This window comes from Haliotis rufescens, unplaced genomic scaffold (assembly GCF_023055435.1).
Source record: "Haliotis rufescens isolate VD_foot unplaced genomic scaffold, xgHalRufe1.0.p SCAF_23, whole genome shotgun sequence".
NCBI classification, from domain to species: Eukaryota; Metazoa; Mollusca; class Gastropoda; order Lepetellida; family Haliotidae; genus Haliotis; species Haliotis rufescens.
The window spans coordinates 1,444,522-1,508,292 of record NW_025963924.1 but is presented as its reverse complement, the minus strand read 5'-3'; the positions used below and the strand labels follow the sequence as shown (position 1 = coordinate 1,508,292).

Genomic DNA, 63,771 nt, shown 5'->3' with positions numbered 1-63,771 from the left:
GATGGTGTAAAATCACAGTATCAAAACAAACTACAACCGTTCTCACCTGGATCGAAATTTGAATTAAAGAAATTACAGCTGACACGAGATTGTGGTTGTTTGTGGAACAATGCATGTCAAAGTTGAGAGTTGAAGAAATATGTGAGGTAGATCCACTTACAACACTTACAATGTTTTACTAACAGGAACTCGTTATTGGTCAGTAAATAAAAATATATACCCCCTATATGTAAGTAGAGAATCAACTAACATATATATAGGGGTATATATTTTTATTTACCGACCTATAACGAGTTCCTGTGGTTTTACTTGGTTTACAGATCACAGTCCAGTTTTTAAAACATCCTGCTGAAAGCATTTTAGTTTATTTCTTTGTTGCAGCCAACCAACCAAATATGTAATAAAGTCTGTAAAACAAAAATCAAAACCAAGTATAGATCTGGCCTTAGCTAATGTGAGCACGTGCTGTAAACAGCTTATGCATTGTGCTGGAAACCCAAGACTTGCTCATAAACAGCTGTCAGATGATTTTCTCATTTTGAAAATTTTGAAATAATACTACCGGTGGTTGATTGGAATTTGACTGATTGTGAGTTTTGACTAGTTGTCATACGAATATGATTTGATGTTGCTATGGGCTATTTCAGTTTCATTCCAAGTTTAACAAACCCGAGTAAACATTTCCAAAAGCTGTGGCTGTTTTTTTAGAAGGAAATATCTTGGTATGCCTGTCAATAGTTGAGTGGTTTATCTATGAATCTACAAAAAGACAGTGACATCTTGACCAAAGATTAACTATCCAGGGCCAACTGCACAAAGCCATCTTAGAACAAAGATTACCTTAAGCCTATGTTAAAGTATGGGAGTTATGATCATCTTAGCGCTAAGATTACCTTAAGCCTATGTTAAAGTATGGGAGTTAGGATCATCTTAGCGCTAAAATTGCTTTATGCAAGTCGGCCCTGTATACATGTATATATTGAAGATCAAAAGCTTACTAGCAAGAACATGGCGAGATTATCCCTGAGCATCTCCAGATGGAATGTTTAAATGATTTTTTAACCGCAATGAGTTTAAACCTGGTGCTGATCACAAACTCGTTTCATCTCACTGATGAGAAATGATCTGAGTGTTGCGCACATGACCATCACATTGTATCCACACACATATTCTCACAAACAAACACAAAATTTAGAAAGAGGTTTTTTTTTCAGAAAACAACAACATTGCTAGTACTTCAAAGTCTTGTATACACAACATGGTACTGTGAGACATTGACCCTTAGGAACTCTCAGGTTGCGCTCAGTATATGAAATTAATGTTGCATCAATTGTACAAAAGTACATTCATACAGAAATATCTTTCATAAACATATTCCTGCTATGCTTCGTTTGATCATTTGAAGACAAATGGAAAAAAAAATCAAAATTATTGCTTGAAAGAGAATTCCCTCAACAAGCACGACTGTGTGAAATATTCTAATGTTTAATTTATTCCTTAGACTGGCTGCTTTTCAGTAGGGGCGGCAGGCCTGTAAACTGAAAAATAACACATGTGCCCCAATGGAGTCTGGGAACTAATTTAAAAAAAATGCAGGTCAACATGGGAAGGGGAGATAAGCTGACAACCTGAAACTTAAAACACATTCGAATACTTTTAATTCTTTTCTTGTCTTCTATATTTCACTTGACTATATTGTTCAAATATCAGTTTTGATTTTGACACAAAGGTTTTTGTAAAAGAAACAACAGGATTTATATAGAGAATCTCACCCTCATGTCTTTTGATATCAAATATATCAAGTTGATAAAAGTGAAAACACTCCGAGGCTTGCCGACATCATTCTCTTCCAACTTTTTCAGTTTGTAGACTGTAATAAGCAGTGTCTAAGTGTAAAAAGTACTGCCGACAGCTTCAGTAGCAGAGCCATTAGTGATGTCATTTGACTGTGACATCATGGCAACCAATGACGTCACAATGGTCTGCAAAGCATTGTGATGCAATTTCATTGCAGCGATGTCTACAATGTAGACATCGCTGGATCTAACCCAAGCAATATCTCCTGTGGGAGCCAGTTTGGGATGATAAATCATGTAATGTAACCAAAATCTGCACCATGTCCAACTTGGAATATATATTGTTTATGACAATATGCAGACTATGAGTTATGCTGTTGTCGAAGTATGAACCATGGATTTATTACATATACAGCGTGAAGTGAAATATTGCACAAGAATCACATTTTTAAAGCAAACCAATACACAAAGCAAACACCAGACATCCTCAATAAAAAAAATCTATACTCCCCAGGGAGCTGAGGATGCAATTCATCGTTAATTTAAAAATAATCACAAACATTATTGTTGCATCATAATCAGTAGATATTACATATGCACATATAATCAATACTGTAGAGGTAATAATAATCATGCATCTAGTCAAACATTTCCATTAAGAAATCACAACATGAATGTGATTAAAAACTGGAATGTATGCTAATTTGTGTGCTGTATCGACGTGGTCAAATCATAAATGATCAAATACACCAGACTTAAAGACATGATCAATGACAGTTCATTTAATGGTACAGGTGCTACCCTTTGTCTGAACACATCTGTGGAATCAATATGCAAGTACCATCAAAATCAAATTGTCTCTGTAGCAGACTGGTTTGGCCCCATGTTATCTGGCTAATCACCTCTACTCAGGATTACAGAACTATGTTTGTTTGTTGTTTAACGCTGCACTCGGCAATATTCCAGCTATAGAACGGTGGTCTGCAAATAACCGAGTCTAGACCAGTCAATCCATTGATTGACATCATGAGCATCGATGACCGCAATGTAGATACGATGACATGCATCAACCAAGTCAGCGAGCCTGACCACCTGATCCCGTTAGTCGCCTCTTATGACAAGCATAGTCACCTCCTAGGGCAAGCATGGGCTGCTGAAGACCTATTCTACCACGATCAAACTATGTTGGTTCCTACATGTTGCACTGGTACCCTCCGAAAGTGAAATGGTCAGTCTTTGACTACTTCACCATTTCCAAAATACATCTTGAGTACAAAATACATCTTGAGTAAAGAGACATGATTGCACCCAGAATTCACTTTGTATCGAAGCCGTTAAGATCCGGGGTAGAATAGGTCTTCAGCAACCCATACTTAAAAAGGCGACTATGCTTGTTGTAAGAGGCAACTAACGGGATCGGGTGGTCAGGCTCGCTCGCTGACTTGTTTGATGCATGTCATCGATCTCAATTGCGTGGATCGATGTTCATGATGTCAATCACTGGATTGTCTGGTCCAGACTCGATTATTTATACCTCCCATTGCTCCCTAACACCAATACAACCAAGGAAATGTCCATGTGAAACTTGTCCAGTCAACACTGGAAATCTCCACGGTGGAAACGTAGAAAGTGGCACTTCACTATCATAATACCATTGCAATACCACACTAAACACTCCTAATCATGACTGAGTTCTTTCCACAGTAAAATGTATGTGGTAATATTGCAAATCTGAAACATGACTGCTGACAAACAACTCACATTGCACATTGAAAGACTTCTGGTTACACACAGTAGCATGAATGTTACTATAGTTATTGGTTTAGTCACTTACAGCCTCAAAATAGAAATAGGGGGCTCTTATTAGAATAATATTTTGGTGAAAAAAAACAGAGTTGAAAGATCGTAAATTTTGTGGTTTATGCTGACAGCCTGAAAAGATACAAAAGAAAAGTCTGTGTGTATTATACACGACAGATATATTTTCCAGAATTTAATTACCCATCATTAAGGGTGCATATAACACACGAGTGCATATTATACACGAATAAATAAGTCTGGTGTACATTGATCAATTGGAAGGGGTGCTAATTGGGATTGTTCACTAGCCAATATATTAGCAAATATCGCCGTGGGCGCTTATTAGAGCGGGGCGTTTATTACGTCAAGTACAGTATTAATACTAGTGCTTAACGTGGATCACTGAAGATGCCTTTCATAAAGCAATTTCTATAAACTCAAGGGACTCGTCATATTGATGAAATTGCTTGTCATTGCCTAGTGTTCCTTTTTAGCAATCCTTCAAACTGGTCAATCAAGCTAATGCCATTACTTACGTTTGTTGGATCATGGATCCGTAGAAACTATTTTATCATAGACAAATTCAAATCTTGAAAAAACAAAACATTTTGCTGACACATCACAAAAAGTACTGGACTAATTAACATGTTTAAAGAATAGCAGAAACAACACTGCTATAATGCTAACTTGACATTCATATTTTGTGAAATCAATTGGGTGTAGCTGATTCAATATACCCTCGTGCCTCCCCCTTGACACACTAACTTTGCCTCAATTTATTCCTTCAGTGTTTCAGGAAAAGCCAACTTTTCGCCAAATGTATATGGAGTTGTATTCTGATTGCATATTGTTCTGAGCACTCTCTTGAACTCTGTCTTAGCTTAATTCATTGGATAAAAATTATAACTAAACCATACAACAGCCGTATGTGTTCACCATCCTCCTGACGCAGGGGAATCAAATGACTATAAAAGTCCAGTTTCCACCCTTGCCGGACTAGGCTGGAACTCCGGAGTTATATTTAGGCTGGACTAATGAGTCAATGCAAAGTCCAATCAAAATCGCGTAACGAAATCAACATCCGGTTCGTAAACAACATGGCTACTGCCGTGCAGATTTCGGTTGATTGCAGGATTTGCAGAACATGTGTGCAGTCAACTGGGCGTCGACAAGATATTCTCCAAATCTTTACATGTTTTTAATCAAGATGCGCAACCGATTTGATGCACTTAGAAAGGTTAGACCTGTATATATTACCATATAGATCTTGATTATCAATCATATAGTCTTGACTTGGTGCTGCCATTTTATTTAAAGTAAATGCAAATGATATGAGAGGTGGAATCTGACTGGTCAATATGAGGGATATAGAAGGGACATAACCTGTAGTAGCCACTAAATTCCAATCATGTTTGTCAAGGGTGGAAACTGGACTTTATAGTCAGTAAACTCCCTTGCCTCAGGAAGATGGTATTCACAGGAAACAAATTCCCCATTATGCAATCATCAGCCATGAGGAAGTGGAGAAGAACACAGTGCATATCTTAAGGACACTTCTTTCAATTAGTTGATGAGACCAGTTATCTTGAAGACCCAGCCCCAGTCACAGGGCATCCTGTTGGCAGGGATAGCTGGGATGTCGATGTCCATGCCGTCCATGCCGTTCCTATGCCATGTGAACTCCCCTTCGTAGCCAATCATACTCACTGCTGTGCCGACCTCAGGGTCAGGGGAGCCAAGGGTCAAGGTTGCACCCTCAGGCCAGTCCAGGACAATGGCGTACACAATCTGACCAGTTGGTCCATCCCGGGAAGTGTACCTACGTAAACATACACCGTGTGGTCAGTCATCAGAGGGATAAAAGGAACAATGTAGGGATCACTGACACAACTGAGAAATGAGCAGATGTGTTCCAATAAATTTCAATTTGTCTTTGTTCTTTTAAATATTCACATGTTTTGGACTTGCGACAAAAGTTGCCAAAAATGCTGAGTTTAGAGGTAAATGTCCACACTAATAGATTTCACCATAACACAATTCCTTCTATGCGAGGCTCAGAACTTGTCAGTCAACCTATGTATACCGTCACTAAAATATTGTGATATGTATTGATATGTGAGGTAAGCACATCATGACACCCCTAGATATAAATGAGATTGACAAGGGAGGTGTCTGAAGGGTGTGTCCAAAGGAGAGTGTAAGAAAGAGGTGTGTCTGAAGGAGAGTGTAAGAAAGGGGCTGTATGAAGGAAAGTGTGAGAAAGGAGTGTGGCTGAAGAAGTGTGTCTAAAGACGTGTGTCTGAAGGAGAGTGTAAGGAAGGGGTGTGTCTGAAGGAGGGTGTCTCAAAACATGTGTCTGAAGGAGGGTGTCTCAAGACGTGTGTCTGAAGGAGAGTGTAAGAAAGGGGTGTGTCTGGAGGGAGGTGTCTGAAGGAGAGTGTAAGAAAGGGATGTGTTTGAAGTAGGGTGTCTAAAGACGTGTGTCTGAAGGAGAGCGTAAGAAAGGGGTGTGTCTGAAGGAGAGTGTAAGAAAGGGGGGTGTCTGAAGGAGGGTGTCTGGAGGGATGTGTCTGAAGGAGGGTGTCTGGAGGGAGGTGTCTGAAGGAGAGTGTAAGAAAGGGAGGTGTCTGAAGGAAGGTGTCTGGAGGGGTGTGTCTGAAGGAGGGTGGCTGGAGGGAGGTGTCTGAAGGAGAGTGTAAGAAAGGGAGGTGTCTGAAGGAGGGTGTCTGGAGGGAGGTGTCTGAAGGAGAGTGTAAGAAAGGGAGGTGTCTGAAGGAGGGTGTCTGGAGGGGTGTGTCTGAAGGAAGGTGTCTGAAGGGGTGTGTCTGGAGGGAGGTGTCTGAAGGAGAGTGTAAGAAAGGGGTGTGTCTGAAGGAGAGTGTAAGAAAGGGGTGTGTCTGAAGGAGGGTGTCTGGAGGGGGGTTTCCGAAGGTAGTGAGTACCCTCCCCTCTGTGGATCTGCCAGGGCACACAACCTTGATTCGTCAACTCAAAGACTCTAATGTATTACCAGACATTGGGGGTGATGGAGTCGTTCTGATAGACCCAGGGGTGGGTGGTGTAGATGGCCTCTCCATTGACCCCCAGCCAGGTCCCCAGGTCCAGCAGTCTCTCCTTGAACACAGCCGAGATCATGCCATCCGGCTCCGGCCCGATGTTGAGGAGGTAGTTGCCCCCACAGCTACAACAGAGTGGCAGTGTCTACAGATGGGCTCCAGGATTCACCTTTGCATTCACGACATGGAGCACACTTGGTAAAGTATATTTTTACAAACAATTTGTTCCAGATACTAAAAATAGACACAACCGCAAAAGAAACACAAGTCAATTTTTTTGTTTGTGAAATGCACAAATAACAGCTTGTGAAAAGAAATGTATACATATGTATGCATTTTCCCCCTTGTCCATCCTTTAAATAAAAATACACCAAGCATTTCACACTCGTCTTCGAAAAAGGACAGGAAACATGATTCGATAAACTGAACTCCAGAGAGGCGTTGCCAGTGGGATGCTGAAGTACGGACCAACGTCAACTGCAGTGGTGAGGCACTTTGGATGTCATGTGTCTACCATCACCTTACTGGTCACAAGGCATCAACATACATGCAGAGTCCGAGGGTCACTACTCTAGCGCAGGGCCGTTACATCCGGGTGACACATCTGCGTGACCGACATGGACGAGCAACACAGACAGCTGCAAACATTCAAGGTCCACGTCATCCCGTGTCAGCCGGCACAGTTTGTCGTCAAATGTCGTAGTCCTTACGTCGGCCCCATACGTCACCGCCAACAACGTCTGCAGTGGGTCCAACAGCACCTGCGTTGGCGACGTCAATAGTGGCAACAAGTTGTCTTATCAGACGAATCAAGGTTTAACTTTTCTCACAGCGATGGCCGACCGGTGGGGGAGGAAGCATCATGGTGTGGGGAGGCTTCAGTTGTCATTACGAGACTCTTCTACACGGGTTCCGTCAGCGCGGGAGTGCTGTCGTGTACAGAGATGATGTTCTTCGTAATCACGTCAGACCTCTCTTCCTGAGTCAACCTCAACTCCAGGTCTTACATCAGGACAACGCTTGTCCCCATACAGCATGGGTCTCTATGAACCTCAAAGTGAATAACATTCCTGTGATGGCCTGGCCACCTTTACCACCGGACATGGCGCCAATTGAACATGACTGAGACATTGCGGGAATGCGGGAATGGAACAGGATTCCTCAAGCCTTCTTCCAAAGACTTGTCGACTGAACGAGACGGTGATGTGCGGCCTGTATCGCAGCTAACGAGACCACACACGCTACTGATGGACACGACTGACACTTGCCATTTTTCTGTTTGGTGGCACCCTGTTTTCGGGGGGATTTTTCAATAAACACGGACAGTTGTCATCAAACAATCAACGCCCATTTGTTATCAAATGTTTTTCCTGTTATCATTTCTTAGTATTATCTACATATCTTTTATGGTCTTAACGTTATCCGCATTTGATATACAACTTGCGTTTCTTTTGTGGTTGAGTATATATTACAATTTATTACAATGATATTTATATTTTGTTCCCTGGATATCCTGAAAAAATAATATGGCTCATTCTTTGTCAGAGGAGTTAGACATATACAACATAAAGAGATAAAACTTGTTAGCAATAAGTAAATAGTATACAAATAAATACCAACACGGTGGCTATCAAAAGTAATAGGCATATATGGAGTGATAAAACAACATGTTTAATAATCAACAAGAGGACAAAGTCATCAATATCTCCACGCAATGGTAAATACTTGTGAAAAATATATGAAACTTTTGCCATGGAAACTCCAAATATATATTTTTATAATCCTAAACTTTCAAAAGGCACTAGTTTACAACTAGACCTATCTATGTATCAAATTTGGTGAAGAAATATTGTACAGTTTTCAAGGTCTTCAAGGTCTGCTCTGGAAACAGCATTTTGCGGGGGGAAAACAAACAAACAATGCACGCGATAAGTGATGATGATGAACTAAAAAGAAAAGCAACCTACTTAAACATAATTTGCTGACAGACTTAAAAGATTTTTGTCAACGATTTTGATTTTGGCACAATAATTCTACAGCCAGACCATAAAACAATATAACATTATAAGATAATATGTGAGAAGGGTTATGTTCAATTGTAAAAGCTCACCTGATCACCTCCACCATGTTGGAGATTATCTGATCTGTGGTCATCAATTCCTTGATTTTCATGTTACGCCGGAACCCCCAGGAAATGGGGTCAATGGACGTCTGACACTCCCACTTGAAGGGCTGGAGTGTGTCTGAACACAAAAAATATCATGAGGTACACCAGCACACATATGACATGCATCAGCCAAGTCAGCGAGCCTGACCACCCGATCCCATAAGTCGCCTTTTACGGCAAGCATGGGATGCTGAAGATATATTCTACCCCGGATCTTCATGGGTTTCCATGTTACTTGTATCACAGCAAGCATGGGACACTACAAAACTGTTCACTGAACTAATCATCTGTCACAACTGTAACTCCTCAAATTCTGACATTTACAGTTTAATATTTTATGCATTTCCAACAACTCAACTCCCATGTTGTTTTACATAGAGAGTGAAAACTATCAGTCAGACATTCAGAATGGGTTCCAACATGTGCTGATTAGAACATCAAACATGGCACTTCAAATTTGGTTATTCATACATCTATCGTGACAGTAGCTGGGATGAAATAAGACTTTTCAACTCTCCCTGCATTGTATTGAAACATCCAAGTGATTGACATCATGAGCATCGACACAATTGGGATACGATGACAAGCATCAACCAAGTCAGCGAGTCTAACCACCCAATCCTGTTAGTCGCCTTTTACGACAAGCAAAGTCGCCTTTTACGGCAAGCATGGGTTGCTGAAGACCAATTCTCTACCTATCTTCATGGGTCGGTGAACACGGTGAAGACAAGTAAATTTCCAGTGAAAGTAGTCCTCTTTGACTAGTAGCATTTAAGGGCTTTATTCTCAATGCTGCACTTTTGCTACAAATAGATATACACATGAGTGAATGGATATACGTACGTGGATTAAACTTATCCTGACAGTTGAAGAAGCCGCCATGGCGACATGTACAGTTGATTCCCCAGGCATCATTGATGACCACATTCTCCTTCACGGGACTGTCACACAGGAAGTAAATAGTAACATATCAATGATCCTGATAATCCACGTCAGAATCATATTTTTCTCAAGCGTTTGTATGTTTGTTATATAACCCTGCACTCAGCAATATTCCAGCTATATGACTGCGGTCTGTAAATAATCGAGTCTGGACCAGACAATGCAGTGATTGACATCATGAGCATCAATCTTCACAATTGGGTTACGTTGACAAGCAGGCTAACAACCCAATCCTGTTAGTCGCCCCTTACGACCAGCTTGGGTTGCGGAAGACTTGTTCTAACCCGGATCTTGTTGTTGAAGTGGAGGCCAAATATCAGAATGCATAATGGGTTATCTCCCTTATATTGGGCAACGAGCAAGTGATCAGAGATTTGTCAGGTGAGAAAGTTCTTCGTCATGACTGGTCTTGCCAAGGTTTAGTGAGTCTTTGACTGAGTTAACAGACAATCCAGTGATTGACATCATGAGTATCGATCTAGGTAATTGGGATACGATGACATGCATCAACCAAGTAAGCAAGTCTGACCACCCAATCCCGTTAGTCGCTTCTTAAGACAAGTATAGTCACCTGTTATGGCAAGCTGCAGTTGTGCTACAAATTGAAGCTTAATAAAACAGACAGAAAATGTAAACGCAGTAAACATTGTTGTCTCATTCAAGCAGGATCAGCTTCAAACTCTGAGGATGAGTGAAATGAATCCTCTGGACAAATCTTTTATATTCTTTTTAAATGCCTTTAGAATCAATAATTGAAAAATTGCAAGGAAAAAATGTTTTTCAGTAATCAAGTTGTGATTTATCAGGCATCGAAAAAGAGCAAGCATGTGCTTTCAACATGTTCAAGAATATCTGTCCTATCATTATGTTGGGGTGGTAGGGTAGCCTAGTGGTTAAAGCCTTCGCTTGTCACGCCGATGACCCGGGTTAGATTCCCGACATGGGTACAATTAATGTGTGAAGCCCATTTCTGGTGTCCCCGCCGTGTTATTGCTGGAATATTGCTAAAAGCGGCGTAAAACCATACACACTCACTCATCACGTGGGTGGTCCAGAATAACAAAAACCACACACCAGAAACATCTGCCTGCTCAACCATGACGGTGCACACAGGCACCATGCTGTAAATTTTCTCTGAATTTGATCGGCAAAACGTGGTCACAAGGTTATAAACTGATTTTGTTCAACTGATTGCAGTTCTTCTGGGTCAATATATCACACGTTATTTCGACCATTTGTTGTTGACAATCCATGTGAGAGAAATAATGTTTTAAATGTGCTAAAAAATATGTCTAATCTGATTAACATTTTTTCATATTATTATTTTATATTTTCTTATAGAGATTGTAATGATGTAACTCCTGGGCCCACTTGCACAAAGCGATCTTAGCACTAAGATGATTGTAACTCCCATACTTTAACACAGGCTTATAGTAGTCTTAGCACTAAGATCACTTTGTGCAAGTGGGCCCTGGCCATTTTTCAAAGCAATTATGCCTAAATCATAGACATAGGCATCTTTGCTGCTAAGGCCATAATTTAAACAGTGCAAAGCTTATATTTCCATAAAAAGTGATGTGGAGCTTGCGTTCTGCTGCGAGTGACTGACCTGTCATTGTACATCCAGGCAAAGAACTCCTTAGACTGCCAGTAGGTGTCCGTCGCCTCCCAGTCTCCGTCAGAGTGAATCATGTCGGGCAGGTACGTGTTGACCAGATGGTACAACTCTGGCAACGTCTTCCTCTGAATAATCAGACAATATCAAACACATTATAAATAGCACTGCCAAAACCTATTGATTGATTATTTCTCAAGTTAACTTGCACACCAATTTCATTGACAAATATGACCTTGAAAATGACCTTGACCTATAACAAAAGTGATTTTAACATCCAGTGTTTGACATCATGAGCATCGTTCCACGCAATTGGGATACAATGACATGCATCAACCAAGTCAGCAAGCCTGACCACCCAATCACGTTAGTCGCCTCTTACAACAAGTATAGTCTCCTTTTATGGCAAGCATGGGTTGCTGAAGACCTATTCTACCACGGATCTTCAAGGGTCTATTTGGAACATTCAAACTCATCAGCACTGATAAAAACTTACAGTTACGAAGTTATTGGTGGTGAAGTTATTGGCCTGGTCTTGGAGCCACAGTGGATTATACCACTCGAACAGGGAATGATAGAGGCCAAGCTTCAGGTCAGTCTTGTTTCGCAGAGCAGTAGTTAGCTCCCCTGGAGACAACGTAAACACATGGTAATACATGGCAACCGACAATCTCATCATCACAGGTTCCAAAAATAATGTGTAACATGTGTGTGTGTGTGTGAGTTGGGTTTAACGCCGCTTTTAACAGTATTCCAGTTATATCACGGTGTGTCAGCTTAATGTTGGAGGAAAGCCTGAAGTAATGCAGGTCTCAGACGTTTACCACTTCGGTGAAACCCACGAGCACGGGTATGGTGCTGACAAACCTAGAAACATAATTGGGGCGAACCGGGATTCGAACCCACAATCATAGGTTTCTGGCGTGTCCAGGGGACGCAACTCTGCACAGCGAATCGCGGCGCCTTAGACGACTGGGCCACCGCGCCCCCTGTGTAACATGTGACGTTGTGGGGAATGAGTGAGTAAATGCTTAATGCCACAGCCAGCAATATTCCAAGCTATACGTCCATTGTTCACTGTGCTCTGTATACAATCTAGTTTGTACCATGCTAACTTCAATCTTTGCTATACTTTAAACAAAAACCCAGCTGATATGGAGCTATGTTACCATGGTTACCATCATATTCATTAACATGAATAAAGGTCAAAGGGATCAAAGGTCAACATGGTCAAGGGCACCTACCAACAATATCTCTCCCGGGACCGACATCTCCGGAGTTCCAGTTCCAAGACACATTGGACGGCCACATTGTGAAGCCATCATGGTGCTTGGTTGTAAACACAATGTACCTGGCAAACAACGAACCATATACATGATGTGATACAACAATGGAGGTTAAGTTTGCAAGGAACCGACCATTTGATATTCGGGGATGGGGCTGCGATTTGTTTGTTTATTTGTTGTTTAACGCCGCACTTGGCAATATTCCAGCTGTATGGCAGCGGTCTGTAAATAATCTAGTCTGGACCAGACAATCCAGTGATTGACATCATGAGCATCAATCCACGCAATTGGGATACGATGACATGCATCAACCAAGTCAGTGAGCTGCGATTTGTATTTAGACCAGATATATTTTCAGCTGCAGCTGCAAAACCAGATATTTTTTTAATTAAAACTATGAGCCAAAATATTTTTTTGGCAATAATGTAATTTTGTGGCAGACATTTTCTTTTTCTTCAAACAAAATGACGCATAATAATATTTTTACGAATTTTGGGGGACAATTTTTATTTGATAAAATCCCAGGCCCCCACAAGAATATCAATTGGTCAGCCCCTAAGATCTGTTTGAGGTGGATTTTGAAACAATGAAATGTATAAATGATGTTTTGCAACATGTTTAACACAGCAGTCAGACAAAACCAGTGGTTGATAACAGGAGGATCAGTCTGCATTGTCCAGCATCCTGACACACAAGCAGAATGAAGCTGCCATAAAAGTTTCGGGGACTGTCCTTGGGATTCGAATCATGGACCTTCTGATAAGAGGTCAATTGCCTTGTCCACATGACCAGATAGGTTAACGCTCTCAGCAAGCTGACTGTCACATGTAAGGGTGTGGCACAAAACAACATGCATCCTCTCACTATAGCTAGTTACATATATTCACGTTTCCTCAGGTTCAAATTGTTTTATTTGTTGTGTAATGCAAAACACAGAGACATCACAGCCATAGCCAGATGTCTACCTGTAAATTATCAAATCTGGAAATCACAAACCAGTGACTGATATAATGAGCAATGATCCATGTCACCAAGCCTGACCTCAGTCCTGATCCATTAAGTCGACTGATTAAGCAGGACAAGTTGAAAATCAGGCCATGCAAGTAGAATTATAAGTTTACCATTACCAATTACTTAGCTCTGATTACTTAAGTGTTGGCTCCCATTGTCTGTTGCTAATCACCTTATCAGCACCAATCATCTGTTGGCTTCCTTGGTCAGCTTGTACCCTTTGTAAGTTTCCACCTTTTGTTATCTTATTTCTTTGATTGTCCTTACATGTACATATATATGCTCTCTGCCCCGTGGCATTCATTCACCTGATAAAGGAGTAAGCATATACTCCGAAACGTTGTTTTCCTCATAATAAAGAAGTTGACATCCATATTTTCTCTTCCTTATGTGAATCACTTCTAAATGCCTTTCAACGACCTATTTTTAACTTGACTGTAATGGAGGGGCTCGAAATCATGTGATGGTAAAAAGATGGTACCTCATCTATTAGTCTCGCTCCGCGATGCATTATTGCTATAAAATTAACAAGACATGGTTATTTGACCATCCAAGTGTTAACAGAAATAAATTTTCTCAAAGGTAAGACTTCATTTTAGTGTATTGGGATAGTTATTAGACACGTCTTTGAATGGCATTTAGAAGTGATACACATTAAGAAGAGAATTTTTGGATGTCAACTTCTTTATTATGACAAAACACCATGTTTCGAAGTATATGCTTACTCCTTCATCAGGTGAATGAATGTCATGAGGCAGAGAGCATATATATGAACATGTAAGGACAACAAAAGTAATAAGGTAACAAAAGGTGGAAACTAACAAGGGAGGCCAACAGATGATTGCTGATGGGTGATTAGTTATTAGACACGTCATGAGAAATACATCTTAGGTGCTCGAAAACCCATACCACAGGGATATATTAGTAAGCACTCATGAGATTCCCTGCTAAATAAGGATACATAATAAAATCTGGAGGTCTAACATCCTATATATATAAGGTAAATAAGCAAACAATAATTTACTTCGCTCCGGAATCTTGGAAAAGTTCCATCCATTCGTCCGCGTTGAAAAATTCTGCCGTAAACTGTGGAGCGAAATCTCCATAGGTAAAATCGTCCCTGTAATTCTGTTGCATAAACTTCACAACGGCCGGATCGCCATTCATCAGCTGACTCCAAAACCACTCTGTACTAAAACTTGGCACTGAATAAACGCCCCAGTGGATGAAGATTCCGAACTTTGCTTCATCAAACCATTTAGGCAATGGTCTCGATTCCAGTGATTCCCAAGTTGGTTCATAACGAATGTTTTCGATGAAACCTACGCAAAGAACGAAGAGGAACAGCGAGGGTACAAAACCTGTGCGAGACGCCATTTTGTAATCATGTGATCGGCACGTTATCAAGGTCACGTGACCTTGTTTACTCTCCGTTTCCCCGTTTCCGAAAGGTCATGACCTAGGCGGAAAAAGACGTGTGCAGCGACCAGGGCCCTGTTCCACAAAGCGATCTTAGTGCTACGTTGATCGTAAGCCTATGCTTATGATAAAGTATGTGAGTTACGACCAACTTAGCACTAAGATCGCTTTGTGGAACGGGTTCCTGAACTGGGATACGTCCAGCAAGGTGCGCCCAACACACGTGATGATACAAAACTATCTAAACTGGAAGAGTTCAGCTTGCGGCGTATATCAAAAGGAGAACCAGTTTAAATCAAAACGCGAGGTGTGTTTTTCTAACTGAACAGACCAACTTTTTAAATTACTAAATGTTTACCAAATAACCTAATATGTTTTTGGGTGGATCTGTCGGTCGATCCGTCCAATTTGAACACCCAAATACGAAATATGAACGCTTCACCGCCTCATGTCCTGAGCATATCAATTGAGGTTTCCATACAATATATTTTAACATGTCTCTGGCTGCTACAAAATAGGACCCGTGAAGATCCGTGTTGGAATAGGTCTTCAGCGACCAATGCTTGTCGTAAGAGGCGACTAACGAGATCGGGTGGTCAGGCTCGCTGACTTGGTTGATGCAGTTCATTGTAAACTTCACGCGTGGTATCATATAGTGAGATGCTTTTACAGTGAGTGGTTTGGCAGACTACTAACCCGATTACCCAATCTTCACCCGTGGACATTGTACTGCACGTGTGAACTCTTGACCCAGTGTGCGAATATATCGGTACATGGTCTCTGGTGAGATTCTTTGTTTCTTTTCCCTTGATGAGGAAACGTATGCATATATTATAGTTTAGATACCGCTTGCCCGAAGACCTTTCTCACAGTTAAGGGTGCAGGGTTTTTTTTCGGGTTGTTTCGCCAGGAAGGTGACCATGAACAGATGGATCTATATATTTGTGTTGGGTCGCAAATAATTTAATCTGGTTGTCATGTAAATTTATCATCCAAAACTGGCTCCCACAGGAGATATCGCTTGGGTGAGATCAAGCGATATCTACACTGTAGATATCGCTGCAATGAAATTACATCACAATGCTTTGCAGACCATTGTGACATCACTGGTTACCATGACGTCACAATCAAATGACATCACTAATGGCTCTGCTACTGAAGCTGTTAGCAGTACTTTTTACACTGAAGACACTGCTAATTACTGTCTACAAATTGAAAAAGTTGCTAGAATGATGTTGAATGATAAATAAAATCTTACCCTCGTGTCTTTTGATATCAAATATATCAACACTCGTTGATAAAAGTGGAAAAACTTCTCGGCAAGCCTCGGAATTTTTCCACTTTTATCAACTCGTGTTGATATATTTGATATCAAAAGACACTCGGGTGAGATTCTCTATTTATCATCCCAAACTGGCTCCCACAGGAAATGTCGCTTGGGTGAGATCAAGCGATGTCTACACTGTAGATATCGCTACAGTCGAATTGCATCACAATGATTTGCAGACCATTTTGACGTCATTGGTTGCCCTGACGTCACAATCAAATGACATCACTAATGGCTCAGCATCTGAAGCATTCATCACCATTCGCCCCTTCCCGTAACCTGCAAGAAGACTCGCCCCCATATCGATGAATGTTATGTGCGAAAGTACGACATACCAATCAGCATGCGCGTATGGCTTCAATTATTTCGGTCAAAGAATCCCTCAGGAATAATTTTTTATTTAACATATGTCTTGCATTGAAAAATATACCCAATATACAGTTAAATGTGTTCAGCCATACTGTATATTACTATAAGTTCCGATGTGTTTTCAATAGCATCTGGAATATATATGACATATGGGGGAACTATCTATTGAAGACGAGTTTCATGTTCTTTTTATATGTGAAAAATCTAAAATGTTGAGATTAAAGTTTCTACCTAATTTAGATATTACACACAAAGACAATCAATTGATGATCAATTTGTTGAATTTGACCAATGAAGAAGTTATCAAATCTTTAGCAATGTATTTGAAACATGTATTTAGACTAGATTTATACTATGTTCAAGATCACGTTGATTTTTATGTGTCTATTAAAACTGAACTGTACTATGGGCCATATGGTCTTGCATACTGAATAAACTGTCTCTCTGTCTGCCTGTCTGGAACTATCTCCCCTGGATACCAGAGGGACATGTCCCTCCTCTTCAACCCTCACTTTGAAGCCGAATAAAATTCAACATACATCACGCACAAATAAACTTCACAGTTTTGAATTCTGTGGGAAATTCCCTGTGATATCATCCACTGGCATTTTAGGCAAAGCAAAATTACTGAAAATGACCTCTGAAAATTAGGTGCATCGTAAATGTCGCCATTGTTTATACATTACAAAATCACCATTCACGGCGTTATTTACAGCATGTTTCGAAATCTAAATTTCAGATATTTACTCGGAGGTATGAATTTCACAAATAGCATATTAGTGATCAGGGCTATCTGTCTTTTATCAAATCACCAATGATCATTCCAAAACGTCGCCGATAACCCCAGAATGTTTGGGGAACGCAAACATGAACGCTGAAGCGAACTTTCCGCCATATTGGATAAGGTTTACATAATCACGTTTCACGTATGTCGGTAATGAGACGCCTATTTAACATGTTTCAAACTCAGCTGTGATACATACATAATTGAATTTCTCATACATTTCAGAATCAAATGACAAATACTACTAGTAAATCCCATACCATCAAGAAATGTTTTGCAATATTGCTAATTTTATAAGTTTTCTACCATATATACAACTCAAAAGAACGCCGAATGTTTTCAAATGACAAAAGACAATCTGTCATGCCATGACAGATTAACTATGGTCATATGAAAACAATCGGAATTTCTTTTACTTCTTTTGAATAGTATATGGCATGATACTTTAGTAAGCTGCATTCTAATGGTATCAAATTCGGAGATAAATCAAGCGTGTTTTCAATTTACAGGTTTCCAACTTCGATTCGATACCTGTAAATCTTGTTTGTAAGGGCACGCTTCATTTCCTCAAGGGAGGACAGTGTGAATGATGCTTACCTTCGCTAAATTATTTAATTATTTATCTATCTTGAACTTATTTAATATACGAAACAATACTTTCAAAAGTAAAAATCGTGGATAGAAATTATACGTATTCCATATTTCACGGCTACATGAAAATAACGTCTTTTTTAAGATAAAGGGTCACAAAACGGTTTTTTTGCTTTTGATCGAGTTAATATTTTTTGACATTTTTCGTTTGCTTTAGAAATTGAAAAGCAGTTTTTACCTGCATGTCAAGGAATTATATATATTGTCACGGGTTTCTAAGGGCAGGTTTAAGATCAGTGTTCGAAATACCTGCCTGCCCGACCGTCCGAGACGGGTTGATTTCAACTCGGGCTGCCAGATTTTCAAATCCCCCTGCCCGACGGTCGGGTTATATTTCATATGTGACAATATTCTAAATATTTCCCGATGATAATCATTAATTCACATGTAAAGATGAATGATAAAATGTAACCAAAAAGAAATCCCGTTAGCTTATCCTGAGAAACATATGATTATAGTGGGCAGGCAGGTTTTGGTCAGGGCTGGCAAGTATTTCAGCTAGCCAGTCCTGTGGTCTGGCTGAAATTTTTGGGAGTTTCATACCCTGTTAAGATACATGTCGTTTTAAGTTAACGAAGTGTATTATAAAAAACGTGATGCCAAGATTCAATAAAAATACGAAAAATAAACGCTATTGGTAGACTTGAAGCTTGTAAATCACAAGCATCAGTGGCTAAGCATTTCGACGTTTCCCAGAGCGCAATTTCCCGACTTTGGACACAATATCGGCAACGCGACACCACTAGAGATCCTCCAAGATCGAGGAGACCCCGCGTCACATCAACAACCCAACATTGCTACATCGTCTTCGACAATCCGAAAATCCGGGTTCTTCAGCAACCCTTACTTTTCCGTAAGATGCGACTAACGAGATCAAGTGGTCAGGCTCGCTGACTTGAATGATTAATGTCACTGTATCTCATTTGCGTGGATCAATGCTCATGGTGTCAATCACTGGATTGTCTGGTCGAGACTCGATTATTTACAGACCGCGGTCATGTCGACTTTGTGGATTGAGTGGGAAGGCTCGGTGACCGACGAGGTTGGAATGTGTTCATAATACCAACCACTGGTTTGTCTGGACCAGACTGCACTGAACAATATTTACACACACGTGGATAAGGAAGCTTGACATTGATGCATCAGTGTGACGTCATACGCTCCAGTTCCTCTGATCACCCGGAGTCGAGTCTGCTTTGTTTCTGTGCCAGTGACGCATACAAGAACAAAATAGCAGGACTATCTAAAGTCCTTTTCAATGTATTCATTCATATGGAGTATGGGTTTTATGCAAACGTCTTATGCCATGAGTGAGTGAGTGAGTGAGGTTTTACGCCGCTTTTAACAATATTCCAGCAATATCACGGCGGGGGACACCAGAAATGGGCTTCACACATTGTACCCATGTCGGGAATCGAACTCGGGTCTTCGGCGTGACGAGCGAACGCTTTAATCACTAGGCTACCCGACCGCCCCTCTTATGCCATGAAACATCCCAGTATGTTTATCATGCACAGGAAAATTTTGTCCGAAAGGATTGTATGAATAAAATCCCGATAAGTCATTTTGTAAGAATCAGTATGTAAAATGCACGTTGAAAGCAGTCTTATGGCAATCACATTGTGGCTTTTTGTTGTGTCAATGTACAAAGAGGCACATGCCAGATTTGTCAGATATGTTTTTGTTAAAACATCAGTCTGAAAAATTTAGTTTGTAAATATGATGACTGAGACTTTGGGCTTGGACGGGTAACTCGGGTATTCGGGTCGGATGGGTCCTGAGTAGGACCCGGGTACCCGCAGGACTAGCCGGACCCGTGGTTACTCACGTGATATATTGTTTAATGACAAAAACTCACTTTAGCTCAGCGGTTACACTACAAATCGCTAATGTTCGCATTTCTTTCTGACGATGCACACATTCCTATGACTTGTATATGTTTGAGTAAAGATAAAGCTTCTGTTTACTTCAGTGAACGCATGATCTTATTGTTTGATACATGTATGTATCTTCTTCTCTCCGTGTATCTAAATAGTTTTGGCCAGGGGTGCGGTAAAACAATTACCAATCAGACATTTTGTTCCCAACTCTTGAGACTTGCAGTGGGTACCCGGGTAGGGTCGGGTAATAGGGGGTCAGGTAGCCGGGTAGTAAATTTGGACTCGTCTCAGCCCCAGATTGAGGCGATACCACGCGATATAGGACATGTTTGGAGAGGGTAATCGTCGCAGATACTTGAGAGCATCCGTTGTCCGCCTCGTATATATATATTGTATGCACGTAGTAACTGAAGGAGGAGGACGAGGCTTGGAGCACCATGATGGCAGAAGTAGAAGTAAATGTTTAATTCCGAGCAACATTAGAGCACATTATCGGACATGTAAAGGAACACAATCCATGAAGGAGATGACCAGGGAACATAACAGGGCGTGATGAGGGAACATCATAGGGCGTAATCAGGGAACATCATAGGGCGTAATCAGGGAACATCATAGGGCGTAATCAGGGAACATCATAGGGCGTAATCAGGGAACATCATAGGGCGTGATCAGGGAACATCATAGGGCGTGATCAGGGAACATCATAGGGCGTAATCAGGGAACATCATAGGGCGTAATCAGGGAACATCATAGGGCGTAATCAGGGAACATCATAGGGCGTGATCAGGGAACATCATAGGGCGTGATCAGGGAACATAACAGGGCGTGATCAGGGAACATCATAGGGCGTAATCAGGGAACATCATAGGGCGTAATCAGGGAACATCATAGGGCGTGATCAGGGAACATCATAGGGCGTAATCAGGGAACATGATAGGGCGTAATCAGGGAACATCATAGGGCGTGATCAGGGAACATCATAGGGCGTGATCAGGGAACATCATAGGGCGTAATCAGGGAACATCATAGGGCGTAATCAGGGAACATCATAGGGCGTAATCAGGGAACATCATAGGGCGTGATCATGGAACATCATAGGGCGTAATCAGGGAACATCATAGGGCGTAATCAGGGAACATCATAGGGCGTAATCAGGGAACATCATAGGGCGTAATCAGGGAACATCATAGGGCGTAATCAGGGAACATCATAGGGCGTGATCAGGGAACATCATGGGGCGTGATCAGGGAACATCATAGGGCGTAATCAGGGAACATCATAGGGCGTGATCAGGGAACATGATAGGGCGTGATCAGGGAACATCATAGGGCGTAATCAGGGAACATCATAGGGCGTAATCAGGGAACATCATAGGGCGTGATCAGGGAACATCATAGGGCGTGATCAGGGAACATCATAGGGCGTGATCAGGGAACATGATAGGGCATGATCAGGGAACATCACAGGGCGTGATCAGGGAACAGCATAGGGCGTGATCAGGGAACATGATAGGGCGTAATCAGGGAACATCATAGGGCGTGATCAGGGAACATGATAGGGCGTAATCAGGGAACATCATAGGGCGTGATCAGGGAACATCATAGGGCATGATCAGGGAACATGATAGGGCGTGATCAGGGAACATCACAGGGCGTGATCAGGGAACATCATAGGGCGTGATCAGGGAACATCATAGTACATGATCAGGGAACATCACAGGGCGTGATCAGGGAACATCATAGGGCGTAATCAGGGAACATCATAGGGCGTGATCAGGGAACATGATAGGGCATGATCTGGGAACGTGATAGGGCATGATCAGGGAACATCACAGGACGTGATCAGGGAACATCATAGGGCGTGATCAGGGAACATCATAGTACATGATCAGGGAACATCACAGGGCGTGATCAGGGAACATCATAGGGCGTAATCAGGGAACATCATAGGGCGTGATCAGGGAACATGATAGGGCATGATCAGGGAACATGATAGGGCATGATCAGGGAACATCACAGGACGTGATCAGGGAACATCATAGGGCGTGATCAGGGAACATCATAGGGCGTGATCAGGGAACATCATAGGGCATGATCAGGGAACATGATAGGGCATGATCAGGGAACATCATAGGGCATGATCAGGGAACATCACAGGACGTGATCAGGGAACATCACAGGGCATGATCAGGGAACATCATAGGGCGTGATCAGGGAACATGATAGGGCATGATCAGGGAACATCACAGGGCGTGATCAGGGAACATCAAAGGGCGTGATCAGGGAACATCATAGGGCGTAATCAGGGAACATCATAGGGCGTGATCAGGGAACATGATAGGGCATGATCAGGGAACATCATAGGGCATGATCAGGGAACATCATAGGGCGTAATCAGGGAACATCACAGGGCATGATCAGGGAACATGATAGGGCGTGATCAGGGAACATGATAGGGCGTGATAAGGGAACATGATAGGGCATGATCAGGGAACATGATAGGGCATGATCAGGGAACATCACAGGGCGTGATCAGGGAACATCATAGGGCGTGATCAGGGAACATCATAGGGCGTAATCAGGGAACATCATAGGGCGTGATCAGGGAACATGATAGAGCATGATCAGGGAACATGATAGGGCATGATCAGGGAACATCATGGGGCGTGATCAGGGAACATCATAGGGCGTAATCAGGGAACATCACAGGGCATGATCAGGGAACATCACAGGGCGTGATCAGGGAACATCACAGGGCGTGATCAGGGAACATCAGTGGGCGTGATCAGGGAACATGATAGGGCGTAATCAGGGAACATCATAGGGCGTAATCAGGGAACATCACAGGCCGTGATAAGGGAACATCACAGGGCATGATCAGGAAACATCATAGGGCGTGATCAGGGAACATCATAGGGCGTGATCAGGGAACATCATAGTACATGATCAGGGAACATCACAGGACATGATCAGGGAACATCACAGGACATGATCAGGGAACATCACAGGACATGATCAGGGAACATCATAGGGCGTGATCAGGGAACATCATAGTACATGATCAGGGAACATCATAGGACACGATCAGGGAACATCATAGGGCGTGATCAGGGAACATCACAGGGCGTGATCAGGGGACATCACAGGACATGATCAGGGAACATCACAGGGCGTGATCAGGGAACATCACAGGGCGTGATCGAGAACATCATAGGGCGTGATCAGGCAACATCATAGGGCGTGATCAGGGAACATCATAGGGCGTAATCAGGGAACATCATAGGGCGTAATCATGGAACATCATAGGGCGTAATCAGGGAACATCATAGGGCGTAATCAGGGAACATCATAGGGCGTAATCAGGGAACATCATAGGGCGTAATCAGGGAACATCATAGGGCGTAATCAGGGAACATGATAGGGCGTAATCAGGGAACATCATAGGGCGTGATCAGGGAACATCATGGGGCGTGATCAGGGAACATCATGGGGCGTAATCAGGGAACATCATAGGGCGTGATCAGGGAACATCATAGGGCGTGATCAGGGAACATCATATGGCGTAATCAGGGAACATCATAGGGCGTAATCAGGGAACATCATAGGGCGTGATCAGGGAACATCATAGGGCGTGATCAGGGAACATCATAGGGCGTGATCAGGGATCATGATAGGGCATGATCAGGGAACATCACAGGGCGTGATCAGGGAACAGCATAGGGCGTGATCAGGGAACATCATAGGGCGTAATCAGGGAACATCATAGGGCGTGATCAGGGAACATGATAGGGCGTAATCAGGGAACATCATAGGGCGTGATCAGGGAACATCATAGGGCATGATCAGGGAACATCACAGGACGTGATCAGGGAACATCATAGGGCGTGATCAGGGAACATCATAGTACATGATCAGGGAACATCACAGGGCGTGATCAGGGAACATCATAGGGCGTAATCAGGGAACATCATAGGGCGTGATCAGGGAACATGATAGGGCATGATCAGGGAACATGATAGGGCATGATCAGGGAACATCACAGGACGTGATCAGGGAACATCATAGGGCGTGATCAGGGAACATCATAGGGCGTGATCAGGGAACATCATAGGGCATGATCAGGGAACATGATAGGGCATGATCAGGGAACATCATAGGGCATGATCAGGGAACATCACAGGACGTGATCAGGGAACATCACAGGGCATGATCAGGGAACATCATAGGGCGTGATCAGGGAACATGATAGGGCATGATCAGGGAACATCACAGGGCGTGATCAGGGAACATCAAAGGGCGTGATCAGGGAACATCATAGGGCGTAATCAGGGAACATCATAGGGCGTGATCAGGGAACATGATAGGGCATGATCAGGGAACATCATAGGGCATGATCAGGGAACATCATAGGGCGTAATCAGGGAACATCACAGGGCATGATCAGGGAACATGATAGGGCGTGATCAGGGAACATGATAGGGCGTGATAAGGGAACATGATAGGGCATGATCAGGGAACATGATAGGGCATGATCAGGGAACATCACAGGGCGTGATCAGGGAACATCATGGGGCGTGATCAGGGAACATCATAGGGCGTAATCAGGGAACATCATAGGGCGTGATCAGGGAACATGATAGAGCATGATCAGGGAACATGATAGGGCATGATCAGGGAACATCATGGGGCGTGATCAGGGAACATCATAGGGCGTAATCAGGGAACATCACAGGGCATGATCAGGGAACATCACAGGGCGTGATCAGGGAACATCACAGGGCGTGATCAGGGAACATCAGAGGGCGTGATCAGGGAACATGATAGGGCGTAATCAGGGAACATCATAGGGCGTAATCAGGGAACATCACAGGCCGTGATAAGGGAACATCACAGGGCATGATCAGGGAACATCATAGGGCGTGATCAGGGAACATCATAGGGCGTGATCAGGGAACATCATAGTACATGATCAGGGAACATCACAGGACATGATCAGGGAACATCACAGGACATGATCAGGGAACATCACAGGACATGATCAGGGAACATCATAGGGCGTGATCAGGGAACATCATAGTACATGATCAGGGAACATCATAGGACACGATCAGGGAACATCATAGGGCGTGATCAGGGAACATCATAGGGCGTGATCAGGGGACATCACAGGACATGATCAGGGAACATCACAGGGCGTGATCAGGGAACATCATAGGGCGTAATCAGGGAACATCATAGGGCGTGATCAGGGAACATGATAGGGCATGATCAGGGAACATCATAGGGCATGATCAGGGAACATCATAGGGCGTAATCAGGGAACATCATAGGGCGTGATCAGGGAACATCATAGGGCGTAATCAGGGAACATCATAGGGCGTAATCAGGGAACATCATAGGGCGTAATCAGGGAACATCATAGGGCGTGATCAGGGAACATCATAGGGCGTGATCAGGGAACATAACAGGGCGTGATCAGGGAACATCATAGGGCGTAATCAGGGAACATCATAGGGCGTAATCAGGGAACATCAGTGGGCGTGATCAGGGAACATCATAGGGCGTAATCAGGGAACATCATAGGGCGTAATCAGGGAACATCACAGGCCGTGATAAGGGAACATCACAGGGCATGATCAGGAAACATCATAGGGCGTGATCAGGGAACATCATAGGGCGTGATCAGGGAACATCATAGTACATGATCAGGGAACATCACAGGACATGATCAGGGAACATCACAGGACATGATCAGGGAACATCACAGGACATGATCAGGGAACATCATAGGGCGTGATCAGGGAACATCATAGTACATGATCAGGGAACATCATAGGACACGATCAGGGAACATCATAGGGCGTGATCAGGGGACATCACAGGACATGATCAGGGAACATCACAGGGCGTGATCAGGGAACATCACAGGGCGTGATCGAGAACATCATAGGGCGTGATCAGGCAACATCATAGGGCGTGATCAGGGAACATCATAGGGCGTAATCAGGGAACATCATAGGGCGTAATCATGGAACATCATAGGGCGTAATCAGGGAACATCATAGGGCGTAATCAGGGAACATCATAGGGCGTAATCAGGGAACATCATAGGGCGTAATCAGGGAACATCATAGGGCGTAATCAGGGAACATGATAGGGCGTAATCAGGGAACATCATAGGGCGTGATCAGGGAACATCATGGGGCGTGATCAGGGAACATCATGGGGCGTAATCAGGGAACATCATAGGGCGTGATCAGGGAACATCATAGGGCGTGATCAGGGAACATCATAGGGCGTAATCAGGGAACATCATAGGGCGTAATCAGGGAACATCATAGGGCGTGATCAGGGAACATCATAGGGCGTGATCAGGGAACATCATAGGGCGTGATCAGGGATCATGATAGGGCATGATCAGGGAACATCACAGGGCGTGATCAGGGAACAGCATAGGGCGTGATCAGGGAACATCATAGGGCGTAATCAGGGAACATCATAGGGCGTGATCAGGGAACATGATAGGGCGTAATCAGGGAACATCATAGGGCGTGATCAGGGAACATCATAGGGCATGATCAGGGAACATCACAGGACGTGATCAGGGAACATCATAGGGCGTGATCAGGGAACATCATAGTACATGATCAGGGAACATCACAGGGCGTGATCAGGGAACATCATAGGGCGTAATCAGGGAACATCATAGGGCGTGATCAGGGAACATGATAGGGCATGATCAGGGAACATGATAGGGCATGATCAGGGAACATCACAGGACGTGATCAGGGAACATCATAGGGCGTGATCAGGGAACATCATAGGGCGTGATCAGGGAACATCATAGGGCATGATCAGGGAACATGATAGGGCATGATCAGGGAACATCATAGGGCATGATCAGGGAACATCACAGGACGTGATCAGGGAACATCACAGGGCATGATCAGGGAACATCATAGGGCGTGATCAGGGAACATGATAGGGCATGATCAGGGAACATCACAGGGCGTGATCAGGGAACATCAAAGGGCGTGATCAGGGAACATCATAGGGCGTAATCAGGGAACATCATAGGGCGTGATCAGGGAACATGATAGGGCATGATCAGGGAACATCATAGGGCATGATCAGGGAACATCATAGGGCGTAATCAGGGAACATCACAGGGCATGATCAGGGAACATGATAGGGCGTGATCAGGGAACATGATAGGGCGTGATAAGGGAACATGATAGGGCATGATCAGGGAACATGATAGGGCATGATCAGGGAACATCACAGGGCGTGATCAGGGAACATCATAGGGCGTGATCAGGGAACATCATAGGGCGTAATCAGGGAACATCATAGGGCGTGATCAGGGAACATGATAGAGCATGATCAGGGAACATGATAGGGCATGATCAGGGAACATCATGGGGCGTGATCAGGGAACATCATAGGGCGTAATCAGGGAACATCACAGGGCATGATCAGGGAACATCACAGGGCGTGATCAGGGAACATCACAGGGCGTGATCAGGGAACATCAGAGGGCGTGATCAGGGAACATGATAGGGCGTAATCAGGGAACATCATAGGGCGTAATCAGGGAACATCACAGGCCGTGATAAGGGAACATCACAGGGCATGATCAGGGAACATCATAGGGCGTGATCAGGGAACATCATAGGGCGTGATCAGGGAACATCATAGTACATGATCAGGGAACATCACAGGACATGATCAGGGAACATCACAGGACATGATCAGGGAACATCACAGGACATGATCAGGGAACATCATAGGGCGTGATCAGGGAACATCATAGTACATGATCAGGGAACATCATAGGACACGATCAGGGAACATCATAGGGCGTGATCAGGGAACATCATAGGGCGTGATCAGGGGACATCACAGGACATGATCAGGGAACATCACAGGGCGTGATCAGGGAACATCACAGGGCGTGATCGAGAACATCATAGGGCGTGATCAGGCAACATCATAGGGCGTGATCAGGGAACATCATAGGACATGATCAGGGAACATCATAAGGCGTGATCAGGGAACATCATAGGGCGTGATCAGGGAACATCACAGGGCATGATCAGGGAACATCACAGGGCGTGATCAGGGAACATCATAGGGCGTGATCAGGGAACATCATAGGACGTGATCAGGGAACATCATAGGACATGATCAGGGAACATCATAAGGCGTGATCAGGGAACATCATAAGGCGTGATCAGGGAACATCATAGGACATGATCAGGGAACATCATAGGACGTGATCAGGGAACATCATAGGGCGTGATCAGGGAACATCATGGGGCGTTATCAGGGAACATCATGGGGCGTGATCAGGGAACATCATAGGGCGTGATCAGGGAACATGATAGAGCATGATCAGGGAACATCATAGGGCGTGATCAGGGAACATCATAGGGCGTGATCAGGGAACATCATAGGGCGTGATCAGGGAACATCATAGGGCGTGATCAGGGAACATCACGAAAAACCTCGACACATTCAAACAAATTGACGAAACCGCATGAAAAGTTATAAAACCTAAAATTTCATGGAACATCACAGAACATCATACAAAACCACGAAAACACCAAATGAACGTCACAACGATAAATACCATTTATTTCCAAATTCATTTTACTGAGCTATTTCTTCACTGGTCAGTGAAATGACATAACATGGTCCAGCTGTATGACGGCAGTCTGTAAATGATCGAGTCTGGACCACACAATCCACTGATTGACATTATGAGCATCGATCTACGCAATTGGGATACGATGACATGCATCAACCAAGTCAGCGAGTCTCACCACCCGATCCCGATCGCCTGTTACGACAAGCAGAGTCGCCTAATAACACTTTTCGAACTGTTTCAGAGGTTCCACAAAATGTTTCCATTTTGTTTTCTATTTCAGTAGATGTAAATCTCTTGGTGCTCCGGGAGGAGCCAGCACATGGTACCGACAGGCCACGGATCATAATCGAGGCGAATCAGCGTGCCGCGGATCCATATAGGTTGGGTTCCCGTATCCTTGGCAAAGAGTATCTGTTCCTGTCGTGAAAAATGTCATTACTCTCATGTTTTTACAAGGAAAATGTTTTCATGGCCTGGGGTTTTGTTCCCCCTCATTTCTCTAGGTGTTTTCGGTCCGTTATATATTCCCAAGTGAAAGTGTTTCCTAATTGTAACCTGATATATACTAGCCACATAAAGAAACTGTGCACGGAGAAAATATAGATATAAGGGCACACCGTCCATATATGAAATATAGGTTTGAACACAGCAATTATTGGAGACATTCAAACGCTCATGCACGTGCCATGCGATATGACGTCATTGATGAGGGCCTATGGACGTGCAATGTGTTACTGCACGTGCATCCTGTGCAGCTGTACACATCATGTGCAACTCAAAATTCGCTGTCACTTTGGAAAGCATGATCTGTGGTCATTCAAAAATTCAAAACTTCTCAGGCGCAGACACAAGCATATCACAAGCAAATCATGCAAAGATTGACAGCTGCACAGCGTCATGAAGCCATTGGAATGATCCGAGCGGGAATGAGGCAACAACAGGTGGCAACACATTTCCAATGCCATCGTAACACGATATCGGCATTGGTGAGGCGTTATCAGAACACAAATGACGTTGCCGACCACCCACGTTCAGGACGTCCCCGAGTAACGACGCCAAGACAGGACAGATGGATTCGAGTTACACATCTCCGACACAGGTTCCAAACGGCAGTAACGACGTCCCAGACAATTCCTGGACTGCGCCGTATCCATCCCAACACTGTCAGGAATCGTTTACGTCAGTACGGTATTCGACCACGACGCCCTGCCATACGTCCCATCCTGACACACCGTCATCGAGTCAACCGTCTAAGATGGTGTCGAAATCATGTTCGCCAACCTCGAATATGGTGGAGAAATGTTGTCTTTACAGATGAATCGAGGTTCAACATTTCCCACAGTGACAGGCGCCAACGTGTCTACCGGCGTTTGGGAGAACGTTATGCACGCAACTGTATTGTGGAGAGGAATCGTTTTGGAGGTGGCTCTGTGATGATTTGGGGTGGGATAACAGCACGGCACCGAACCACTTTGGTGGTTGTTCAGGGCAATCTCATCGGTGTTGGCTAGAGAGATCAGATTCTGAGGCCTGTGGTCATTCCTTTCCTGCAACGTCATGGCCCGGGATTGACATTTCAACAGGACAACGCTCGTCCTCACACGGCTAGGGTCGCAATGGATTTCCTTCACCATAACAATGTCATGGTACTGCCATGGCCTGCAGTTTCTCCAGATCTTTCCCCAATAGAGCATGTGTGGGATGAAATGGAGCGCCGTCTGCGTCGTCTTCCACATCCTCCAGATAACGTCCGTGACTTGGCACAGGATTTGAGGAGGATATGGCCATTTGGTGGACTCCATGCGTCGCCGATGCACTGCTGTGATTCACGCACACGGTGGTCATACCCGTTATTGACTTTGTGACTTTGTCGTATGACCCCCTACTCCATTTTGATCTTCTGACGTCATCGTAACAGATGTTGTTCAGGTCCCGTTGACATTTTCTTATGGTCCGATCATTCAGCTGCTACAGCGTCGGCATCATTTTGTTCTTGCTGTGTTGTATTTCAATCCAGAATATATTTTCTCCGTGCACAGTTTCGTTATGTGGCTAGTATATATTAAGTGGACCCGTGACGATCTGGGGTAGAATAGGTCTTCAGCAACCCATCCTTGCCGTAAAACGCGACTATGATTGTCGTAAGAGGCGACTTACGGGAGTTGGTTAATGCAGGTCATCGTATCCCTATTGCGTGGATCGATGCTCATGATGTCAGCCACTGGATTGTCTGGTCCAGCCTCGATTACTTACAGACCGCCGTCATATAGCTGGAATATTGCTGAGTGCCACGTTAAACAACAAACAAACAAACAAATATATATAAGTGAGTGAATGAGTATGGTTTTACGACGCGTATTGCAATACACCAGCAATATCACGGCAGGGACCTCATATATAAATTTCATCATGTCGAGCTTAAATATACAAGTTATTTCTTCGAATCCACATGCGTGAGCTCAATTTCACTGTGATGTTCACTGGACGAGATACATTTTCACGGGTAATATTTGTCCCGGCTGGATCTGTTCAATGTGGATCTGAATTCTGATCATCGTTGACATTCTCACAAAATGGTGATAATTCATCCTTTATTCAACTTTACTATGGCGTCATGTTTCTGGAGGTAACTACCGCAATGTCAGTTCTCCCGTTGCCGTGACTGCCTTGTGGGGGCTGCATGGTCGTTGAAAGAGTAGCTTGACGTTGTACAGAAACACATTTGTTGAGGCCAAGGATTTCGATGAATGCGCTGTGGAACTTCCTGTTCGTGGCGTAATACACGAGCCAGTTGATGGACGGGTGGAGGTGAGCGAACACCACGATAAACACGTGCAGCTCGTGCTGGAAGGTGTCACGTGAGTCCAAGACGATCAGTAAGGCGTACGGTATCCAGCACACGGAAAACACGATGTAAATGATAAACAGTGTCTTTGCGAGCTTGAAGTCTGGAGTTCGATCAGTTGATTTATCTGTTGATCCGGGGTGGGTTGCACGTGCATTATGTACCCGTGAACGGACAGCTCGCACGTGTTGGTAAATACGCAGATAGGATATCCCTGTGACGCCGATCGGGATCCACACCATGACGACGGAGAATACAACGGTGTATGGGTACGTCGCCATGCGCTCCCAAATACACTCAAGGCTCTTGTGGTCGAAGGAATGGCCGCCAATGTCGGCGAGGTTGAGGAGGACGAGACACATGCCGACACAATAAAATAGCACGCAGTAGATGACGCAGTTGCGGGTGCTGAAGATGGATTTGTAGTGACTGTGGTGGACGATGAAGACGTATCTGTTGCAGCTCATGGCGGCGATGGTCATGAGAGACGCCACACACGACATCGTGCACAACGAGCCTATGACACGACACAGTCCTGGGATACGGTCGAAGAAATCGGAGCCCTCCAGTTTTGCTGAAATAAGAAAAGGAGAGAAAAGCTCAAAAAAGTTTATCGACTACAAACATGATCCATGATTTAGGGTAGACTAATCCTAGAAGAACTGTTGCGATGGAACAGCTTAGTGGTTAAGGCGCTTCCTCGTCACGTCGAAGGCCCGGGTTCGATTCCCCTCATGGGTACAATGTGTGAAGCCCATTTCTGGTGTCCCCCGCAGTGATATTGCTGGAAGATTGCTAAAAACGGCGTAAAGTCCAACTCAGACACTCCTGGAACAGCTTGACATTTGACGGTGTTGTTTATCGAAATCGCGATGACCAGTGTAGCGGTGAAGACTGCTATCAACCACTGATTCGCCATCCTCTGTTATCCAGGGTATTATATATCCATTCTATCAAGATAAATACCCTGGACCAGGTCACAACCATAGCATCGTCATGACGCTAGAAATAACCGGCACCCAATCAGAATATTCTCCTGAGTGAGAGATATTCTGTGCTGAATGAGCGATTGAGGTGCTGACGTCACTTCCGAAACGAACCTAGGCAATGGGTGCGGGTTTTTATCACAATAGTGAGTGAGTTGGGTTTAACGCCGCTTTTAACAGTATTCCAGGCGTGTCAGCTTCATGTGGGAGGAAAGCCCGAAGTGATGCAGGTCTCAGACGTTTACCACTTCGGTGAAACCAACGAGCACAGGTATTGTGCTGACAAACCTAGAAACAGGGCGAATCGGGGCGAACCGGGATTCGAACCCACAATCATAGGTTTCTGGCGTGCCAGTGGGACGCAACTCTGCACAGCGAATCGCGGCGGCTCAGACGACTGGACCACCCGTTCCCCCACAATAGAATGGAGACACAATACACTGAATATCATGTTGGCTTACCTGGTCCAGACTTTAAGGTGGTTGGTTGGACTAAATAAGTAACGTATGGTCTGGATTTGTTTCATGACCGATAGCATGTAATCGTACCCCGACGATTTACACTAACCGTGAAGATCCGGGGTAGAATAGGTCTCCAGCAACCCAGGTTTGCCGTATAAGGCGACTATGCTGTTCGTAAGATGCGACTAACGGGATCGGATGGTCAGGATCGCTGATTTGGTTGGTGCATGTCATCGTATCTCAATTGCGTGGATCGATGCTCATGATGTCAATCACTGGATAATTTTCAGACCGCCGTAATTTTGGTGGAATAATGCTGAGTGCGGCGTTTAACAACAAACAAAACGCTGTACATCGTTGTTCATGCTTTCGCCCAATAGTTTGAGTGATCCGCACTTGATTATTTATAGGTCACGTGATTCAGCTGGAATACTGATGCCACCTGTCTAAATTAACATTTTTTTTCTGTGATGATAGGAAAACAGAAAGATAAATAAAGGATGTTTTGAATTTTTAGCCAAACTTTTTTTGTAATCAGCATCGCCACAATTCGCTTTGCAGAGTTGCGTCTCTTGGGCACGCCAGAAACCTACGATCGTGGGTTCAAATCCTGGTTCGCCCCATCTTCCCGAGGCAAGGGAGTTAACTGACTATAATAGTCCAGTTTCTACCCTTGCCGAACTGGGCTGGAATTATGGAATTTTATTTTGGCTTGACTGACGAGTCTACGCATAGTCCAATCAAAAACGAGTAACGAAATAGACATCCGATTGGTAAACTGCCGTGCAGATGTCGGCCGATTGCAGGATTTGCAACACATGTGTACCGACAACTTAGCGTCAACCTATATTTTCCAAATCTTTTGATGTTTTTAATCAATGTGCTCAATGTGCTCACGTGATTTGTTGCACTTCGCGAAGTAAGACCGTTTTATTACGAAATAGATCTTGATTATTGATCGGATCGTCTTCACTTGGCGACGCCATTTTGTTTGAAGCAAGTGTAAGTGATATGAGGGATGGAATCTGATTGGTCAATAGGGGGGACATAGAAGGAACATGACTCGTAATAGCCACAGGTGGCGCTTCGATCGAGCCCAGAAATTCCAGCGTAGTTTGGCAAGGGTGGAAACTGGAAGTTTACAGTCAGTTAACTCCCTCACCTAGGGAAGATGGGTTTGTCCCGACTGTGTTCCTGGGGTTGTCAGCACCATAGCCGTTCTTGTGGGTTTCAAAAAGCGGTAAACGTCTGAAAACTGACATGACAGATTAACTCAGCAATATTCCAGCTATATGACGTCGGTCTGTAAATAGTCGAGTCTGGAACAGACAGTCAAGTGATTATTATCATGAGCATCGATCCGCGCAATTGGGATACGATGACATGCATCAACCAAGTCAGCGAGCCTGACCACCCGATCCCGTTATTCGCCTCTTACGACCAGCATGGGTTGCTATTCTACCCCGGATCTTCACGGGTCGCCTCACCTATGATGCTCATTGGATCCGCTAGCGCCGTCACATACAGGTCGGAGCAGGCCAGGTTGACTATGAAGATGGACTCCACGTTGTGGAGAGACTTCCTCGTTGCCACGGATACCAGAATCAAACCATTCCCCAAGGTTCCTGCAAGTGTGGCAAGTCCAAGTATAAACAGAATCGGAATCGCAATTTCTGGTTGGATGGTCAAGAATTCGTGACGTCCAAATGTCAGCCGAGTGACGTTGTCCTTAGCGTCCATCCTGTCTCCGGTCGTCGAAGTCCACTTTAATACGGTCAGGCTGACCAATTGGCCTCACATGAATGTTCCCAGAATGAGTGGTCAGTGGTCTTCTCATGAGGATGAATGGACCTGCAATGATATCCGAACCTTAAGGTTACAATATGCAAATATGTTTTGATAAATACCCATAAAGATTACGTGGAGGGTTAAATAAAGTTTTTATTTAACTCTTACTTACTTTCCTTGTGTCGAATACTCCTTGAAACAATCAAACCGACAGCAGCTGATCACTGAGTAACGGCAACCATAACATAATCACTAATTGATCTGTTTATAATAGGAACAGCCCGTGAAGATCCGGGTTAGAATTGGCCTTCAGCAACCCATACTTGCATAAAGACGACTATGCTTGGCGTAAGAGGCGACTAACGGGATCGGGTGGTCAGGTTCGCTGACTTTGTTGATGTTTGTCATCGTATCCCCATTGCGTGGATCGATGCTCATGATGTCAATTACTGGATTGTCTGGTCGAGGCTTGATTATTTACAGACCGCCATGATATAGGTGGAATATTGTTGAGTGTGGCGTTAAACAACAAACGAACAAACTATAATAGGTACATGTGCATTATATTGCACGCCAACCAATAGGCCTGTGACAGGTTGATCTCGTGTCGGCCCATCGTTTAAGATTTGTATGGTTCTTTATGGCCTGCAGTAAATTCACGTATGAATTTAATTGTCACGATAAGCTTAAGTTTTTTTAAATGAGGTCCTGCAGCTTGTGAAATCTGTGGGTCTTGATGGCAGCCTGGTATTTGTTTCCATTTCAAACACTCATATCCTCAAACAATACTGGTAGTCCTCAATTAAATCTCCATTCAAGTGTCCATATGTACATGTGTTGTTTGCTTGTTGTTTTACGCCGCACTCAGCAATATTCCAGCTATATGACGGCGGTCTGTATATAATCGAGTCTGGACCACACAGTCCAGTGATTGACATCATGAGCATCGATCCACGCAATTTCGATACGATGACATGCATCAACCAAGTCAGCGAACCTGACCACCCGATCCCTACGACAAGCACAGTCGCCTAATAATACTTTTCAAGGTTCCCGTTAGTTGCCTCTTACGACAAGCATGGGTTGCTGAAGGCCTATTCTACCCCGGATCTTCATGGGTACATATTTACATGTATGTCATTGGAAACATGCATGACGCAGACGGTTGTGCGAAATGTTTTTAAGATAAAAAGACATCAGCTGGATCAAAGATGTGCTCGTGTTCAATTATCAGAAACTTCTCCATGTGGAAATACAAAATACATTACATAAATGAAACGACTGGTCACTGGGACTTGGCCAGTAGGCCATTACCTTCGTAATGTTTTGAATCACGAAAGTAATTGCTCATTAGATGCCTCCCGACCAAGAATACATTACCAAATAATTTAGTTCCAAAGTTTTAATAAGTACATCAGGAACTAGTAAATGAGTTTAATCAACAAGGAGACAACACCATACAAATAAGCAGGTGCGCTGGATAGAAAGGGTCATACATGTACTTCCGTAAACAAGACTATTTGCTGGTTCAAAGAGAAAACGGTGGAAAGGCACTTTGGTGTCGAATAGACTCCATTAAAAAAAAAATGCGTACAAAGACTTCATCACATTTTATATGGTGATGTCTCCTTTCGCCAGGTTCTATTCTAAACTTTATGTTGATGCCCTACACTTCATCCCAGGCAATAGATATTGCAATGAAGCTCCGTCATTTCACATGTTCAACTGATAGTCGGCGTGTGATTATACAGAAGTTATTGATCTGTGCTGAAGTCGGGAACACAGCGTGAAATACAACCACAAAGAGAGACGCATGTATTACATTGGAGATGACAGAACATTCCGTGAAAGCATTAGAACACATTTAGTAAACACAGCAAACATTAGAACACATTCAGTAAACACGGCAAACATTAGAACACCTTCTGTAAACACAGCAAACATTATAACAACTTCAGTAAACATCAAAACACCTTCAGTAAACACAGCAAACATTACAACACCTTCAGAAAACATCAAACATTACAACACCTTCAGTAAACAGCAAACATTACAACACCTTCAGTAAACAGCAAACATTACAACACCTTCAGTAAACACAGCAAACATTACAACACCTTCAGTAAACAGCAAACATCACAACACCTTCAGTAAACACAGCAAACATTACAACATCTTCAGTAAACAGCAAACATCACAACACCTTCAGTAAACACAGCAAACATTACAACATCTTCAGTAAACATACCAAACATTACAACACCTTCAGTAAACACAGCAAACATTATAACACCTTCAGTAAACACAGCAAACATTACAACACCTTCAGTAAACACAGCAAACATTAAAACATCTTCAGTAAACATACTAAACATTACAACATCTTCAGTAAACATACCAAACATTACAACACCTTCAGTAAACAGCAAACATTACAACACCTTAGAACACTTCCAGTAAACACAGCAAACATTACAACACCTTCAGTAAACCTTCGGTGAACACGGAAATTATTTGAACACCTTGAATGATCACAGCAAATATAAGAACACCTTCAGCGAACACGGAAGTTATAAGAATATCTTCAGTACACTAGGAAAGCAGTAGAAACTTCTAATTGTCCAACTAAGTGAACGACCTTGGTACGACCAACACAATCACCTTCCTTGTGGGTTACACCAAAGTGGTAAACGTCTGAGACCTGCATCACTTCGGGCTTTCCTACCACATTAAGCTGACACGCAGCGATATAACTGCAATACTGTTAAAAGCAGCGTTAAAAACATTACAACACCTTCAGTAAACACAGCAAACATTAGAACACTTCCAATAAACACAGCAAACATTACAACATCTTCAGTAAACACAGCAAACATTACAACACCTTCAGTGAACAGCAAACATTACAACACCTTCAGTAAACACAGCAAACATTACAACACCTTCAGTGAACATACCAAACATTACAACACCTTCAGTAAACACAGCAAACATTACAACACCTTCAGTAAACAGCAAACATTACAACATCTTCAGTAAACATACCAAACATTACAACACCTTCAGTAAACACAGCAAACATCACAACACCTTCAGTAAACCTTCGGTGAACACGGAAATTATTTGAACACCTTGAAAGATCACAGCAAATATAAGAACACCTTCAGCGAACACGGAAGTTATAAGAATGTCGTCAGTACACTAGGAAAGCAGTAGAAACTTCTAACTGTCCAACTAAGTGAACGACCTTGGTACGACCAACACAATAACCTTCCTTGTGGGTTACACCAAAGTGGTAAACGTCTGAGACCTGCATCACTTCGGGCTTTCCTACCACATTAAGCTGACACGCAGCGATATAACTGCAATACTGTTAAAAGCAGCGTTCAAACACATCTCACTCACTCACCTCTTCGAATAGAACTCCGTCGCGTACTGAGAGCAAATCAACGCATACACTGTTGTGCCAAGGCGTACCCGTCACCCGTGCAAATACAATGGACTGTGCCACTCATTCAAAATCAGTTCAGTCACAACGCACGACAATGTGTATGCTCCGTGTTTTCCAGTGAGTGCAAGTGTTTTGATACGTCTAGGACCACGTTTTGATTTTTTTGTTCAGGAAACGCGATCCCCCACTTGATGGAGATCATCCGTTTTAATATCAAGGTAGGGTTACACATGATATTTTTGTAGATGATCGATGATGTCGTTGATGTTGCTGAAGTTGTTGATGGCGCTCTTAATGAGTTCCTAGCGACTCTTGCAAAGTACCACTGTATTGACGTAACAAACATATTTAACAGACGCATCGTTTATGACAAGCTTTTTGTGGATAAATGGTTTCGTCGATAGGTTTCATTGTCCTGATACTAATGTCAAGCAGTAATAATGTGTCGCACACAGCTGGAGACATTCAATATTGACCGGTATGAAATACCATTGAGCGTACGTGCCTCCGGTTGTTTTGCTCTATCCAAAAGTTATTTAATGATTATTTAGCAACACATTGTTCTCACTTTTACAAAAGTAGGGGGGGATAAAATATACATGTTACTACATAGTATTAGAACAAAGATGCGTTTTGACGACACATATCCTGTGCAAGAACGTTTAAGTCTGTAACACGAAACAACAAAGCAGTAGAGTCACACACATGCGTAGGCCGTCATTGACGATTTTGACACTTTCAAGGAATGTCGATTAATCGATTAATTGATCGTTTATTCTGTCACTCTTATTGATTCTGCTCATCACACAGTTGTGATTTTTTATATTTCATTTATGTTTTGTGTATGAACTAGCCATGCGGCGTCTGCAACACGCGATGCCTCTGCGGACGATTTGCATGCTTGAAACGGGCTGACGTCAGCGTGCAGTGGCCAATACGTTTAATGTTTCACTCTCCGTGATTAGCTATGGAACAGGTACCAAGAAACCCGAAATGTTGACGATCGACCCCGTTCAGTGCGTCCCAGGTCAACAAGAGTATCGACTGATCCGATACCAGGCTCAACGAAATCGAGCACAAATGGCGAATCAAATTGCTGCAAATTTTCATCAGGCAACCGAAGTACGAGTTACGGGGGACACGATTCGGAGGCAGCTCATCTCCATGCTCCGTGTCCACGTGTTGTGTCGCCCGTTGTTGCCAACACAACAATGGTGTACACAACGTCGAAACTGGGGTTATTTTTGCTTTTCACGTGCGCCAGAAACCTATAATTGTGGAGTCGAGTCCCAGTTCGCCCCGAATATGTTTCTAGGTTTGTCAGCACCATACCCATGCTCGTGGGTTTCACCGAAGTGGTAAACGTCTGAGACCTGCATCACTTCGGGCTTTCCTCCCACATTAAGCTGACACGCCGTGATATAACTGTTAATACTGTTAAAAGTGGCGTTAAACCACACTCACTCACACTTTTCACGTGTCGTGTTTTCAGATGAGTCCCGATTCACTTTGCACTTCCTTGATAGGCCTGGTCGTGTCTGGGGAAGTCGAAATGAACGTCAGGTCAAACTGAAACCTCATGGCAGATTTGGTGTTGAATCGGTTAGGGTGTGCGGCGGCATCAATATGACTGAGCGAATCCCCCTCCGTAGTGAGTTGGGTTTAACGCCGCTTTAAACAGTATTCCAGTTATATCACGCCGTGTGAGCTTAATGTGGGAGGAAAGCCCGAAGTGATGCAGTTCTCAGACGTTTACCACTTCGGTGAAACCCACGAGCATGGGTATGGTGTTAACAAACCTAGAAACATAATCTGAGCGAACAGGGATTCGAACCCACAATCATAGGTTTCTGGCGTGCCCAAGGGACGCAACTCTGAACAGCGAATCGCGGCGCGTTAGACGACTGCGCCAACCGTGCCCCTTGTGCAAGGATGGGTCACTGTACAGTACCATTGGTTAAAAAAAAGCAAAAAAAAAGCATACTGACACCCTTTGTTGTTCGGTTTGCAAGGAGTGTAGGTCAACGTTTTGTCTGTCAGGACGACATTGCCCGTGCACACCGTGTATGAGTCGTCGGTGCTCACCTCTATGAGCACAAGATTTATTGAATGCCATATTCCAGCAATGCGACAAGACCTTTCACCCTTTTATCGACTGGCAAACTGATCTGGTTATTACTAATGGTCATTTGACTGGCAAGCGACATGTTGACGAAATTTTGCGTCCTGTCGTTGTTCCCTTAGCTAGAATTATTGGCAGAAATTAATTTTGAACTGCAAGTTGACAATGCCAGACCACACCGTGCACAGGTCGTCATCGAATATCTCCGAGGAGAAGGCATACGAACATTGGACTGGCCCGCTAAGTCCCCTGACATGATCCCCAATAGAGCATCTGTGGGATGTGTTCGGGCGGGAGTGAACGCCAGACACCGAGCACCCCACAACGTGGCCCAGCTTGGGATTGCTCTTCAGACAGAATGGTGGGCAATACCAAGGACAACCACACGCAAGTTACATTTCACAACTTTAGAGGAACAATCGAGCATGCCCTTTCTACCAAGACTTCGAAGAGCGCAATACGACTTTTGCGCAGAAGTTATTTGATCAAGGTTACAACATTCAAGGCCTCAGTAAAGCTTTCAAAAGGTTTCATGGTCGACATGTGGATGACATTTCCAAATCTGACGCATCTGTGACAAAAATATGTCCGTTGCAATTCCCTATTTTGACTTGTACCATATGTTCCCGTGCTTTTTCAAGTGAACAATTGACTTGCCTTTGCTTGGATTTATGACGGGTTGCCATTGGGCACGATACGCTTACCTTTTCGCGAACACCTAGTATCATCACTATTTGAAAGGGATTCATAAATACATGCTCGGAATTATACAGTCGACAATAGATATTTGAATATGAAAAGTGTTTTGTCGCTTTTATTCAGACTCGCGTGATTGGTTGGTTGCGTGCCATAGTACCTGCCTGCGGGATTGTGTACAGACTACCGTTACATGCATGGACGGGTTCTGAATGCAATAATAACCATAAAAAACAAACACAAACTACACCAACAAAACACTTCGATTTCTAAATCATCGGAACTGTTGGCCTTTGTGTGTTGCCATTGTACACCGTCAGCGTCGTCAGTCTTTACAGGCTCGCTGACTTGGTTGATGCATGTTATCGTATACCAATTACGTGGATCGATGCTCATGATGTCAATCACTGGATTGTCAGGTCCAGACTCGATTATTTATCAATCCGACGTCATATAGCTGGAATATTGCTGAGTGAGGCGTTAAACGGCAAACAAACACAACGTGATGCAGCACGTCCATCCACGTCAGTCAACCTATAGAATCACGTGCGGTAACCAATCCAACAACAGGAATCAACCATCCAACCACGTGAGTCAACCAATCCAACCTCGTAAGTCAACCCATCCAAAAACAGGAGTCAACATTCCAATAACGTGAGTCAAACTATAGGATCGCGTGAGTCAACCAATCCAACCACATCATTCAACCCATCCAACCACGTGACACAATCCATCCAACCACATGAGTCAACCCATCCAACCACGTGAGACAATCCATCCAACCACGTGAGTCAACCCATCCAACTACGTGATTCAACCCATATCCAATCACGTGAGTCAACCCATCCACTCATCGACACAATCCATCCAACCGCGTGAGTGAACCCATCCCTTCATACAAGGCAATACTGTTATATTTGAATCCCTTGTTCAACTCGGAAATGTTAGAGCGGCTTTGAACAAAATCCTCGACGAAGGCGAACGAGATATGCGGGACGCGCGAGAAATCACTTCCGGTTGTTTGCTTTGCCGACATGCGGGCACAACCTCGTTTTGGACTTTGACCTCGGGGTCATGCAGAAATATTTAGAGGGGTCTCTTCAAACTTGATCGGGGTTAATATCTGAAAAGGTTCAAAACGTTCTCCAGGCTTTAGCTTCGTGTACATCATTAACTGCGTGTATGGACGCCACTGTAACGGAACTACATCAATAAGGTGAAGTGAGGTGAAATTGGGTTTAATTTCGCGTCCAAGATTATTGCACTTATATAGCGACGTGCATGCACGTGTGTGTGTGGCTGCTTGTACTTGTCCGGACTAATACCGATGTATAGTGAGTGAGTGAGTGAGTGAGTGAGTTAAAACTTTACATCGCATCGGCTCCGATTTATAGTGCTAGCTCACTGAGATACCCTGCCACAGTTCAACATGAATACCACACTCAGACACAGTATACTGACTCCGAGCCGACCAGTCCTTGTTTGAGCCCCTTTATGCCGAGCGCCAGACAGGGTAACAACAAGTACCATCTGTTAACGTCTTTTGGTATGACGCGCCCGGGGATCGAACCCCGGACCTTCCGCTCTCCGGGCGGACGCTCTACCACTAGACCACGGAGGCGGTCACTACATCAAAAACATGTATGACACTTTCTTTGAAACTGCCTTGAACAGTTTGCTCAAATTTCGTAAGAGGTTTATTCAGTATCAAAGACCACAGTCCAAGAGTACAATACATAAGATAAAACCTTTGCACATGGACGGATGGGACAAATGTTTTACTGTCCCAATACAATATTTATAATACATTTTGTTTTAAATATATAGCAATATTTTCAATTATCTTGTCATTTTTTGTTGTTAATAGTTGATTGAATTTTGCTCGTGATGGATAGATGAAATAGTAGCTTGGGATATAGAGCTTTCTGTTTTCCATATAAAATGGACAAACTAAAAGGAAATGGTATTCATCTTCAATTATATTATGATTACATTTATTACATTTAAGTAAATCAGTATTGATATTTTCGTTGTAATACCCAACTTATGGCTCAGACATCGGAATTTACATAATATGCGGATAACATCTTAATTTGGACATAACTCCATAATATATATCTCTGGTTCGAGTACAGACTTATGTGTAGAATAATGGTTTAGAAATGATGAAGAAATAATTTTAGCTTGCCAATTCTGAATATCTGTGACTTTACATCTTTGCTTAAAACATTGTATAAACTTAGATATATTGCCGCAATCATGTACGACCGAAACACCTGTAAACCCCGTTTCTAATAACAGTAAACGAACATGCGCTACCCAGTTGTGGCTGCCGTTTTCATCCTGTGATTCAATAGGTCACAACATGATTTTGGGTATTGATAAATATTCATATACAACAGCCTGCACCAATAGACTCGTGAAGATCCGGGTAGAATAGGTCTTCGGCAACCCATGCTTGCCGGAAACGGCGACTATGCTTGTCGTAAAAGGCGACTAAAGGGATCGGGTGGTCAGGCTCATTGACTTGGTTGATGCATGACATCGTATCCCAGTTGCGTGAATCATGGTGTCAATTACTGGATTGTCTGGTCTAGACTCGATTATTTATAGACCGCCGTCATATAGCTGGAATATTGCGGCGTAAAACAACAAACCAAACCAAACCAAAACCAGCCTGCACAAATACTTTATTAAACGACTAAAATAATTAACACAAAAGTATCTTCGTAAGATTGTTTCATGAAACGAGGTGTCAATGATCAATTCCTAAAATTGAAGTGGAGGTTAGAAAAGGACATACGCCATCAGTTTTTTAACAAGCACACATTTACAGATGATGTCTGTGGGATCGCGCCTCTATATATATTTGCCGGATTAGCGGATTTGTTGAATTCCTTCATGCATCGACGCCAAATTAAACAGGTGTATGAAGGTGCATGGGACTATCGATATGTAACAGCTTGAGACCGTTTAGTGCGAACAGGATCGATAGTGACGTGACAAGCATATGACGTCACATCAAACATCAGAACTTCATGATGTTCGTACAAGCTAGCCAGTCGACAAGCCAATCAGATGGGTAACCACAACGTGCCAAACAATAAACATGGCTCTATCGTCGCTATTGATTTTAGAACAAATTCTGAACGTAAGAAGAAATCAATTTCAAGCCGACTGTCATGTTCCAAGGCCGATGAACCTAACGCAATGTACACATGTCTACAAGACTCCATCAGGCGATGGTTGTATTACAGTTTATCCTCAAATAGAGGTCTAGACCTGGGACCAACCCCTTGAAAATGTGCTAAGAATAGATCTTCAGCAACCCATGCTTTCCAAAAGAGGCGACTATGCTTGTCGTAAGAGGCGACTAACGGGATCGGGTGGTCAGGCTTGCTGACTTGGTTGATTCATATATCGTATCCCAATGGCATAGATCGATGCTCATGATGTGAATCACTGGAATGTCTGTTCCCGAGTCGATTATTTACAGACATTCCGTCATATAGCTGGAATATTGCTGAGTGCGGCGTTAAACAACAAACAAACAAATAAACTAGAACTGGAACAACTTTGACCCAGCAATCGTACCACCACGACCATTTCTGAATGATAGCTACAGCCATTGAGAGGGAGAGGAATAACAAAATAATTGTTCCAGAAAAAATAAGGGGGAAAATGTCTAGGATGCCGTGAAACAAATGTGTTGTGTCAATAAAAATAATTCAGCTCCTCCTTACAAAGCCAACACGTCTTGTAGGCGTGACCGACTATGTATGATTTTTCTGGCAAACGGTACAGCGTGGCCTCCGCATAACAGCACCATTTCCAATGAAGAAATCAGTGTGTATACTTCGCCAAATGCACTATGCCACTATACCATGCAAATTACTGTCAGAATTACGTAGACTTCAGCTTGTAAACCGCCGGGCAAAAGAAAGTATACGCCTACGTCTGTGGCTACATGTGACACAAACACAAAATGGTTATTCGATGGTGATGTATGTAATACGGGTATCACATATTTGTGTTTTGGACCTTAAGTTTGCAGTGTTTCAACGACTGTTTTTACCTAGTAACGTTTGTAATTGTTTGGTGAAATCCAATTTTCAAGTGTATACTTTCTTTTGCCCAGCATTTTACATAAAACGTTTGTTTTATTTTATTTAAAAATAGCACAAGTTATTTAATGTATTTTCCCCTTCCTTCTTGATCATATATTATTAACCCCGTTATAACGCCACACGGTCACGCGATAGCGAAGTTATAGTCTGGCACATATTTGAAAGTATGCTATCAGTTAATATTTACTTATTTATTTATTTGTTGTTTAACGCCGCACTCAACACTATTCCAGCGATATGACGGCGGTCTGTAAATAATCGACTCTTGACCAGACATTTCAGTGATTCACATCATGAGCATCAATCCACGCAATTGGGATACGATGACATGCATCAACCAAGTCAGCGAGCCTGACCACCCGATCCCGTTAGTCGGCTCTTACGACAAGCACAGTCGCCTTTTACAGCAAGCATGGGTTGCGGAAGACCTATTCTACCCCAGATCTTCACGGGTCCTAGCAGTTAATAAAATCCGATTTTCTTAACATACACTCTTCAAAAAGAGAAACGCACAGGTAGTATGTAGTTCATTGAACCTAACTACACAAAACATCCGGCATATAAATTGGATATATGTTATTGGAAAATGTTGGTAGCCTGATATTCGACAAACGGTGCGTCAAAACGCAGCCATTGTCGATTTGCAATGTCTTAAACGGCATTGTTTTCACATTTGTTCAAAAATGACATGGAAGAAAACAGTAAAGCAAAATGCACGGCAAGTTTGGCATTCGTAACTCGTGGAAGTGGCTATTAAAAGGCAAGCATTAGCCAATAACTTGTCATTCAATTGTCAACATTTTTCAAGTTCGAAAATGCCGAGACTCAGCGCTGCCTATTTGAACATCGCCATAGGACGTATCCAAAGAGGGGAATCGCCACTTCAACGTCCACCATCACTGCACCCTTTGCCGCCTTCAGAACCGATACACGCAGTACAATTCCACTGCAGACCGTCCGAGAACCGGCCGACCAAGAGTTACACCCCTGCACAGGATCGCTACATTCGACTGTTCCAACTCATCGCAATGCCACAGCGACTGCAGGACGCATCCCTGGTTTGAAGAGGATATCGGACCAGACTGTCAGGAACCATCTTCGCGAGGCTGGAATCTGTCCCAGAAAACCAGTTATCGTCTCTATTTTGCAACAGATCCATCGACGGCGACGCTTGCGTTGGTGCCATACCTTACAGCCTTGGAATTTGAGAAACTGTAGACGAGTGTGGTTTAGCGATGAATCACTATTTCTTCTTCACCGGCGAGATGGAAGACAACGTGTTTATCGTCGTCGAAATAAGCGTTTTCCCCCACATTGTGTACGTGAATTGGACAATTTCGGTGGCGGTAGTGTCCTGGTGTAGGGGGCCGTATCCTACACCACGAGATTTGACTTGGTTGTGGTTCAGGGAAATTTGACAGCAAATCGCTACATGAATCAAATTCTTCAACCTCACCAATCATTGACCGCCGGGGGGGAGCTGTTTCAACAGGACAACGCTCCACCGCACACAGCTCGTTACACGGTAGACTACCTTCAAAATGCCAACATCAACGATTTGCCCTGGCCGTCGAGATCACCAGATCTCAACCCAATCGAACACCTCTCGGATGAACTCGATCGAAGTGTACGTCAACGTCAGAACACGCCGCACAGACTCCCACAACTGGCCAACGCGTTACAAGCAGAATGGCGCAGAATTCCGCAGGACAGAATTCGTACACTTACCCAGTCAGTGCCGAGGAGATGCAGAGCCGTGATTGCTGCCCGGAGCGGTCACACGAGATACTGAGTTCAGCGCAAGCTTGTGGGCTTATGTGACATGACAATGAACAGTTCAATGCCTTTGTACAAAGACAACATGTGACTATCTAGCTCCAAAATTTCATATTTGTATCTATGATATTAAATTATATATATCGACTTTATTAGGTACAATAAATCTCCTAAAAAGCTACCTGTGCGTTTCTTTTTTTGAAGAGTGTACCTTTCATGACTATCATGGTATGCATACGAAGTCCTATTCCAATCTATTCTCGGTAACATCGCCCTGAACACACTTAGATACGTATTTCAAGTTAGACGAAAGGAAACAGGGTTCTTCTTAATTGCTGTAGGAGAAATATTTGTCCAGAAAGGAAACCAGTACTTACAGATAGCAACCTGCCCTTCAGACCAACAGCTCATCTACTCAGCTCATACTTAAATGTAGACCAGCTACGTGCGTGTGTATATGGTAGAGATATCGTACTCCTGTTTACAGAAACACCACGCCAAACCACGCGTTGCAGCTGTCACTGCCAGCATCAAATGTATTAACATTTAGATTATTTATAACCGATTTGTAACAGACTACAGACCCGTGAAGATCCGGGGTAGAATAGGCCTTCAGCAACCCATACTTTCCAAAAAGAGGCGACTAACAGGATCGGGTGGTCAGGCTCGCTGACTTGGTTGATACATGTCATCGTGTGCCAATGGCGTAGACAGATGCTCATGATGTCAATCACTGTCTTGTCTGGTCCAGACTCAATTATTTACAGACCGCCGTCATATGGCTGGAATATTGCTGAGTGCGGCGTTGAACAACAAACAGACTACATATCTAACATATGATTAAATTGTAAACTGCCTAAAATAAGTTCATAATTAATTATATTCTTGATCTTATTATGTTATACATGGCCAAACGATGAAGCACGTACCTTGAAACTAGTGTCCATTTCAGTGAGGTATTGACCAGACCCCCGTGCCTGTAGATTCACAACCGACCCCATCCATGCCTTCTCTGGTCAATACATGTCGTCTTCTCCAGCAGTGTGCTCCAGCGGAACAACTGACGCACACTCCAGAGTAACACCTTCCCTGCTGCAGTCCTGTAAACTCGCCCTCACCGACGTCCGCGCACTCGAGGCTCATTGTGACGATGTGAGTTTAATTATACTGAAGCTCTGTTGGGATTCCTTGAAAGATTAGTGCAGGTAGTTTTCAAATGAAAGACTCTAATCGATATTTGAAATAACATTGCCTGAATTGTGCTTGTATGTGAGTGTGGATTTGTTTGGCTGTTCCCATGATGTTTGCATCATACGTGTCTACGTTCGAGCAAGCTGATGGCATTCATACAGTTATATATCTAGATTGGGTAACGCATTGTGGCAGTCCGGGTGGTAGCTGCATCAGCTACATTAAGAACAATTCTGTCCAACAGGAGTCTAATCTGACATTCGACACAAACAACCGATATATCACCGATATTAAACCACATGGTTGTTTAAAGATTCCAATTTTGGGCATCGCAAGGAAATAAAATGTTTCAGGCAGCCTCGTTTTTTTTCGCGAACACCTGGTGTCATCACTTATATTCAATGATCAATTCCTACAATTTTGTACAATTTTTGTATAATTTGTCTTTTATCCCAAATGGAATGGGGGGCACGGGTGGCCCAGTCGTCTTAGGCGCCGCGATTCGCTGTGCAGAGTTGCGTCCCTTGGGCACGCCAGAAACCTATGATTGTTGGTTCAAATCCCGGTTCGCCCCGATTATGTTTCTAGGTTTGTCAGCACCGTGCCCGTGAGCGTCTGGGACCTGCATCACTTCGGGCTTTCCTCCCACTTTAAGCTGACACGCCGTGATGTAACTGGAATACTGTTAAAAGTGGTGTTAAACCCAACTCACTCACTCACCAAATGGAATCTGTTTGATAACTAAAGTAAGAATGACATATTTCAATACTGCAAGGCCCACAGGTCCATAGCATCAACGTATTTTCGAAGAACTGTTTAAGTTACAAATTAGATTCAAGGCAACAAAACATGGTATATAAAATTGACCTATTTCGCATACATCTGTTGTCAACAGATGACAAAACGGATGTCAATATATGAAAAGTGGGTTTTACATAAAACTGCCTATTTTTTATGTCAAGTACATAGTGATAATTTTCATTAACCGAGAGGAAGTGATATTCACCCTCGTTTGCAATTAAGTTAAATTGTTCACGAATTATCAGTGCTTTAAGCCTGACCGACCAATTGCCTCTTACGACAAGGATACTCGTCCCTAAGGACAAGCATGGGATGGTGAAGACCTTTTTCTAACCCAACTGCTATGTGAAAAGATTATATCATGACCCATTGTGATGTCCACAACGTTTCATCTGCTGCAATACTGTGTGTCTCCTGCAATAAAATTATGTCCACTTTCCGATTTTTCAAAAATAGAAATATTTCCCCTCTCTTTTGACTACACCTCAAGTCCCTTACATTAAGATACAGCAAGCTACGTTTATAACGAACACTCTTATAACGAACTGACCGATATAACGAACTTAATTCTTAGTCAAGCCTGAGGCCATTTGTATATATGCTTATAACCAATCTCATTAATATCAGATCTTAGTTCTCGCTATCACTAAACAAAGATCTGAGGACATCCAATTACGGGTCACGTCAGAACGACCTTTCATCCGACCAATCAAAGCGTCGCTTACCAGATCATGAAAGTGACAGTCGGAATGTGTTTTCTAAACATGCAACCTCGAAAACGTTAAAACGGGGTATTCCGAACTACAGCTACGGCCCGTACGAGTGATTCCGTCAAAATTATCGTCTGTCTCTCGCTTCCGTGGGATAAACATTTGAACGGAGGAGGCGTTGCACAGTACGTGGGAAGCACTGCCATACAATCGTAACCATATATTAGACATTCCGGATTGTTCTTTTTTTCAGTTTTCGAAATTTTAATCGAGAACTGTGTCAACATATTTTTCAAGCGTAGTCTGAAATGGAAGTCGCCAGGTTGAAACGAGTGCCGTAAAGCTCGAGAAAGCTGCTTTCTCATTGGCTGATATCAACTTCTTGTTATTCGTTTCCGTGGTCGGTCAAAGTTCGCGAAAGGTCGTTCTGACGTGACCCGTAATGGGATGTCCTCAGATCTTTGTTTAGCGGCAGCGAGAACTTAGATCTGATTTCAATGAGATTGGCTTATAACGAACTACGGTTATTACGAACTAAAATTAGTGGTCCCTTTGAGTTCGTTATATCCATAGTTTACTGTATTCGAAATTCAAAGATGTCATATAATGAGTAGAAAATTAAAAACAGATGTTCTATGGCCTAGAGGAACAAATCTGATTGATTTAGATTAAAGCGATAAAACCCTTTCCATATTCATAACAAATCTCTGCCAAAAGCAAAGCCCATAGTACGATACCAACTATATCATAAGCATGTGCTTTTGAATCACTGTCAAATAGAGATGATATCCGGTGTTCGCAAAAGGGTGAGCGAATCCTGCCCCACTAGAGGCATCCATCACAAACACATGCATAGGCAAGTCAAAAGTTCACTGAAAAAACACGAAAACATATGGTACAGATCAAAATAGGGAATTGCATCGGACATCATTTTTGTCACTGATGCGTCAAATTTGGAAACGCTCTCCACCTCAAAACGTTTTGAAAGCAGAGAACAAACACCGACATCAAGGCATTAACTTAAGTGCCTTTACCGTTATCTCTCATAACATTAACATCATTTTAATAATGCTTGTTTGTTTGTTTGTTTTTGTTTAACGCCACACTCGGCAATATTACAGCTATATGACGGCGGAAAGAAACAAAGTCGGCGAGCCTGACCACCCGATCCCGTTAGTCGCCTCTTACGACAAGCATAGTTGCCTTTAACCTCAAGCTTGGTTGCTGAAGACCTATTCTACCCCGGATCTTCACGGGTCCATTTAAATAATGTATTACTACAGTAAACTACGGTTATAACGAACACGCTTATAACGAACTGACGGATATAACGAACTTACTTTTTGGTCCCGACTACATGCTGTAGTCATGCTGTATTTGTACTTATAACGAACTACGGTTATAACGAACTAAAATTAGTAGTCCCTTTGAGTTCGTTATAACCGTAGTTTACTGTAATATAATATCATCAATATGATGTCAAATATGAATAATTCAAATTTTCATGATCTATCCCTGATTATATATAAGGTGTAATAACTAAAAGAGAAAATGTTCTCACATTGGATAAATGATGGATGGATTGGAATGGATTCCCGTGGAATTTAGCCCCGGCCTGACAATGGCCGTCCAATCAGTAGCTTAAATAATTTGGTCCAACTGCCAACGGGCCAAGTGCAATTTCAATGTGCTCTTTCCGCCTTGTTTAATTCCAGTTGGTAACACAAACCGCAATTGTGATGTTTCATCGTAGACTGAATAACAAAGCGAGTAATTGCCCTGGCCACATCATCCCTCAGGGTCAGATCAAAGTGGACAATCTGTGATTAGTTTTCCACCATATTGTGAAGGACGCCGCATACAGGTATTCCCATGGACTCTGTCAGTATAACATTGGACGTTCACATTCATGGTGGCAAATTAACGTTAACTGTATTCCGTCAACAGCATTGAGCACTTTACAAGAGCCGATTGGTTAAATCACTTTGTTATGAATTAATGCTGCTGATGATGATGCTATTGTTTATGATGCTGATGTTGCTGCTACTGCTAATTTTGCTGATGTTCATCTTGCTGATGTTGCTGCTACTGTAAATGATGCTGATGTTTATGTCGCTGCTACTGTTGCTGCTTCTGCTAATGTTGATTTATGTTACTGCTACTGTTGCTGATACTGCAGATGTTGTTATGTTGATGATGTTGCTGATGCTGAGTTTGCAGGAACCACGACTGATTAGGCTTTTTGCTAACAGGGGATACTTTCCATCACATTTAAAATTCAAAGGATCTTTATACCAGTGTAGGACCGCCCTCCGTGGTCTAATACGGTAGAGCGTCCGCCCGGAGAGCGGAAGGTCCGGGGTTCGATACCCAACCGTGTCATACCAAAAGACGTTTAAAGATGATACTTGTTGTTACCCTGTCTGGCGCTCGGCATTAAGGAGCTAAAACAAGGACTAGTCGGCTCGGAGTCGGTATACTGTGTCTGAGTGGGGTATTCATGTTAAACTGCGGCATGGTATCTCAATGTGCTAGCACTATAAATCGGCATCAGTCCGGACTAGTGCAAGCAGCCACACACACACACACATACACGTGCATGCACGTCGCTATATAAGTGCAATAATCTTGGACGCGACGTGAAACCCCATTTCACCTCACCTCACCTTATACCAGTGTATGTTCTCAATTAACTGTAGGATTTTTAAGAGAAATAGGAATTATTTCTTAATTGGGAATAAAAGAGGAATTTTAAGAGAAATAGGAATTATTTCTTAATTGGGAATAAAAGAGTTTTTTTTAATTTACCATGGTGCTGTTGTCAGCTTCAGTTTCGATAATTAAACAGTGCCATTTGGTGCTCGAATTGACTCCAGACAACCAGTTGCTAAGTGGAGCGTCATACAGGAAGCAAAGATACCGTATGTCCCCTTGGTGCACAATTACGTGACCTCACTCTGGTTTCTGATGGTCTGTGACCCGCATTTTAATTATATAAAGTGTACATATTAAAGATACGTCAGGTACCGGGACATCAAATTATCAGATTCACTCCTCCACAGCAGTAACCGGGACAACAAATTATCAGATTCTCTCCCCCACAGCAGGTACCGGGACATCAAATTATCAGATTCTCTCCCCCACAGCAGGTACCGGGACATCAAATTATCAGATTCTCTCCTCCACAGCAGGTACCGGGACATCAAATTATCAGATTCACGAATTTTTCCATACCACGGTACAGATTTTCAATTTCCCGACTCATTACGGATCCAAGTCGTCGATCACAATGTTATCGAACCAACGCGGCAACCAACGCTGATAACCAACCAACACGGTAACACACGGCAATCAACGCTAATGCCCAACCAACACGGTAACACACGGCAATCAACGCTGATACCCAAACATCACAGAAACACACAGCAACGAACGCTGATACCCAACCAACACGGAAACACACGGCAACCAATTAAACAATTCCGGTTTTAGTCAACTCTAAAGACAGCATATACCAGTTACCTGTTTACCGTGGACCCACAAAGGACTTGCAGATTGTGTTACAGAACAAAATATTCCTACAGTTAATTGTCTACTAGATGACAACTTAAACAATATCCTTAGTGTTATACATGTAAAGGGTGAGTTACCCCGTGAAGATCCGGGGTAGAATAGGTCTTCAGCAACCCATGCTTGCCGTAAGAGGCGACTATGCTTGTCGTAAAAGGCGACTAACGGGATCGGGTGTTTGTGGACGAAATTATCCAACTATTATAGTTCTGAAAACACATGAGGTCAGTAGATACAAAATAACGGACAAATAATGAAGAGGTTTTCTATGGGTTTTTTTCTAAGCGTACATGTATTCTAACTAATCAACCTATATCGTTGAGTTGCGGAACAAATTCGTGTAAGCATGAATGTCGAATGTATTCTTCCGCAGTTAACAAATAGGGTTTTAAAAGTGGATAGGATACCATCACACTTACATTAATATTAATATTAATGGAATTTAAATTTTAATGCATCCGTCTGTCAATAGTATTATAAACTCAATCGATCCAAGAATACATTCTCACTGTACTGGTACATATGACGCTAACACTTACACTTCTTAGTGAAATGTCCGCACGATTCCCGGGCTCCGGTAAGACGGTAAAGTATGGTATGATTGAGTGAGTATGGTTTTATGCCGCTTTTAGCAGAAATATCACGGCGGGGGACACCAGAAATGGGCTTTATACATTGTACCCATGTCGGGAATCGAACCCGTGTCTTTGCCTTGACGAAAAGGATGATATGACATCTTACACGTCCCATTGAAATATTGTACCTGTTACATCACCTAGTATCATCGAAATATAAAAGAAAAGCCAAACGTAAAACAGGGCATAAACGGTACCCGTCACCCATATTGTTACCCGTCACACCAATTGCAAAAATATCTTTTTCTCGCAAGTGAGTTTGAAGTTATTGGATCAGAGCTCTCTATCGCCATGGCTGTCGTGGCCGAGGGGGGACATCGTTTTCTCGCTTTCTCGCGGTAAAGCAATATTCCCTGTCCACTATATGGGTCGCATGTGTTATGTGTTTCTATACGATAAAAACTATATGAGTAAAACAGCACAATTTAACAGTACAGACGTAGGCGCTTTAATAACAATGCACGGATTTCTGCGTAAAAAAAGAATTTCATTGATTTATGGTCCTATATAGGAGTTTTATTGGATCCCCCGCCCATAGTAGACTATAGGCCAAGTTATCAAAACACAGCAAATAACACCGCTCATTACCGCTGAGCACTTCCTATCAATAGTGTTTTCCTAAAAACAACACTTAGGTTATATCAATGTTTATTCTGTTTGCGGAGTAGATGTCATCAAAGTGGAAGTCCTCACCCAAGCAATGGTAATACTATCGGATGTCCATTCTAGTTTTTGGATGACATATTGATCTCAGTAACCGAAATGTGGAAATAGATAGTTGATTGGTTTTATATTCAAGTTGGTATTTCCGCTATTCAAAGTGTGCAGTGAGGCCGTCTTATCAACAGTAATTTCCGAGACATAAATGCAAAGTTTAATTAAATAAGTCTACTCTCGTTTTTTGCATTTAAAATTAACTCAAGATTTACAGTACATACTTAACAACAAAAGTTCCTGTGACACCAATATTTTTGTGTATTTTTCAAACAAGTAAAGTTTGGTTTTCATTGTTGTAGTACATGTATGGAATCAAGTCACAAAAACGCAACTCCTTCAGAAAAGCATGCATTCCATGCGAAAGTTGACTTTTATGCAAGCCCCATTCATTTCACTACCCATGAATGGGTATAAAAACATGTGCGTTAACGGGATTCCATATGTATTGTTTAGCATCGTGCTGACAACGACCACTCAGAAAAACAACAAAATTACGCAATTATTCAACATTACGAAATGCCACGCCTGTCCGAAAATGAGCGTCTGCGAGCCATTGGTGTGCTTAAAGCAGGATCGAGTCAACGTGATGTTGCAAGACAATTAAACGTCCACAGAAACACCATTTGGTGTTTATGGCAACGTTGGCAACAGACGAATGCTGTCAGAGACCATCCTCGGAGTGGTAGGCCACGCGTAACCAATAACCGACAAGACAACTGGATTCGAACAACACACCTACGAAATCGATTCCAATCAGCAACAGTGACTGCAAGAAGCATCCTTGGCCTTCGACGAATATCTTCACAAACCGTACGTCGCCGCCTCAGATGTGCAGGGATTGTCGCCAGACGTCCCATTTTGACAGGAAACCACCGTCAAGCACGTCTTCAGTGGTGCAGACAGCGTCTACGCTGGACGGCCATGCAGTGGGGACAAGTTCAATTAACTGACGAGTCTCGTTTTCACCTCAGCCACAGCGATTGACGGATTCGAGTGTACCGACGTCGAGGTGAACGTTACGTCAATCATTGTGTCATGGAAGAAGATCGGTTCGGGGGCGGCAGCGTTATGGTATGGGGTGGGATTACAACAAGACAGAGGACCCGTTTGATAGTGGTAGAGGAAAATCTCAATGGACAGCGCTATCGCGACGAGATCATCGGCCCTGTTGTTCTACCGTTTTTGCGTCGTCATGGCATTACCTTTCAACATGACAACGCCCGGCCTCATATTGCTCGACTTGTTCAGGATTCCCTTCAACAAACCAACGTGAATGTCATCCCCTGGCCGGCTCACTCCCCTGATCTCACCAATCGAGCACATGTGGGATAAGATGGATCGGCGTCTTCGACGTCAACCACGTGTTCCACAGAAACTCCAGGAACTTCGAAACATGCTCCAGCGGATATGGACACATATACCACAGGACTTTGTGCGACGCCTGGTCCATTCCATGAGACGAAGATGTGTTGCTTGCATCGCAACCAGAGGTGGACACACACGCTATTGATATTTTGGCATGTTCATGGGTTTTTTTTATGAAATCACGCACTTTCTGAAGTCAGTATGGCAAATTAAACCATTTGAACACTTACAGGAGTCTTTTATCTGTTGCAAACCGAAATTGTTTCAGATTTGGTAAAAAACATAACTTTGCATTAAATCTTATTCAAAGTCACAGGAACTTTTGTTGTTCAGTATACTATTCAAAAGAAGTTAAAGAACACCTGATTCCTTCATATGACTATTGTTAGTCATTAGAGAAAGCGATAGAGCGAGAAAGCGATATTTCCCATAATGCCGTACATTAAAACGGTTTTTGTTGATATTTAGTGATCCATTCCTGTAATTCTCACCGCTATTTTGCTCTTATAATTGGATTTTTTAACATCTTGTAGTAGATAAATATGTTACAAATACACACATATTTTTTTCTCGTTTAGTTTGTATATAAATTTATACACACGTGTTTATTTTCTTGTAGTGTAGCAAATAAGCAAGATTCACAGACTACAACAGAATAGTCACTGTTCATATTTTCATTTTGTTCATAATACCGCGCCTTTCGAGCGCGTCATTAACCCGTAACCCCATTCCTTGGACAATGAAATGAAATGCGTTGTATATATTGTTTAAAAACAACTCGTTTCTTATAATTACTTTCGACCAAACTGTCTTCGGGAATTAATTTTAATGCTAAAGTGCTTTTAAAATAAAGTTTAACTTTCCCGCCAGGGGAGACTAGATATCCGATTATACTATAGGCTCAGGCAGGAATATATATATTTATGTAACAATTCTCTATCTATTAAACGGTATGGTTAACAATTGTGCGATCTGATGTGAGTTATGTAGTTATGTACATTTTCACACACACACACACACACACACACACACACACACACGCACACGCACACGCACACACACACAATTTTGACAAAACTATACTTAAGATATACATATAATTTTACAATGATAACTGATTTAACATATGATGTAGATAATCATAGTAATGCATTTCGTATTGTTATCAACTTTAACTATGTGGCCACACTAATTATTAGGTCTCTCCTTATGTGTAATTTACACAAGTACACATATCAACTGTGGTAAGGCCACAGCGATGGGGGCAGTGGGGTAGCCTAGTGGTTAAAGCGTTCGCTCGTCACGCCGAAGGCCCAGTTCGATTCCCCACATGGGTACAGTGTGTGAAGCCCATTTCTGGTGTTCCCCGCCGTGATATTACTGGATTATTGTTAAAAGCGACGTGAAACCATTCTCACTCGCTCACAGCGGTGTTTATCAAATTACTATATGCAAGTACCTATACTGGTAGATTTGCATAAGGAGAGACACAATTCGAATTAAACATACATCAAGTGTCAAAAAGAATATTTAAATGGACAACAGTGTGACACACTGTAACATCATATACAACCGAAAACAAGTTATAGAACACCCACAATTATAAGATTGTATTTTTGCAAAACAATCAGCCATGACTAATTAACCATAGTCTTCTCAACTCCTTTTGTAAAGTATATATTTAGATTTTACCTGATTTATTTAGATCGTATTGCCATGATCTGCTTTCGGTGTGATGGTCACATATACAACTGAATAGGACGTCGACCGTAAATCAATCAATTACATTTTACGCAAAACTCTGTGGATTGTTTTATAATCACTACGTTTGCAGAGTTAAATTATGTTTTAAGTAAATAGTAAGAAAAGTTCAACATGCCCTCCCAATTGCAGCAGATATCACATGTGGCCCCTATAGCGGCCAAGAGGGGACATTGCTTAACCGCGAGAAAGCGAGAAACCGATGGAGCGAGAAAGCGATGTCCCCTCTCGGCCACCGTAGTAAACTACACTAACTCCTTGATCCATTCCCGTGCTTCTTGTGATCGCAAATTACCCGCCCTTGATTTTCATTAACACTTTACCGACTAATTATACGTCGACAAAAGGAAAAGGGGAAAGGTAAGGGGGTAACTCGCATTAGCTAGAAACCAAAGCCACGGACACTTTTAATGGACATGAAGACATCCTTTCCATCAAAAAGTTTTGAATGCTTTCTTTTGCATGTCAGTCTGTTTTTCAATGTTGAATTTCTCGCAAACTCGATCATAGTCAATGGTACTGGCCAAGCCAACATTGAGGCTGGTTTGCAACTTGCATTCTGATTGGTACGTTAGACCTAGTAGCGTAGCCAATCAAATTGGCAAATTAAAATCAAGGGCGGGTAATTTGAGATTGTGATAACCACGGGAATAGTTACAGGGGTTAGTGTAGGTTTGCTCTTAGTATAGAGGATGCTCTTTTTGCAGCGTCGTGTCACCTAAATCAGGCTGAATGCTACATGTAGCGGCTAACGGGTCCAGGGTCTTCATTATATACTTCAGCGTGAAAGACTAAGTTTTCTGATGTTGAGAAAAGTGATATTACCATAGCAGTGAACATAACATGTGATATTTCACTGCAGTGAACATAACACTTTGACGGAACTACTGTCATACAAAGGTTACTTCCCCTTTAATTGTCTCCCTTTGTCGTAAGTGACTAGCCCGTACACATACTGTTGACGTTCTTTTTACGCTAGTTCCACATTGACAAGGCAAATTAATGACGGATGGTCATTTTTGGAGTTAATATCACTTCTAGCAGTTTATTCTTCTCTCGAAAATGTTTCCTTATAAACTGTAAATCTCTCGAATTTACGGCTCACGCCACTCGTGATAATATCTCCTTTCCTCCGTCAATTGATGAGAGAAACATGATATTTCACTCGACACATGAAATACCCTCTATTTATTCTAATATAGTGGATGTTAACTGAATAATCGAGAATGCAACACTATAGGAAACTGATAGATCCAAGCACAATTGCCTGTGTTGTCAAGCGAAATGAAAAAAATCAATCGGTTTCCCAGGTCTGTAGGAACGCGATGTAATTCCGTCCCTTCGACTGACATTTGTTCCCAGAAATAGTTATCTTATTTAAAAAAAATATATATCTACAAAATAAGAATAATAAAATCCACATGGGACCCAGAACAATCCTTAGTTTCGGGGCTGAGGCAATCTAGACTTGCCAAAGCATTCCAGACCTGAGTTGGACTTATTATTCTCTTGGATCTGGGAGACAGACTAGCCGTCCCTGGCGGTAGCAACGGCATTACGTATCAGCTTCTGCCAGGCTCACACTACACCCCATCCTTCTATGACACAATAGCATGAATACTTTATTCAGCTGTGGATAAATATCATAACCCATTCTAACTGTCCACATAACAAATGTGAAAATACCACACGTCTCAAAGTTATGTCTTGATTTACGCTCAAGGATGCACCGATCAATTGATTTCTAGCAAACGAAATGTGGAATTTTCTTTCAGGAAACGATTATCCAATTCAATCGTCCTGAAGACGATTCTTAAAAGAGTAACGAGGTTCCACCGAAGGACATTATTACCCTTTCAATACCGAAATGTGTGATGTTTCTGAAGCTGAACACTCCAATTATATGTGAGTAATGTCATTATTACCTTCTCTGGAGTTCCAGTCTTACAGGGAAGTCCGGCCATTACGTCAAGTGCCAAGGTAATATAACAGTTGAATACAAAATACTATCTTTAAATGCTATACGTCTCACGACTTTACCACGACTAATCGATATCTGTTTGTATCTATAATCGTTTTTAGATATAGCGTACCGTATTTCTTCTACTAGACGCCGGTCCTGCGAAACAAGCCGGCATGGCATCTACCGCTGGATGCGTTATGTTCCGTTGTGCGTGGTCCCTCCCTTTAAAAATCGTGACAAGAAAGTGTACTTAACAAACTATCCAGAACACTTCAGTCATGTTATCTCTGTGTATTGTATGTGGAGTAAGAAACTTGGATCATTCTGTATAAGGACCAGTGAAACTTGCTGACGTTGTGTGTGTTCTTCATTTGTTTCTGCCATGTACATGTATGCTTAGTCCAACATGTTTACGATGGTTGCAGGCACTTTGATGATTTCTTTAAAAATTAAAACACATCTGTGACGTCATTCCATTGTTTGAACGCTCCATTATTTTTAAGGAATGGAGAGTTACTCGGACATTCCACTCTACGTATAGTATCGGATATAGGTAGGAGGAGAAATCTTAGCCTGGTTGGAAGGAATAGGATATGAGTCTTTTAGTATAGAATCGGATATAGGTATAGGAGGAGAAATCTTAGCCTGGTTGGAAGGAATAGGATATGAGTCTTTTAGTATAGAATCGGATATAGGTATAGGAGGAGAAATCTGAGCCTGGTTGGAAGGAATAGGATATGAGTCTTTTAGTATAGTATCGGATATAGGTAGGAGGAGAAATCTTAGCCTGGTTGGAAGGAATAGGATATGAGTCTCTTAGTATAGTATCGGATATAGGTATAGGAGGAGAAATCTTAGCCTGGTTAGAAGGAATGGGATATGAGTCTCTTAGTATAGAATCGGATATAGGTAGGAGGAGAAATCTTAGCCTGGTTGGAAGGAACAGGATATGAGTCTCTTAGTATAAAATCGGATATAGGTAGGAGGAGAAATCTTAGCCTGGTTGGAAGGAATAGGATATGAGTCTCTTAGTATAGTATCGGATATAGGTAGGAGGAGAAATCTGAGCTTGGTTGGAAGGAATAGGATATGAGTCTCTTAGTATAGTATCGGATATAGGTAGGAGGAGAAATCTGAGCCTGGTTGGAAGGAATGTGATATGAGTCTCTTAGTATAGTATCGGATATAGGTAGGGGGAGAAATCTGAGCCTGGTTGGAAGGAACAGGATATGAGACTCTTAGTATAGTATCGGATATAGGTAGGGGGAAAAATCTGAGCCTGGTTGGAAGGAATAGGATATGAGTCTCTTAGTATAGTATCGGATATAGGTAGGGGGAGAAATCTGAGCCTGGTTGGAAGGAACAGGATATGAGTCTCTTAGTATAGAATCGGATATAGGTAGGAGGAGAAATCTTAGCCTGGTTGGAAGGAATAGGATATGTCTCTTAGTATAGAATCGGATATAGGTAGGAGGAGAAATCTGAGCCTGGTTGGAAGGAACAGGATATGAGTCTCTTAGTATAGAATCAGATATAGGTAGGAGGAGAAATCTGAGCCTGGTTGGAAGGAATGGGATATGAGTCTTTTAGTATAGTATTGGATATAGGTAGGGGGAGAAATCTGAACCTGATACTAAATAATGGCATATAGTATAGGCGTAGTTGTCTTAGCCTGCAAGTAAAACATTTGGATGTAGGAAAGGGGGAGTGGTTTGAGCCGGATCCTCAAGAATCTCACATAGAGTGAGTGAGTGAGTTATTATTTAACGTCACATGGGCAATATTTCAGCCATATCGTGACGAGAATTATTACATTAATAACAAATAAGTATACATAATTTATAAAAAACCTGTCAGCAAAGGACAGTACAATAACTAGAATATCACAAAGTGTATTAAAACTAGTTGAGGGAAATATAAAAGCAGAAAGAATTAACAACACAATATAAAAATGGGCTAGAGATCGTCAGTAACTAAAGGGAGAACACCATACCAGGGACCATGGGGACTTACAGTGCCTTTGCTTCCTGCATGGACCCTGGCTGGATTTATATCAGTCCTTCAGTCACTGGCGATAGTTGACCAGTTAAGCCTTAGATTAAAATGACAAAAATACTACGTTTTAAAATTCTGGTATGCATAACAATACATTGAATGATGTGGGACTTACATACCCTCTTAGGGGGACAATAATTTTACGCTACTTCAACCCCCCTCGAGGGTACAGCCACTAACAATCTAAGTTATATATTAGCACTACCAATATATAAAAACATATTATGTACATCAAAATTTATGTATTAAATCAATTTCCTTTAAAAAGTGCAATACTAAATGAGAATTAACTTGACTAAAAAGGTCCTTGACTGTTTTGACACTATAATATTTATCCCTTGTGATGGAAAAATCAATACAATCAAGCAGGACATGCTTGACTGTGATTCTTTCATCACAAGGGATGCAAAACGGAGGATCCTCACCATTTAAAAGATACTCATGTGTTTATCTTGAATGGCCAATACGACATCGTCGCATAATGACCTCTTCAAATCTGGACTGACAGCCCAAGTAGGTGTAACCGATATTTGGTTTAATTGCATGTAATTTATTGATACCTACTTGGGTGTCCCACTTCTGTTGCATAAGATCTCTGATGTAAGATCGAATCATGGGTTTAAAATCAGTGTATGGGATCAGAAGTGGTGTCACAGATTTGTTGAGTGCTGCTTTAGCAGCAGCATCGGCCATTGTGTTACCAATAATTCCAACGTGGCTAGGTAACCAACAAAAGACGATGTCGTACTGGCCAGTCGCAAGATTATTAATTAATTCGAGAATCTGGATTAAAAGTGGATGTTTGGGTGACATATTTTTAATCGCCTGAAGGCATGAAAGTGAATCAGAAAAAATAATGAATTGTTTATGTTTAGATTGACGACTGACATATTTAAGTGCTGTAAAAATGGCGTTTGCTTCTGCTGTGAATATTGAACTGTTATCAGGTAAACGTGAAGATATTGTTCTGGATCCAATGACAGTGGCACTAGCAACTGTGCCACCATCCTTGGATCCATCTGTAAATATAGATTTATAAGTGTCATAATTGTTTCTTAATTGACTGTATTCTTGTTGGTAAATTAAGTCGTTAGTGTCTGATTTCTTTAATTTTGTTAATGTAAGGTCAACCTCTGGCCGTACCATTTGCCAAGGAGGTGTTGAAAACAGTTGAGTTGGAGCTATATCTTGCAGTTGAATATTGGAAGCAAACAGGGCAGACTGGATTCTGATTCCGAGTGGTGGAACAAGAGATGACTTTTTATTGTAAATATCTTGGTAAAGAGGATTGAAGACGCAATTAAAAGCTGGATTGGACTGATTAGAATATAATTTAGTGACATATTGTAAAGATAATTTTAGACGGCGTTGTTTAAGAGAAGGTTCATCCGCTTCTACATATAGACTGTGAATGGGAGATGTCCTGAAGGCACCAAGGCAAAGCCTCAGGCCCTGATGATGTATCGTATCAGGTTTTTTTAAATTACTTTTACAGGCTCCACCAAGGACGATGGAGCCATAATCAAGTTTTGAACGGATTAGTGACCTGTATAAGTGTAAGAGAGTTGTTTGATCCCCTCCCCACTTTGAATTAGAAACTACTTTCAATAAGTCGAGTGCCTTCAGGCATTTAGCTTTAAGGTATTTAATATGTGGGAGGAAAGTTAAGTGGCTATCAAAAATAAGTCCCAAGAACTTGGCCTCCTTAACAACTTTGATAGGGGTGCCATTCAGAAATAGTTCAGGGTCCTTATGCGGTTTATATTTTCGGCAGAAATGAATACAATTAGTTTTTGATTTGGAAAATTTAAACCCGTTTTCAAGACACCACTTGTTAATTTTATTAAGACATAATTGTAATTGCCTTTCTATTGTGTGCATATTTTTACCACGACAAGATAGATTAAAATCATCCACAAAAAGTGATCCATCAACTGAATCATTTAAAACTTTTGACAAACTGTTAATTTTTATACTGAATAAAGTGACAGACAAAATA

General features: G+C 42.6%; 2 protein-coding genes across 2 annotated transcripts; both read right to left on the bottom strand.

Annotated features, from left to right (window-relative positions):
* Positions 1-4,096: 4,096 nt before the first annotated feature.
* Positions 4,097-15,176, bottom strand: LOC124140147 (tissue alpha-L-fucosidase-like). Its single transcript, XM_048401618.1, has 8 exons — positions 14,698-15,176; positions 12,621-12,727; positions 11,873-12,003; positions 11,371-11,504; positions 9,663-9,760; positions 8,763-8,895; positions 6,607-6,777; positions 4,097-5,415 (listed from the first exon to the last, which is right to left on the bottom strand). Exons 1-8 carry the CDS (start codon positions 15,048-15,050, stop codon positions 5,160-5,162), a joined length of 1,383 nt encoding a protein of 460 aa, XP_048257575.1. The 5' UTR covers positions 15,051-15,176; the 3' UTR covers positions 4,097-5,159.
* A 15,905-nt stretch (positions 15,177-31,081) lies between these two features.
* LOC124140143 (melatonin receptor type 1B-B-like) lies at positions 31,082-48,088 on the bottom strand. Its single transcript, XM_046507552.2, has 3 exons — positions 47,934-48,088; positions 34,532-34,895; positions 31,082-32,171 (listed from the first exon to the last, which is right to left on the bottom strand). The coding sequence occupies exons 2-3, from the start codon at positions 34,782-34,784 to the stop codon at positions 31,357-31,359; spliced, it is 1,068 nt and encodes a 355-aa protein (XP_046363508.2). The 5' UTR covers positions 34,785-34,895; positions 47,934-48,088; the 3' UTR covers positions 31,082-31,356.
* Between the last annotated feature and the right edge of the window lie 15,683 nt (positions 48,089-63,771).

Excerpts from the sequence above, each read along its gene's own strand:
- LOC124140147 (XM_048401618.1), bottom strand. The coding sequence starts at position 15,050 with ATGGCGTCTCGCACAGGTTTTGTACCCTCGCTGTTCCTCTTCGTTCTT. Across the intron at positions 11,505-11,872 it reads CCACCAATAACTTCGTAACT|AGGAAGACGTTGCCAGAGTT; the intron begins GTAAGTTTTTAT and ends CTGATTATTCAG. Across the intron at positions 5,416-6,606 it reads TCCATCACCCCCAATGTCTG|GTACACTTCCCGGGATGGAC; the intron begins GTAATACATTAG and ends ATGTTTACGTAG.
- LOC124140143 (XM_046507552.2), bottom strand. The coding sequence starts at position 34,784 with ATGGACGCTAAGGACAACGTCACTCGGCTGACATTTGGACGTCACGAA. Across the intron at positions 32,172-34,531 it reads GGATCCAATGAGCATCATAG|CAAAACTGGAGGGCTCCGAT; the intron begins GTGAGGCGACCC and ends TTCTTATTTCAG.